The 71,855-nt window shown below is 46.6% G+C and overlaps 2 protein-coding genes across 2 annotated transcripts; both read left to right on the top strand.

Moving 5' to 3' along the window:
• The first annotated feature begins 19,473 nt into the window (after positions 1 to 19,473).
• On the top strand, positions 19,474 to 38,009 carry LOC146356413 (vomeronasal type-2 receptor 26-like). The gene is made up of 4 exons (XM_084830100.1): positions 19,474 to 19,511; positions 22,722 to 23,013; positions 36,720 to 36,846; positions 37,099 to 38,009. The coding sequence occupies exons 1-4, from the start codon at positions 19,474 to 19,476 to the stop codon at positions 38,007 to 38,009; spliced, it is 1,368 nt and encodes a 455-aa protein (XP_084686226.1).
• A 15,799-nt stretch (positions 38,010 to 53,808) lies between these two features.
• Positions 53,809 to 69,288, top strand: LOC146356412 (uncharacterized). Its single transcript, XM_084832619.1, has 3 exons — positions 53,809 to 53,990; positions 54,589 to 54,708; positions 68,881 to 69,288. Exons 2-3 carry the CDS (start codon positions 54,629 to 54,631, stop codon positions 69,257 to 69,259), a joined length of 459 nt encoding a protein of 152 aa, XP_084688745.1. The 5' UTR covers positions 53,809 to 53,990; positions 54,589 to 54,628; the 3' UTR covers positions 69,260 to 69,288.
• Positions 69,289 to 71,855: the final 2,567 nt, after the last annotated feature.

Genomic DNA, 71,855 nt, shown 5'->3' with positions numbered 1-71,855 from the left:
TAAAACAGAAGCAGGAATCCCTGGTAACGTTGTGGGATTTTAGTTTGGTGTAGAAATGCTCTTGCTCATTAGTAACCTCCCATTTCATCTCATTTGATGGGGGACCCCAGCTTAGGTCCCAGCTACATGGAAGGAAAGGATCCTTCCAGTAACCTGGACCCCAAGCCATTTAGGGCTTTGTAGGTTAATACCAGCATTTGGAATTAGATCAAGAAATGGACTGGCAGCCAGTGAAGAACATAAAGAACTGGCATAATATGTGCACATCAGCAAGTCCCCACTAACAGACTTCCCACTCTGGTTTGGATCAGCTGTAGTTTCTTGACTGGTTTCAGAAGCATACGCATGTATAATGCATTGCAATAATTCACACAAGAGCTTACCAGAGCATGGAGAGTTTTAGCTAGGCTATCCCTGTCTTTCAATTTCTAAAAAAGATTAGGGATGTCAGAGAATTCCGCCATGGATCTCGGTGAGGCTGAATGTCAGTGCATTCAGCCCCCCGAAATCCATGGCAGAACGAAGCCCCCGCTCCCCTAACCCACAAAAGGTGGCCAAAATATTTGAGCTTCAAATTCAGTATCTGTCCTTCCAATGAGCAGTCAGGGTTGATTTCCTTTAGGGTTGACTGATTTGACCTCCTTGCAATCCAGGGGACACACAAGAGTCTTCTCCAGCACCACAGTTCTAAGGCATCGATTCTTCGGTGCTCAGCCTTCCTTATAGTCCAGCTCAGCCTCTCACAGCCATACATTGCTACTGGGAAAACCATAGCTTTGATTAGACAGACCTTTGTCAGCAAGGTGATGTCTCTGCTTCTTACTATGCTGTCTAGGTTTGCCATAGCTTTCCTCCCAAGTGGCAAGCGTCTTTTAATTTCATGGCTACAGTCACCGTCTGCAGTGATCTTGGAGCCCAAGAAAATAAAATCTGTCACTGCTTCCATTTCTTCCCCTTCTATATGCCAGGAAGTGATGAGGCCAGATGCCATGATCTTAGTTTTCTTAATGTTGAGTTTCAAACCAGCTTGTGCACTCTCCACTTTCACCCTCAACAAGAGGTTCTTGAGATTAGGGTGGTATCGTCTGCATATCGGAGGTTGTTGATAATTCTCCCAGCAATCTTAATATATAAATTAAAAAAGCAGGGCGACAATATGCAGCCTTGTCGTACTCCTTTCCCAATTTTGAACCACTCGGTTGTTCCATGTCCGGTTCTTACTGTTGCTTCTTGACCCTCATACAGGTTTCTCAGGAGACAGGTAATGTGGTCTGGTACTGCCATCTCTTTAAGAATTTGCCACAGTTTGTTGTGATCCACACAATCAAAGGCTTTAGCGTAGTCAATGAAACAGAAATAGACGTTTTTGTGGAATTCTCTTGCTTTCTCCATGATCCAGCAAACGTTGGCGATTTGATCTCTAGTTCCTCTGCCTCTTTGAAACCCAGCTTGTACTTCCGGTAGTTCTCGGTTCGCATACTGCTGAAGCCTAGCTTGTAGGATTTCGAGCATAACCTTGCTGGCATGTGAAATGAGCACAATTGTACGGTAGTTTGAACACTCTTTGGCGTTGCCCTTCTTTGGAACTGGAATGTAAACTGACCTTTTCCAGTCTTGTGTCCACTGTTGAGTGTTCCAAATATGTTGGCATATTGAGTGCAGCACTTTAACAGCATCATCTTTTAGGATTTTAAATAGCTCAGCTGGAAGACTGTCATCTCCGCTAGCTTTTTTGTTAGTAATGCTTCCTAAGGCCCACTTGACTTCACTCTCTAAGATGTCCAGCTCAAGTTCAGTGACCGCACTAGCATGGTATCAGGGACATTCAGATCTTTCCTTTATAGTTTGTCTGTGTATTCTTTCCACCTCTTCTTAATGCTACGCTATTTCCGTTCCCCTTATTTTTGCTGTCTTAGTCTACGTAAATGTTTACGTAGACTAAGACGTGCCAAAATAAGGAACGCAAATGCCGACGCCCATGGGTGCCGCCATTTGCATACGTGCATGTTTTTTTTTTTTAATCAGCCGTGATAGGCTACGTAAACACTTACGTAGCCTATCACGGCTGACTGCAGGGATGCAAACAGCGGCGGCTACGGCCGCCGCCATTTGCATCCCTGCTAGCCAGCGGCCGGATGTCCATCCGCTGGCAGACATCCGCTATTGGATTGGCACAGGCGACTGAGGAACGGGATCAGGCAAGGGTAGCTTTGATAACCAAGGCAGGGGACCATGAGAAATCGCAGTTGAAATGTGAATGTTTTGAGAGGGAATTAAAGCAAGCAGTGATTCAGAACTGGAGCTTAGTCACAGAGAAAGAGAGATGGAGGGAGCAGGTAGGCCTGTTGGGATCTAGCTGTAATCCACTGGAAGCGCAACTAGAAGCATTCAGTGTGAGTAATGCAGACCTAGAGGGTGCCATTGAGGTTGTGATGCAGCGCTTGAAGGAACAGCAGACTGTGCAGAAGTCTGAGGAGAATCATGCTTCATGCATAGCTCTGGTAGATAAGCTGTTTCTTCATACTACCTGGCTTCACCTTTTCCTCCTCCACATCCCGTCTGGCAGCTCCATGGCCTTGCTGCAGAGCGGAGCTGGTTGGGGAGGATTCTGGAGGGGGGGAGGGACAGTTCGCCTCCCCACCCCCAGCGGACCCCGGCAGCAAACCGGTAAGTGGGAATTCGTACATCCCTACAGTTGAGGAGGAAGTCATTACGCCTCCGATTGTGGTACAAGTCCCTCCAGCCCCCACTAGGAGGAATGTCATTGAGACAGTGACCAGGCATCTTACAGAAACAGAGAAACAGACTTTGGCAAAGGTTCTTGGTCCCTTAGACACTGACAGTGTGTATAAATGGGCTGCTATGGTTTGGTCTCAGACACAACTGGATGTGCAGGATGTTGTAGATATGATTCCGGTTTGTGCCCCAGGTGTAGGAAAAGTGATGCAGGCAGAATTAGAGGATACCAGAGGGGACTGGGTAGATAAAGAACAGTTTGGATTCCAGTACATATTGAACTATGTTGGTAGTCAGTTCATGACTATAGCTCAGATGGGATTAGGGATGGCGGAGAATTTCTCCTCGAAACTTCGGGAGGCCGAGCGCCAACGTGTTCGGCCCCCCGAACAAGGTTCGGGGAGAAATTCTCCGCACCCCCCCGCCCCCCGCACCCCCCCCGGGACGGGACTTACCTTTGCCGAATATCCCTCCCGGCGGCGGGTCCGGACGGCGGTTCGGCGGGTGTTCGTCCAGGCGGGAGCGGCAGCCGCCATTGCAATAAAAGAAAAAAAAACGCCCCCGTGATAGGCTACGTGACGATTAACATAGCCTATCACAGCTAGATCTGCAAAGTCAGCCATGATAGGCTACGTAAATCGTCACGTAGCCTATCACGGGTGACTTAAAAAAAAAAAAAAGCCCGTACGGATAATGGCGGCCCCCATAGGGAGCCGCCATTCCCGTTCCTTATTTGGTCGCTGTAGTCTACGTAAAGGTTTACATAGACTACAGCGACCAAATAAGGAACACGAATGGCGGCTCCCTATGGGGGCCGCCATTTGTGTACGCGCTTTTTTTTTTTTTTAAAGTCACCCGTGATAGGCTACGTGATGATTTATGTAGCCTATCACGGCTGACTTTGCAGATCTAGCCGTGATAGGCTATGTTAATCGTCACGTAGCCTATCACGGGGGCATTTTTTTTTTTAAAAAAAAAACTTTTGAGTTCGCGGCCGGGCGAGGTGAGGTGCCTTCTCCCCGGCCTGAATTTCAGCCGGGCGAGGCGGGAAGCCTCCCCCCTGGCCTGAATTTCAGCCGGGCGAGGCGGGAAGCCTCCCCCCCGGCCTGAACTTCACGGGGGGAGCAGCAAAGCGCCTTCCCCCCACCGCGAACAAGGTTCGGGGACAGGTAAGTGACTTTCATCCACCCCTAGATGGGATGACATTTCCTGACTTGTACTCAACAAGTTAAGGAGAAGGTAGCGGAGTACTATTTAAGATTCCAAGTTGTAGGCATAGTTTCAGAACATATAGATCTAAATGAAGAAGAGAAGCCTGATATGTTACTGGCTAGGAATAAAGATGTATAGCTTGAAGGACTGAAATATGACATAAGGTGTTTGGTGGGAACAAAGGACCCCATGCAAGTTCCATTTGAACCGTTCGTGAACGGAGCCAAGAGAGCAGAATGGTTGTTGGGTATGAACGATAGGGACAAGAAAGATAAGAAAGCTGCTGTAGTAACTTATTCAAATTGGGCAGGTTGTGAAAATAATGTACCAAGTGAGCAAGATGCTAAGGGGAGTCAGGATAGGCCCCACAATGGAGAACCAGAAATAATGGGGGAAGAAAGGAAGGACAAAGCCTGAGTTTGAGAGGTCAAATCTGGCAACATTTCGTGAAGGCAGGTTGGACATGAGACCACTAGATAAGGCCTCATTACAGCAGTTAGTTGATAACCTGGTGAGCTTAACAAGAGACAAGAACAGAATGTCTCAGTCCTCAGAGGCATCTGGAGAGTGCCAGAAACCTTGGCCACCTCCAACGCCTCATTCTAATTCCCCACAAGTTGCAGGGATAAGTAGACAAAAACCAGCTTTTCCCTCCTATCCTATACTGACTTGCGAGTTGAGGTTCAATGCCTGGCTGCCATGCCTAGTGTGGGGGAAGAAGATGAGGAATAGGGAAGTCCGATCCCTTGCAGCCCTCGTGAACATAAATGGGCTTTAATAGCTCTGCTACAGCCTCGTTATATTGGCAGATCCAATGTCTATGCTAGAGAGGGGGGATCAGAGAAAAATAAGCTGCTTCCAAATTTAATGGGTTCAAGAGTTGAATGTTCTTTAGTTGGAAAGCAACCTGCAGATGTCAGGTTAAGTGACCGAACCCCAGTGACTGGACATGCAGGATATGCAGCCAAGATGGCAGACAGAGTTTTGGGTACAGAACAAATAGAATCTAATGCTTTGGGGTGTGTTAATGGTTCTCCAGACAGAGCAATTAAAAAGGTTGTCCAATGTAGAATTGTAGTAACTACTCCACCTCAAATGAAGGAAGAGAGGGAAAAAAAGTTTGTGCAGAAACAGTGTGGAAATGAGGCAATAAAAGAAAATGCAGAAAGCAAGCTTGGCCAGAGACAATGTAAAAAAGATGTAGTCAAGAAACTAGTTCAAAAGAAAAAGGTGGACCTAAGATGGAAAGGACCTTACAGAATTAAAGTGGGCAATTATTTTGTAACAATGCTGGGAACCACTCTAAACTGGATGTTTTCAGACTCTAACATTGTGGGTAATTCCACCTCCACTGGATAGACAGGATTGAATGCGACAGATTGCCTCTGTGAGTTTTGATAGCTATATAGCCATAGATTTCCCTTTGCTATACTATTACTTATTATGTTTTCTTAGCATTTCAGTCAGACCCAAAAACCCATTGAATTAATTTAATATGTGAGTTTCCTGTTTGTTCTGAGACTGTTTTAGACACTAGATTGATTTTAAAAGTTTATTATTGATGAAGAATGTATTGCTGGCATTTGGCTGACGTAGCGTACTGGGGAAAGGAGTGGGACCACTAGAAAGGCCAAGGGAGGAAACCCTTGTGAGTTAAGATGTCAGGTAGGGAGATTTGAGGGCTCCATGTTGTTGTAGGGATGGTGGAGAATTTCTCCATGAATCTCCTGGAGGCCGAATGCCAACGTATTCGGCCCCCCGAAATTGGTGGTGAAATTCTCTGCCACCCCCCCGCCACCCCCCGGGATGGGACTTACCTCCTTCGAATGTCCCTCTCGGCGGCGGGTCCCAGGGGTGTTTCGGCGGTGTTTCGGCGGGGGCGGGGGCAGCGGCTTGTCTTCCGACCGGCTGCCGCTGCCGCCATTACAAAGTAAAGTAAAAAAAAACAATAACACACGTGATAGGCTACATAACGATTTACGTAGGCTATCATGGCTAGATTTTCAAAGTCAGTCATGATAGGCTACGTAAATCTTTACGTAGCCTATCATGGATGACTTTGGAAAAAAAAAAGTGCGTACACAAAAGTAAAGATTTACATGTAAAGATTTACATAGATATATAAATAAATCATATTTTAAGATTTACTATGTAAAGATTTACATAGACTGCAGCAAAAATAAGAGCAACGCTATTTGTGTTGCCCTTATTTTCGCCGTAATCTACGTAAATCTTTGTGTAGACTACCCCTGCCCAAACAAGGAACACAAATGGCAGCGGCCATGGGTGCCGCCATTTGCATACGCAATTTTTTTTTTTTCAAAGTCACCCATGATAGGCTATGTAAAGATTTACGTAGCCTATCATGGCTGACTTTGAAAATCTAGCCGTGATAGGCTACGTAAATCATTACGTAGCATATCACGTGTTTTTTTTTAAAAAATTACATTTTTTATTTCGCGGCCGGGGAGATGGGCCGCTCCCCCCGGGCCTGAATTTCGACGGCGAGGGGTGGGGCGCCTCCCCCCCCACCAAGAACTTTGGGGGGAGAACTGAAGCGCCTCCCCCCCACCGCGAAGCAAGCTGCGGTACCAGGTAAGGGACTTTCGTCCATCCTTAGTTAGGTGCAATGCCTGATTTTGGATTGGAATGGTGGTGAAGAATACCCCATTTCTCTTTTGAGACTGGAGATAGGACCCCTGAAGGAAATAAAGTGCCTATTCTCCTAACTGAAATGAAATGTATGTACAGTATGTGGACATATTTTTATTTGAAAGCTCCAGTGTCTCCTATATTTAAACATGTTCCTCATATAACCTGAATTAACAAAACAGAGTTACAACAAAGAATTTTGGAAGCCCCTAGAATCTCCCAAGACACTGTATTATTGCATTTCCATAATGTGAATGTAACTTAGGGGTGTATGGATTGTACTTGCCCTTGTCCACCCATGGGTCCTGAGGGGTGAGGGGAGGCGATCCAGTCCTCTAGGGATGTATGAAAGTGACTTACCTTTAACGAAATTTGATTCGAGGTGGGGGTGGGGCGCTCCTTCCCTCCCCCCCAAAATTCTGGCAGGGGGGAGGCGCTCCGTCTCTCCCCCAAAAAAATTCCGGCCGGGGGGGGAGGCGCTCTGTCCCTCCCCCCCCGAATCCTGACCGGCCAGGTGAGAAAATGGTGGCGGCCATAGCCGCCGCCGTTTGTGTCCCTGCAGTCAGCTGTGATAGGCTATGTAAATGTTTACGTAGCCTATCACGGCTGATTTTAAAAAACAATTTGCGTACGGGGAGGATTCCAGGCTAGGGATGTCAGAGAATTTCGCTACGAATCTCGGGGAGGCCGAATGCCAGCGCATTCGGTCCCCCCAAATTGGTGGTGAAATGGTCTGCCACACCCCCCCCCCCGGGAAGGGACTTACCTTGGGTGAATCCTCCTGGCAGCGGCGGCTCCTGCGGCGGTTCGGCGGCGGTTCGGTGGCGGTGGCTGCCGGTCTTCCGACCAGCTGCCACCACTGCCATTTCCAGTTAAAAAAAAAAAAACGTGATAGGCTACGTAAAGATTTACGTAGCCTATCACGGCTAGATTTTTAAAAAATACTGTGATAGGCTACGTAAATGTTCACGTAGCCTATCACGGTTGATTAAAGGGGAAAAAAAATGCGCGTATGGGTGCCGCCTTTTTGCATTCCTTATTTTGACACACCTTAGTCTACATAAAGATTTACATAGACTACGGTGAAAATAAGGGGAACGCAAATAGCGTAGCATCTACGCTATTTGCGTTCCCCTTATTTTCGCTGTCTTAGTCTATGTAAATGTTTACGTAGACTAAGATGTGTCAAAATAAGGAACACAAAAAGGCGGCACCCATACGCGCGTTTTTTTTCCCCTTTAATCAACCGTGATAGGCTACGTGAACATTTACGTAGCCTATCACAGTATTTTTTAAAAATCTAGCCGTGATAGGCTACGTAAATCTTTACGTAGCCTATCACGTTTTTTTTTTTTTAACTGGAAATGGCAGTGGTGGCAGCTGGTCGGAAGACCGGCAGCCACCGCCACCGAACCGCCGCCGAACCGCCGCAGGAGCCGCCGCTGCCAGGAGGATTCACCCAAGGTAAGTCCCTTCCCGGGGGGGGGGTGTGGCAGACCATTTCGCCACCAATTTGGGGGGACCGAATGCGCTGGCATTCGGCCTCCCCGAGATTCGTAGCGAAATTCTCTGACATCCCTAGCCTGGAATCCTCCCCGGCCGGCTCCGCTCTGCAGTGAGTCCACAGATCCTCCGGCTGGCTCCGACCACAGCCGGACTTCCAGCCATGGCCAATCTGTGGCCACAAATGGAGTCCAGTGTAGCGGACACCACTTGCATCCAAACCTTTGCCGTGATAGGCTACGTAAGTATTTACGTAGCGTATCACGGCAAACAGCAGCGACGCAAATGGCGTAGCGGATGCTATTTGCATCCCTGCTCTTTGCCGTGATAGGGTACGTAAATCTAAGGATGGACGAAAGTCCCTTACCTGGTCCCGCAGCTTGCTTCCCGGTGGGGGGGAGGTGCTTCAGTTCTCCCCCCGAAGTTCAGGCTGGGGGAGGAGGCGCCCCACCCCGCCCGGCTGAAATTCAGGCCGGGGGGGAGGCGCCCCATCCCTCGCTGCCGAAATTCAGGCCGGGGACGAGCGCCCCGTCTCCCCGGCCGTGAAATAAACAAGTAAATTAAACACACACACACACACGTGATAGGCTACGTAACGATTTACGTAGCCTATCATGGCTGACTTTGGAAATCTAGCCGTGATAGGCTACGTAAATCGTTACGTAGCCTATCATGTGTTTTTTTTTTAATTACTTTGTAATGGTGGTGGCAGCAGTCGGTCAGAAGACCAGCCACTGCCGCCGCCCCCGCCAAAACGCTGCCAAAACGCCGCCAAAACGCCGCCACAACGCCGCCAGGACCCGCCACCGAGAGGGACATTCGAAGGAGGTAAGTCCCATCCCAGGGTGGGTGGGAGGCGGGGGAGAATTTCACCACCAATTTCGGGGGGCCGAATGCGTTGGCATTCGGCCTCCCAGAGATTCGCGGATAAATTCTCCGCCATCCCTACGTAAATCTTTATGTAGCCTAGCACGGCAAGAGGCAGGGACACATATGGTGTCTGCTATGTGGGATGCCATTTGCGGCTGCAGACAGACAGCTATGTGCCCAGAAGTATATTGGGGAACTTCCACTGCAGATTATGGGCCAACTGAAAGTTGTAGATGTAATGTTACTGAAGTTGTTTGATAAAGTTTTCAGGATTTCCGCCCATGAAAGACACCAGATGATATATCATGACTCATGAGGAATTTCCAACATGGAATATTAATGTTGGATTAAACTGGACTGGATTGGAAAATTTGATAAGAATGGAGAAAATGGTTACTGATGCCATGCAAGAACTGGAATCTAGACTTCACTCAGGACGTATTTAGATTTGGCATAACAATGGACAGTTGCAAGCCTGAAGTAAACAAGGACAATCCTTGACAGTTCATCATTGGTGGGATGTTTTTATGGGCTATTCACCTAAAGCCAGAGCTTTCCTTCAGCTCTTCTTGCAAATTGTGTTTGTAGCTGTTGCCATGGGTGCCTTGTACTGGGTTAACAAAAGGGTTAATCAGCTATTCATGGGCACCAAAGCAATTGAAGAAATTGCCAAAGTCCATATAGCTGATTAAGTTCAAACAAAATGATAATACAAATAGAGTAAAATAACTTTTGTTCCTTGTTCTGGTCAATGGTGGTACGTCAGTGACTAATGTGGTTTGCAGTAAAGTGATATTCGTGCTTATCAGATATTGAACTATCTGGATAATCAGAATGTCAAGTGGGGGACTCTTAATCTGGTACTAAAAAGGGTTAACAAAGAGAAAAGATGGCTGATTTAATCTGGGGGAGGCCTACAAGAAGAGCCCCTAGAAGACCCCAGACTCGTAACCAGCTTTATATTCCAGACTCTTGACCCCTGGGTGAGAAGACTGTGAAGTTAGGTTCTATGCTAAATGGTGTTATTTCACTAACTGAGACTCTGAGATTTGGCAGGACTGTCCTTGAAGAAGGCGGGGGGGATGCAGCTGCCTTTACAAGCAGCTTCACAGAGCTTGCTCAAGGCCACGATGTGCTGGCAGAGTGTCTAAGTGAGATGAACAGCAGAGCTGAGCATGCTCAGATGCCTACTGAGAGGAGGAAAAGTACCGTTTTGACATCTTGTGGGGTACACCTGCTGACAAGAGAATGTCCTTACTCGCTGCTAGTTGGGCAGGGAAGCGTAGCCCTGAGCACAAGCAACAACTAGGAGGAGGCGTTTGGGCAGATATAACCAAAAATGACCAGAAATGACCAGGAGTTCAAAGAAGATATACCGAAGAGCAATGCGTCAATCAAGATAGCATGCCCAGATGGTAGACTTTGGGTCATATGTTGAGACATTTCAAAGTAGCCCGTTAGTAGGGATGTACGAAAGTCACTTACCTTTTCGCAGCTTTGCTTCGCGGTGGGGGGGAGGCGCTTCGCTTCTCCCCCCGAAATTCAGGCCGGGGGGGGGAGCCGCCCCGCCTCGCCTGGCCGAAATTCAGGCTGGGGGGAGCCGCCCCGCTTCTCCCAGCTGAAATTCAGGCCGGGGAGAAGTGCCCCATCTCCCCGGCCGCGAACTAGGAAAGTAAAAAAAAAACACCCCGTGATAGGCTACGTAACGATTAACGTAGCCTATCACGGCTAGATTTGCAAAGTCAGCCGTGATAGGCTATGTTAATCGTTACGTATCCTATCACGGCTGATTTTGAAAAAAAAAAAAGCGCGTACGCAAATGGCGGCCCCCATGGGGCACCGCCATTTGCGTTCCTTATTTGGTCCCTGTAGTCTACGTAAAGATTTACATAGACTACGGCGAAAATAAGGGCAATCTTTACGTAGACTACAGGGACCAAATAAGGAACGCAAATGGTGGCGCCCCATGGGGGCCGCCATTTGCGTATGGGCTTTTTTTTTTCCAAAGTTAGCCGTGATAGGTAACGATTAACATAGCCTCTCACGGCTGACTTTGCAAATCTAGCCGTGATAGGCTATGTTAATCGTTACGTAGCCTATCACGGGGTGGTTTTTTTTTTTACTTTACTTGTAATGGCGGCGGCGGCAGCCGGTAGAAAGACCGGCTGCCGCCCCCGCCCCCGCCGAAAGCCCGCCGAACCACCGCCAGCACCCGCCGCCGGGAGGGACATTCGGCTACGTTAAGTCCCATCCCGGGGGGGCGGCGGGGGGGTGGCGGGGGGGCGGAGAATTTCACCACCAATTTTGGGGGGCTGAATGCGTTGGCGCTCAGCCCCCTGAAGATTCGGGGAGAAATTCTCTGACATCCCTACCCATTAGTAATGGTGCTAGACACGTTCCCCAGACACATGAAATTATGGGAGATAGATGGGACACCTTGTTTCTGATTGGTGAGCAAATGCTCTAACCACGTGCACCCCATTTTCTATTGGAGAGTGATTGTCTCATTGCTCCTTTAACACATAGGTTGAATTGTTTTTTCTTTAGCTTTGAACCACAAGTAGTAAACAGGAGTAAGTTGGAAAGAGGAGTCATAACAATGTTAGAAGCTCAAGCCGTTATCTTATTGGCCAAGTTCATAGTACCAACTTTGGCAATTGCAATTCTTTTGATTTATCTTCTGTTTTTGTTGCATTCACTTTCCCTGTAATTGGAGAAGTTTCTAACACTCATATAACCACCATTCCATTTTCTTTGTTTTGTATTTTTCCTGGATTTTCTGCAATAAAGACATGCGTATGGTTTCAATTTACAATCTTGTCTGTAGTGATGTTCTGTGGTGATGTTTACCTGTTGGGATTAGCTTGGTTACCCACTGGGGTGCTTCAGACCCATTTGGTGCAGTTCTGAGGTTAAACAGGACCGCATTTACACTACATAAAATCAACAATGCATTATCAGACATGTCTTGGAGAAACTGTGGCTTAAGGGGATAACTTGAACATATGTGGGTCTTTTGTCCAAAGGTCAGACCATTCTGGCATGAAGTAACAGAGTGGTTGAGTCAAGTAACAAAACAAACGGTACTAATTCCAAATGAAATGTTATTACTGTTCACACTGCTTACTGAGGAGAACGAGGGACTGCTTCATAAATAATAATTGGCAATTCTTGTAGGAGCTGGGAGGATTGAGATTGCCACAATGTGGAAAAATGCTCAGGGTCTCTCATTTTGGAGATACCTTGATCAAATATGGTCAGTAGCCCTGGCAAAGAAATTAACCAGCCATTTTCATGTAGCTAGAGGAGAAAGAAAAGCAGATAATTTTGGACACCTCTACAAATGGGATGGCGTTAACTGTGGTATCCAAGTCATGATGGATGCAAGCCACTTTATCTTCCAAGTGTCATGAAAACTTATCATGGCATGCTACTGAGCAAGAGCGCAAGATCACCTATCCGCTACTTAGCCAAGCATACCTACGTCCCCACTTGTCAATGTCTTTGTCAACGTCATCTTCCATTTCAGCCCTTCCCTTGCTAGCAAATGCCTGTGTTTGAAAGGTTGCTTCATATCCTACTGACGTAGGAACATCTGGCCCTAAAGCTCCTTCTGTCCTGCAGCGATCAGCCATTTTTGGCTTCACCTCCACCCACCCCTTCGTGCTTCTTGCTTCCCTCCACTGGTCTCCATTGCTACCTGTCATATCTACATAAGAGTTAGAGAGCAATGAATGGGATCGCTAAGCATACACAAATGTCATGGCAAGGCAGGAAAATGGAGGGGAAAACTGCGCTACTGTCATGGCAGAGCAGGAAAATTGAGGGGGAAATTATGCATATTTCCAGGCAGCAGACATTCAGTCCTGTGCACTTGCTCAGGACCAGGCAGGGGGATGGTGGAAGTGTTTGGGACACTCTCTGGTTTCCTTCTTGATTTTTAGGATTTTCAGGAGCAGAGGGCACTGAGAAGGCATGAGGCAGGATGGCGGCAGCACTGGTGAGAACCTGAGGAACAGCGGGGGGGTGCCATTTTTTCTGGGTGGCTCTGGAGCCATTCCCAACAACCTACAATGAAGTCACCCTGCTGAGTTCAGATGTCACAAGAAGTCACCATGGGTATGAACAACCCAACAACAAGCCATGGTTTCTCAGCGAGGCTTGTTTGTGAACAATAAGCCACTCTGCAGAAACCACACTGCGTTCAGACAATATGGCAACCAACCATGGCTAATCCTGCGATTTAAGTCACTGAACAACTTCTCTTTCTTTCTTTCTTTCTTTCTTTCTTTCTTTCATTTTCTTCCTTCCTTCCTTCCCTCCCTCCCTCCCTCCCTCCCTCCTTCCTTCCTTCCTTTTTTTCTTTTTTTTAATTTGATATTGTATCATTTTTAATCAGAGCTATTTTGTGATTTCTCTCCTGAGCCCTATTGATGACTTCTTTTTTGCAGAAAGACAGGTGAAAAATATAGGACACAAACAATTAAATAAAGTAATCCTTGCTTCACATCTTTAACACAACAGCTTCATCATAGAGGGACTTTTTTGAAACCTGCAAAATCATGTTAACTTCCAATCACAGACCCACTGAGACATCTAAGAGAAGAACCCTCACATGGATTTGATACAAAAGGAGAAATAGAGCTGGGTGTCATCTGCATATCGGCGACACCTTAGTCCATATCTCTGGACAACCTCCCCCAGTAGCTTCGTGCAGATGTTGAATGGTATGTGGGATGAAAGGGAGCCCTGAGGCAACATAATCACCAACAAGTGATTATGGTGACTTAATATGGTGACTTAATATAAACGTATATATGTTGCGGTGAGCCAACAAGAGGTGCAAGAGAATCAATAGGGTTGCACTCCCTCTGTGCCTCTCTTGGCAGAGGTTATCCCACAGGGTGACCAAGGCAGATTCCATTCTAAAACCAGGCCTGTAGCCTGAATGGAATGGATCTCGATAATCAGTTGCATAATCAGTTTCATTCACAAGTGTCTGGAGTTGGCCAGCAACCACCCACTGAAGCACCCTGCCCAGGAAGGGGATTTCAGCAACCAGCTTCTAGTTGTTAACATCATCCAGGTCCAGGTTAGGCTTTTTCAGGACTACCCTAATTATTGCCTCCTTTAAAGAGACTGGTACCACCATCTTGCCAAGGGAGGACAGGGATGGTGCAGCATTCAGTCACTGGAATTTGTTGTAGAGTTGCTGAGGTTGAATCCAGAAAAGACAGAGATGTTGCTGGTCAGTGGAGAGCCTGAGTCAGGGATTGGGATTCAACCTGTTCTGAAAGGGGCTGTGTTCTTCCGAAAGGATCAGGTCTGTACCTGATGAGCGTCCTCGATCTTTGAACCTTCAGGTGCCGCAGTGGCAAGGAGTGTGTTCACCCTGTTGAAATACCTGGCGGGACTTACAGCAGAGTTGCCCTTTATAGGGAAAGTTGTTCCTATTACCAACATAACCAATCAAATTTCTTGATAGAGCCTCCTGCAACCCTTCCTGGCTTTGCTGTGGTTACCCATCCCTTGTTCATGCCACAGTTAAGCTACTGATATGTGCCGTATATGGCACCTCCCTTGAAGACTTCCCAGACACTTCAATTGGTGCAATATAACACCTCAAAGGCCAAGGAAGCCAGGGACCACAGACAAGGTCCTTGAAGGTCCTTCAAACACCCCAAAGGCCAAGGAAGCCAGGGACCACAGACAAAGTCCTTGGAGGTCCTTCCAACACCCCAAAGGCCAAGGAAGCCAGGGATCACAGGCAAGGTCCTTCAAGGTCCTTCAAACATTTATTTATTTATTTATTTATTTATTTATTTATTTATTTATTGCATTTATACCCCGCCTTTCTCCCTCTCGCAAGGAACTCAAGGCGGTTTGCATTATCCTCCTCCTCACCGTTGTATCCTCACAACAACAACCCTGTGAGGTAGGTTGGGCTGAGAGTCTGTGACTGGCCCAAAGTCACCCAGTGAGCTTCCATGGCCAAGTGGGGACTAGAACCCGGATCTCCCGGCTCCCAGTCCGTCACTCTCAACACCCCAAAGGGCAAGGAACCCAGGGGCCACAGAAAACATCCTTGAAGGCAATTATTTGTTTATTCAAGAAGAATTTATCATAAAAATATTGTGTGTGTGTGTGTGTGTGAGAGAGAGAGGGGGGGGAGAGAGAGAATGAGAGAGGCTGTTGGGGAAGGAACAAAATATTAGAGCAAACAGAGAGAATGAGAAAATTGCATCAATGAAAAATGGCAGGGGGGGAGCAAAAGGACCACCAGACCAGAAGGGTGCTTGCATGACAGCCCTGGCACAAGGTCTCTGGCCACCTGAGGTGGGAAAGAACATGCACAACTGCCACTGCTTTATTGTGGCTCTTCTGGCCACTGCCATGTTACGCCCCTTCCTGACCTGCACTGCACCCCCCACACTGTCCCCCACGCTTTTAACTTTTTTCTTTTTTTTTGAACTGCCAAGAGAACTTCAGCTATTGGGCAGTATAGAAATGAAATAAATAAACGAACAAACAAACAACCTTTGCAGCCACTGCACGACCTCTAATTTCATCATCATGCTCCACCACCTGGTGTGGGACCCCCGCCCTGCATCATCGGAGGGCTGGACCTGCTGCATGAGGTCCTACTGGCTGGGCTGCTCCTCTGTCCTTTCAGAGACTGGGATAGAGCCTCTCTGTCCAAATGTAGGCTACCTTTCCCCAAACAGCAGAATTTAGGGTTCATTTGTAACACCACCCTTCCTCTGCAGCCTTCAGTCCTTCAGCAGATTTTTAAGAAAGAAATAACTGTTTTCAACATTTCTGTATCTTTGATGGGATGAGCAAATGCAACATCAGCAGTGGGAATCTCTCTCTCTCACGGTACCTTCCGCTCTCTGGGCAAAATCGGTAAACTGTACTCATCTTTATTTTATGTTATTATTTTTAAAATGTGTATCCCTCCATTCAACTTTTTCCTTGCTGAAGATCCACCTGGCTTTGCTGTCCTTCCTCCTGTTTCCCCCACAGGAGAGTGTCTGGCTCATTGGTAAGTTCTTACAAATGTGTTTTTCTCCTGCTGCACACTTGCACATGAAGCCTCACAGAGAGTTTGGGATGTTGTGGAGTCTTTCTTCCCTTTATAATTATCAGAATCATGGTGATCTAGCCTTCTTCTTCTTGCCAACACACCAGGGATTGCCCAGAAAGATTGCCTTTGAGACCAATAGCATAAACATCAGGAAAAGGTAAAACTGGAGGCAATTTCTTGCACTGGACATGAAATTCCTGGTGCATAAATACTTTGCACACCACTGAGAGCTTGGGAGGTGGCTTAGGGCAGGCAGGAATGCTGCTGGAGTGAGGTTGAATATCATCCCCTTTGGATCAGGAGCCCTGGCTGAACTCCACCTGTATTAGCAAACTCACGGACTGCAGCCTTGCTCCTGCGAGGGGGTTTCAGCTTCTTCCACAGCAGCAGCCACAAGGGAGAGAGCTGCGGCAGGCATGCTCATCAAGGTACTTGTACTGCTGCTATTTTTGCTCCTGCCCTGTGCAGCCTTGAGGAAGCTGAAGTCAAAATGTCCATTGAATTTAAGGGGAGATCAATATCATCCTTGGAATTTTTATAGCCCAGGAGACCACACCATTAGTGCAGTCTTCGCTAGGCTACATGCGATAGTACAACCAAACTCCTTCTCCTACCCTCCTTCTATCATTGTTCGAATGTAAGTAATTATGCAATGATGTACTTCATGGTCCTCCAATGAGATCTGATTTCTTAGGCTGATTGAAAAGAGACAATAACTATGTCCTTGTCAAACACCAAACCATCTAGAATACACATCCTGCTATTTTCACCCACCGCAGCTGGTGAGCTTCACTTTGAACACTGACCTAAGATATCAGACTAAAGAGGAGAGAGGGTTTTTTTCTAGCATACTTCTAATGCAAAGGAGCATACCCTTGCCTTTTAAAGAATGTGAATAGATATGGGCTAGGTATGTTCCTTCTCAGATAAAGAGCCTTGGCTATTGGGTGTTATAGAAATGTAATAAATAAATAAATAATAAACACATGATCTCCTGTGATGGATTTCTCCTTCCTAGGTTACAAGGTAATCACATCCGTTTAATTTCCCAAGAGCACAGTGCCACCAAGGAGATGCAATTTCACTGAGTTCTGGTATTGACAACATGATTGTTTTTTTACACAGGACTCTGAGCTTAGGTGTGTCTTTTCACTTGAAAATCTCACACAGTTTTAGATGATTACAAAATCTGATGTAAGAGCATACACCATCTGCAAAATCACAAAGTTGATGTTGCAATCAATCAGATTTCAAACATCTTTCTAAGGACCATGCCTTGTTTCAGGACTATGCCTTCCTTTAAAAAAGAAAAAAAGTAAAATGCTTTACTCTTAGGACATTTCTGAGCTATACCCAAAGGAATAGAGAAGTCAAAATGGGGACAGGACTTTTAGCAGCTCTGCCTTCTCTATTTATATGATTTCTTATGCTCTGGTTATGGAGTGCTTGAGAAAGAAACGAACTCAAAAGCAACACTCTTTAACAATTAAATGTTTTTTTTTTCTCAAATACCCAGCTATGTTCAGACATTTACTATAATCAATCTGGTCCAAATATATCCAGTGCATCCATGTATCTAATATTTTCTATGCTCTTTAATGAAATTTGTCGCTTATAAGAGAAGTAGAGACCTACAAATATTTATTTAGGATCAAGATCTGCAAGGTCGTCTATTATGTAAGTTGGTAAAAGAGTCTTGCAAGATGCATAATCAAAACAGCTAAGACTTGTGTGCCAAATATTCAGCATACCCTCTACTTGGAATTCAACATCTTGTTAGCTTTTATCCAGAAACCATAACTAGGGTTTGTATTTTATTTATTTTTATTGCATGTCTATACCATTCAAGAGCAAAACACTCAGAGTGGTTCACAACAAATAAATGATTTAAAGAATTTTGGCACTTGAAACCAATCCAAACAAGTCATTCCTTGTTGCAAAGCAGTATAACTGTGCAGCTTCCAATTGTGTCATAAACCTAGAGATGTACAAATCCCTTACCTGGCTCTATGCAGGGGCATCCACGGTCGGGGGGAGGCACTCCGTCCCTCTCCCCGGAATCCTCCCTGGCTGGGAGCATTTTACGTAGCCTATCACGGCAGTCTGGCAGGATGCAAATGGTGGCCACTACAACGGCCGCCATTTGTGGCCGCAGCAGCCGGCCAAGAGACCAGCTGCCGCTGCCGCCGCCACCCAAGCTGCCGCCACCACTGCTGCTGCCACCTCCGCATCTGCCCCAGGTAAGGTTTGTCCCGGGGGGATTCCGCGGGGTGGAGGGGGGTGGGAGGCCATTCCGCCATGGGGTTCAGGGGGCCGAATGCACTGTACGGCCTCACTGAAATCCGTGGCGGAATTCTTTGCCATCCCTACATAAACCTTAAGCAATTCTAAACCATACATAAATTATTCAATTTTCTAATAAAAGCCTTTGGAAGATTTGGAACATTATATCCTCAAATGTCCATTCTATGCTGGCATTAGAGACCATTATTGAGATCCCTTTTTAAAGTAAATGAAATGTTGCAATGTAAAGAGAAAATGGGGGGTTTGCTACACGGAGCAGTAAAGGCTGCTAAATGGAGGAAAATGTGTGTAGATTCTGTTGCTGTGAATTGCCTGGGAGATTTGAAAATGTTGTTGTTCAGTCATTCAGTCGTGTCCGACTCTTCGTGACCCCATGGACCATAGCATGCCAGGCCGTCCTGTCCTCCGCTCTCTCCCAGAGTGTGCTCAAATTCATATTCATTGCATCGGTGATGCTATCTAGCCACCTCATCTTCTGCCATCCCCTTCTCCTTTTGCTTTTAATCTTTCCCGACATCAGGGTCTTTTCCAGGGAGTTTTCTCTTCGCATTAGGTGGCCAAAATATTTGAGCTTCAGCTTCAGTATCTGTCCTTACAATGTATACAGATCTAGATTGGCATGCATTTTATATGTATAGCTTGTTATTTTAAGAATATGTTTTAATTTAACTGTTTTCATAATTTTAACTTCTAATTTTAATTAGTAACTACTGTGTTTTTATGTAAGCTTTTGTACTTTTAGTCACTTCGTTTTCTGCTGCTATGATCCAGGAACTAATGCAATCAATGTGATTCATTCATTCATAATAAAAGACTCAGCATCTAACCCAATCATAATTAGGATATTTTCTATTACATAGAATCAAATTTAAGGTTAAACTACTGATGTGTGATTCTCCCTTGTAGAGGATGTGTGCCTTTCATTGGTTTGTCGAAATTCTAAGTAGTGGTTCAAAAGTTATTAAGGTTATTCTGCACCATGAAAGCCTATTTGCAGGACTTGTTGGCAGTGGAAAATCGGGAATGCTCAGTTTCACTCTGAAGCTAGAATCCTGCCAGTACGCCCAAGGTTTTCAGATGAATTTTATTACCGTGCACTTCTATGTTCGATGACTGTCCCTTTCATTATAGAATGTGACTTTGCAAGGTGAGACTATATGTTACTACACAGACTGGGAACCTAGCATGGCAGGGGAGGGAGAACAGCAAATGGCACCTCGCCAACCCCCCGAAGTTAAAATGAATAGCATCCAAAGTCAGCAGAGTTATTTCTATACATCAGGCAGAAAATCCCATAATCACCTCTCCCCATCCCTGGCAGTAGAAATACCATAAAATCAAAGTAAAGTACGAAGAATTTCCTGCCCTTTTGTGATGCTCAAAATCTGCCACCTGAGACCACTGCTTCACTCTGCCTCGTAGTAGAGTTGGCCCTGGCCTCCCAACCCCTCACCTCATGTTCCCACTCTGGACCAGCCCCCCTGTGCATCCAATTTACATTGCCAAACTGCATCCATCTGCAAGGTGAATTGAAGGCAATGGGTGAAAGTCTGCTATCCACCCCTCTAGTGTCCTGATCCATATGAAGTCCCATAAGCTTATTTTTTGAGTTAAAAATACAACTCAGCTACATCTTTAAATTAATATGTAGTTTGACCCACAGCGAATTTGGGAGGGTTGGGGATGGAATGCACAGGCAGAGGAGCGGAAGGGTCGGGGGGCCTCACAGTACATCCCTGAAAGCAGAAACACAGCACAAGGTCCCCAATCCTTGCTCTTTATTTTCTGTGTGGTGGGAAAAAGACAGGCAAGGATTGTGTCTCACACTAGGGTTATATTCACATGTTACAATGAGTGTGTGTAACAGAAACCTTGGTGTCTTAATGCTGGTGTTAACATTCAAAGCCCTTAACGGCTTGGGGCCAGGTTACCTGAAGGATCGCCTCCTCCCATATGTGCCTGCCCGGACCTTAAGATCATCAGCAGCAGCCCTTCTCCATGAGCCCCTGCCAAAGGAAGTGAGGTGGGTGGCTACTAGGAGGAGGGCTTTTTCTGCTGTGGCACCCCGGCTCTGGAATGAGCTCCCTAGTGAGGTTCGCCTGGAGCCTACATTGTACTCCTTTCGGAGCCAGGTGAAGACCTTTTTATTTTCCCAGGCATTTTAGCTTTCTAAATTTTTATCTTTGCTGTTTTAAATCTGTATTTTAAACTCCTGTACTGCTGCTAGGTTTTATTGTGGTTGTACTGTTATATTGTGGTTTAATGTTCTATATATTTTAAATTGTTTTATTGTGTGTTGTTTGGTTTTAGTTTTTGTGAACCGCCCAGAGAGCTTCGGCTATTGGGCGGTATAGAAATGAAATAAATAAATAAATAAATAAATGGGCCACATTCTCTTTGGTCCAGGTAATAACAACGTTCCAGATAACAGATAAGAACTCAATAGTTTCCTTATTTCTGGTCCATCAATAAAGATGTCAAAATCTGTGTTAGAACTGTACACTTCTTCACTTCACATCTTAATGGCCATCCAGTAATATTTACTTGTACAGGTGCATAACCATAGTAACTACTTTTCTTAACAATCCTTTGTTCTTCAAGGAGCTTATGGGCATCTCTATACCAACTGAAAATCCTGCATTTAATATGGGGCTTCCTGTTTCCATAGTGACTGCAGAATCACAATGACTCCCTTTTTCATGTGCTGCCTTTCCCCCCAACCTTCCCCCTCCTTCTCCTCGTATCTGAGTCTTCCATTATCTTTCATTGATCTCACTCCTCTTATTTCCATTTCAACTCTTTTCATGGAGGAAACTGGAGCGGAACACAATGGGGCAATTTGATAGCTCAGTATCTGCAATCTATTTAAAAATGGAACAAAGGGCATTTAGTGCAGGAGATGCCTGGGATGATCACAGCATCATATAAAGAGCCCCCAAACGTCTGTGAAGGAGCAATCTTAATTGCAGGATAAAAGCTCAATGTGAAGGAAGCCTATAAGGTCATCTCCATGTAATTTATGTGTAAACAGTGTAAATTATTGACTTCTGTTGCAGTCTGAATAAAATTAGGGTGATAACACCTTTTTCTCTTCTTTAAAAAAAAACAAATGAGAACATCTCTAGTCTTGCCCTAGAATTGGCAATTGGTAAGGAGAAATGATCTATTCAGTTTCCTTGAATGGGGCTCTTAAGGAATATTGTTCTTCTTGTCTGCAAAAAATCTTTTTTATTTCCTTTTTTCTCTGGAGGTGGAGTTTGATTTCATGCCAAATGTGTCTATTTGCCTCTCAGATTCATCAGTAGTTGTGGTGGTGTGGGGGATTTCTTCCCCTAGTTTATTGTCAAAAAGTTCCTATCATCTTCAATCCAAGTTCCCAAGGAGTGGTTTCTTTGCTTACCACAAATGTGATTGTCACTATAATCGTTGGACACACCACAGGGAAACAGCTTGTATGAAATCAAGTTGGGGAAATCTCAACTGCATATTCTCAGGTCCTCCAAACATTGTCAAATCCTTTATTTCAACCCTCCATTTTTCTGTAGTTCCCTTGGAACTATTTCGTGCCTTGTTACTTCAAGAAAGAATGTGTGGGTGGGTTGGAGGAGACCTCTCCACACAGTTATGGTTTTCCTTTTACACATACTGCATTGGCTACGGATGCCCTGTTGTGGAGTAACATAAAAATCTGGGTTCTGCACAAGCACAGGACAGGTAGAGAGCCCAGTTCAGTTCTGGATTGTTCGATCTAGGCATGGACCATAATAAACAGATTTTTATTTGAGTTCAAGATTGTTGCAGAAACACCACACATTCTCCTGGGCGCCCTCCCTGCTCAGAATACAGCCAACAATAGTGTCTTGTGGCAACTATTTCTTAAGCTGTTTTTAACGTGTTTAAACATTGTATGTTAAAGATTTATATTATGTGTTCATTGTCTTGGATTTGAGGGGTTGCAACTTGTGTGAGCCTCCCAGAAAGCTTTTCAAATGGGCAGTACAGAAAAGAAAGAAAGGAAACAAAGAAAGAACAGAGTTTCCAGGGCTAGAGCAGCACAAGGAAGAGTTGCTCCCCCCCCTTTCTGGTCTGTATGTCCTATCATCCCTGCAAACAGTGATGTGGGGATTAACTATTGTGCTCCTGGAACTAGATCAGACATAGACAGTTATAGAGCTTTGTTTATTTCATTTCTATACTACCCAATGGTCAAAACTTTAACAAAACTTGAAAACACAAAATACGACAACCTAGTAAAGCATAAGACACCATAATAAAGCAATATTATATGGCCTGGATATGCCGATCAAGTGTTTTAGTAAACACAGGATGACAATGTGACCTATATATTTTGCTTCAGAATAACAGATGTAATATATTTCCATGACTTGGCCTTCTATTTTGCCATCCATGAGATCAACCAGAATCCCAGCCTCCTCCCCAACACCACCCTGGGCTACAACATCTACGAGAACTACTACAATACAAGGATCACGTATGACGCCATGCTAGATCTGCTGTCCCCTGGGCATAAGAATATTCCAAACTACAGCTGGGGAAGACAGAATGACCTGTTGGCTGTTGTAGAAGGGGCTGACTCTGAAATCTCCATCCATATTTCAGCCATGTTGGGCATCTACAAAATCCCACAGGTAGGAATGCAGGGCAGGGTGTGAGGGGAAGGTGCCATCTAATTGGACTTTGCTTTAAAAGGCCTTCAGCTGTCTCGGGTGGGGGGAGCTACTGTTTGTCTCTACCTTTTGAGCACCTTTGCAGCAATCATCATCATCACCTAAGCATCAGCTTTTAGTCTGTTCATACATTACATGATAAACTTCCCTTCCCAAGTTACCATAGAATCATAGAATCATAGAATAGTAGGGTTGGAAGGGGCCTACAAGGCCATCGAGTCCAACCCCCTGCTCAATGCAGGAATCCAAGTCAGAGCATCTGTGTCATCTGGGTGGAAACCAGAGGAGAAAGAGCATGACCACCACAGTGTATATTGAGAAAACAGAGGACAATAACCCTGCAGGTGAATGAATGAGACATATGAATGGCATTAAACTGGTTATGCTCAAAGTCCATCTCTGCAATATGGAAGGTGTAACCCAATCTATCTAACTGTGGCTTAACTCCTATGCATATTCATTTGGGAGAAAGCCAAACGCACTGGGAATTTAAAATGTTGTGTATTTGGGGGCTAAGGGGTGGGGGCAGAAACCCCTGCTATCTTTTCATTTGGAAATTTTGGTTCTATCCATTGAATTCATTCATTTATTGATTTGATTTATACGCCACCTTGCTACCAAAAATGGCACTCAACATGGGAAAGAGGAAAGATGAGAATGTCTGGGACTCTTTTAGTTAGGAAAAGGGCAAGTAAGAGAACGCATGATAGAGGTGTATAAAATTTGCCCGTTGTGAAGGAAGTGGATATAGAGGGGTTGATCTCCATCTCATAATATTAGAACCCAAAGGGATCATCCAAAAAAACAGAATAGTGGGAGTCAGGACAGATGAAAGGAAGATCACCATGCGTCATTAAGTGGTGGATTTTGCAACCAACAGCACACATGAATTTCAAAAGGGGATTAGACAAATATGTGGAGGATAAGTTTATAAGTGCCTATCAATCATGACTATAACCTTGCTTCAGGACCAGAGGCACCATGCCTCTGGAGGGCAGTTGCTGGGGAAGAGTAGCGGGAGGGTGCCATGACTAAGATATTTGAGGTGCTGTGGAGGTGATTGCAGAAGAGACTGCATGTGTCTTCTACCTCTGTAATCAATGGGCTTCACCTTAGAAAAAAAAACACATCATTGATCTCTTTCTTCCCTCACTAGGTCAGTTATGGTTTTGTCTCCCGTGTCCTTAAGGACAAAACCCAGTTCCCTTTTTTCTACCGGGTTGTCCCGAAAGATGAAGACCTGTACCTGGGAATGGTCAAACTGCTCCTGCATTTCAGATGGAATTGGATCGGTCTCTTTGCTCCAGACAATGACAATGGAGAAAGGTTCATGCGGACGCTGACACCTCTACTCACTGGGCACGGTGTCTGTGTTGCCATCTCAGAAAGACTCCCACAACTGACAAGGTTTAAACTCACAGTTCAGCCCAAATTTCTTCTCAGATGGAGACAAGTCAAGGTATTTATTTACTATGCAGACACACGATCTTTCTACGATGGAGTATTTTATCTAAAACAGATACTTAAATTGTGGGTAGAACCCACTGAAGGGAAAGTCTGGATCACAACAGCTTTGTGGGACATCACCCCAATGTTGTCTATGACTGGGTTACGTTTTCAGCACAGCCATTGGTTCTTTTCCTTCTCAATCCAGACAAACAGGCCAAAACATACCAATTTTGAACTGAGTCACATTGATCCTTACATGAAAAAAGCATTTCATTGTTTCAATTCAAGATATGCATTGTCAGTGAAGAGGAGGAGTAGATGTGAACAGAAAGAGAAATTGCCTCTGGATGTGCTCAAACAAAGTCTGTCCCAAGACAACTACAATGTTTACAACAGTGTCCAGATGGTGGCACGAGCCTTACATGCGGCCTACTCTTCCAGACCCAAGCATAGGATGATGGTGGGTGGAGCAAGGTTGGAATTACCAAGTTTACAGCCATGGCAGGTACTGTATTTTTTTTTTTTCCGCCATCACAGACCTCTTTACACAAAAGCACAGAATTGCTCAATTACCTGAGAAGATTTCAGGCTTAGTGGTCTGGGGAAATGTTGCAGATGCTTGATGCAATTCCAGTTCCTGAGGCTCCTTGTGTAGAAGACAGCCAATTAGGTTCCAGTTTCTGCTGTCCAGGACTCCTGTCCATCTTTCCTTCCCTTCCTCAGTGCCTCATTCTGCACTTGGTAAGGCGTCATGTGGGGCAGCCGATCAACTCTTGAAAGTACAAATAGGGAATCAATCTACCCCAATAAGTCAACTAAGCTGTTTTATTAAATTAAAGGGGGGGGGTGATGGAAGGGAAAAGAAACCAATGACATGCTGCTGTGAGTAGAATATCCAGTGAGGGGACAGGAATGGCAAAGGAAAGGTCTGTACATCGCTCCATTGCCCTCATTGGCTATCCCCCACAAAGGCAGCATCTAATTGATTAAGATTACTGCTACTGAAAAGTTAGAATGCATATAAAAGTGTCTGTTGGGGGCCCTGAATTTTCACCTCGTGGTCTGGCCATGGCAGCAGCACTGCCACTGACTTCTAGAATTCTCCTCAAGGTGATTTATCTATTGATTGATTTACCTATTTGAGAACCTCTGGCTCAAATATGGGAGGTGAAACAGGATTGAAAGCCCCCTCAGTTTTGTGCGTTTCAAAGCCAGGGTGGGGGGAAATCACTGGTGCCATCCAGACCTTCTCCCAGAAGTCTCTGCCTAGCTTCTTCTCCAAAGCCCTTGGGAGCAACACTACATGATGGAGCTCCTAGTTTGCCCCCCAGATAGCAGGTGCTAGGAGGTGCTCCAGGCAACAGACACACATTTTGCTGCCCATCCTGTCAATGTAGACACCCCCTACCAAACCAGCCCTAATTCCCGGAAATCACTACCTGTGAAGATGAAGTGAATTGGGGGAGCAGGTCAATTTCTTCCCTAATGATCTAATGGCTTGAATGTTGTTCAGTCATTAAATAGTGTCTGACTCTTTGTGACCCCATGGACCATAGCACGCCAGGCCTTCCTGTCCTCTGCTCTCTCCCGGAGTGTGCTCAAAACAAATTCATATTCATTGCATCGGTGATGCTATCTAGCCATCTCATCCTCTGCCGTTCCCTTCTCCTTTTGCCTTCAGTCTTTCCCAGCATCAGGGTCTTTTCCAGTGACTTTTCTCTTCGCATTAGGTGGCCAAAATATTTGAGCTTCAGCTTCAGTTTCTGTCCTTCCAATGAGCACTCAGGGTTGATTTCCTTTAGGACTGACTGATTTGACCTCCTTGCAGTCCAGGGGACTTGTTCAATGTTCCCTTGATATCTCCGATTTTCTTGAAGAGATCTCTAGTCTTTCCCATTCTATTGTTTTCCTCAATTTTGTTGCATTGTTCATTTAAGAAGGCCTTCTTGTCTCTCCTTGCTATTCTCTGGAAATCTGCATTCAGTTGGATATATCTTCCCCTTTCTCCCTTGCTTTTTGCTTCCCTTCTTTCCTCAGCAACTTGTAAAGCCTCATCAGACAGCCACTTGGCTTTCTTGCATTTCTTTTTCTTTGGGATGGATTGAGTTGCTGTGTCCTGAACAATGTTACGGACCTCCGTCCATAGTTCCTCAGGCACTCTGTCTATCAGGTCTAATCCCTGAAATCTATTCCTCACCTCCACTATATGTTCATAAGGGATATGATTTAGGTCATACCTGAATGGTTTAGTGGTTTTCCCTACATTCTTCAATTTAAGCTGAAATTTTGCAAGAAGCAGCTCATGATCTGAGCCACAGTCAGCTCCAGGTCTTGTTTTAACTGACCGTATGGAGCTTCTCCATCTTTGGCTGCAAAGGACATAATCAATCTGATTTCAGTATTGACCATCTGGTGATGTTCATGTGTAGAGTCGCCTCTTGTGCTGTTGGAAAAGAGTGTTTGCTATGATCAGCGTGTTCTCTTGGCAAAACTCTATTAGCTTTTGTCCTGCTTCATTTTGTACACCAAGGCCATGCTTGCCTGTTATCTAGGGATGTATGAAACTCACCTTTTCACAGAATCTTTCGCGGTGGGGGGGGAGGCACTCTGTCCCTCCCCCCAGAATCTTCGAAGGGGGGGGAGGCAATCCGGTCCTCCCCCCCAGAATCCTCAACAGCCAGCTCCGCTCTACGGCCAGGCTGCAGAGCAGCTGGCCAGGGCCGTCCATAGCCAGATTTCCAGCCACGGACGGGCTGGTGCGGACGCAAATGGCAGCCGCCATAGCAGCCGCCATTTTCATCCAGCCAGGCAGCCGTTATAGGCTACATAAGAATTTATGTAGCCTATCACGGCTACCCCCCCCAAAAAAAACCCAGCATACGCAAATGGTGGCGGCTCTGGCAGCCACCATTTGCATCCCCTATTTTTCGCCGATTGATCTTACGTAAATATTTACGTAAGATAAAACGGCGAAAAAAAGGGGAACACAAATAACGTAGTGGGAGCTATTTGTGTTCCTTTATTTTTCACTGTTCTAGCCTACGTAAATGTTTACATAGCTTCTTTGGCCTCAGTGGTTGGGGCATAGACATGAATTACTGTGATGTTGAATGGTTGTCTTGGATTCATACTGAGATCATTCTATCGTTTTTGAGATTGTACCCCAGTACTACTTTTCCCACCCTTTTGTTGACTATGAGAGCTATTCCATTCCTTTGAAGGGATTCTTGCCCACAGTAGTAGATATAATGGTCACCTGAATTAAATTCGCCCATGCTTGTCCATTTTAGTTTGCTGATTCCCAAGATGTCGATGTCCAATCTTGCCATCTCATATTTGACCACCTCCAGCTTGCCTTACCCCTTCATGGATCACTGCCTTGTTGTGGCGAAGGGGCTTGCGTAACTCAGTGAAGCCATAAGCTATGCCGTGCAGGGCCACCCAAGATGGACAGGTCATGGCAGAGAGTTCTGACAAAATGTGGTCCACTGGAGAAGGAAATGGCAACCCCTAGGGGTGGACGAAAGTCCCTTACCTTTCGCCGAAGCTTTTATGCGGTGGGGGGGAGCGCTTGGCTGCTCCCCCCGCGAAGTTCAGGCCGGGGGGGGAGGCTTCCCGCCTCGCCCGGCCGAAATTCAGGCCGGGGAGGAGGCTTCCCGCCTCGCCCGGCCGCGAACTCGAAAGTAAAAAAAAAAAAAAAAAACACGTCCCCTGATAGGCTACGTGACGATTCACGTAGCCTATCATGGCTAGATCTGGAAAGTCAGCCGTGATAGGCTACGTGAATCGTCACGTAGCCTATCATGGGTGACTTTAAAAAAAAAAAAAAGCGCGTACGCGAATGGCGGCCCCCATAGGGAGCCGCCATTCGCGTTCCTTATTTAGTTGCTGTAGTCTACATCAATGTTTACGTAGACTACGGCGAAAATAAGGGCAATGCAAATAGCGTTGCCCTTATTTTCGCCGTAGTCTATATAAACATTGACGTAGACTACAGCGACCAAATAAGGAACGCGAATGGCGGCTCCCTATGGGGGCCGCCATTATCCGTCCACACTTTTTTTTTTTTTTTTAAATCACCCGTGATAGGCTACGTGACGATTCACGTAGCCTATCACGGCTGACTTTGCAAATCTTGCCGTGATAGGCTACGTGAATCGTCACGTAGCCTATCAGGGGACGTGTTTTTTGTTTTTTCTTTTATTGCAATGGCAGGGGAGGCAGCCGGTCGAAAGACCGGCTGCCGCTCCCGCCCCGCTCGAACACCGGACGAACCGCCGTCCGGACCCGCCGCCGGGAAGGACATTCAGGGAAGGTAAGTCCCGTCCCGGGGGGGGGGGGGGCGGGGGGCGGGGGGGCGGAGGATTTCTCCCCGAAACTTGTTCGGGGGGCCGAACACGTTGGTGCTCGGCCCCCCGAAGTTTCGGGGAGAAATTCTCCGCCATCCCTACAACCCACTCCAGTATTCTTGCCAAGAAAACCCCATGGAACGTATCACAAGGCTAAAAGATATGACGCCGGAAGATGAGCCCCTCAGGTCGGAAGGTGTCCAATATGCTACTGGGGAAGAGCAGAGGGTATTTCCAAGTAGCGCCAGAAAGAGTGAAGCGGCTGGGCCAAAGCCGAAAGGACACTCAGCTGTGGATGTGTCTGGTGGTGAAAAGAAAATCCGATGCTGTAAAGAACAATATTGTTTAGGAACCTGGAATGTCAGATCAATGAATCAAGGTAAGCTGGAGGTGGTCAAACATGAGATGGCAAGATTGAACATCGACATCTTGGGAATCAGCAAACTAAAATGGACAGGCATGGGCGAATTTAATTCAGGTGACCATCATATCTACTATTGTGGGCAAGAATCCCTTAGAAGAAATGGAGTAGCACTCATAGTCAACAAAAGGGTGGGAAAAGCAGTACTGGGGTACAATCTTAAAAATGATAGAATGATCTCAGAACGAATCCAAGGTAAACCATTCAACATCACAGTAATTCAAGTCTATGCCCCAACCACTGAGGCCGAAGAAGCTGAGGTTGATCGGTTCTATGAAGACCTACAACACCTTCTAGAACTAACACCAAAAAAAGATGTCCTCTTCATCATAGGGGATTGGAATGCTAAAGTAGGAAGTCAAGAAATCACCGGGATAACAGGCAGGCATGGCCTTGGTGTACAAAATGAAGCAGGACAAAAGCTAATAGAGTTTTGCCAAGAGAACACGCTGATCATAGCAAACACTCTCTTCCAACAGCACAAGAGGCGACTCTACACATGGACGTCACCAGATGGTCAATATCGAAATCAGATTGATTATGTCCTTTGCAGCCAAAGATGGAGAAGCTCCATACAGTCAGTAAAAACAAGACCTGGAGCTGACTGTGGCTCAGATCATGAGCTGCTTCTTGCAAAATTTCCGCTTAAATTGAAGAACGTCGGGAAAACCACTAAACCGTTCAGGTATGACCTAAATCATATCCCTGATGAATATACAGTGGAGGTGAGGAATAGATTTCAGGGATTAGACCTGATAGACAGAGTGCCTGAGGAACTATGGACGGAGGTCCGTAACATTGTTCAGGACACAGCAACTCAATCCATCCCAAAGAAAAAGAAATGCAAGAAAGCCAAGTGGCTGTCTGATGAGGCTTTACAAGTAGCTCACGAAAGAAGGGAAGCGAAAAGCAAGGGAGAAAGGGGAAGATATACCCAACTGAATGCAGAGTTCCAGAGAATAGCAAGGAGAGACAAGAAGGCCTTCTTAAATGAACAATGCAAAGAAATCGAGGAAAACAACAGAATGGGAAAGACTAGAGATCTCTTCAATAAAATTGGAGATCTCAAGGGAATGTTTTGTGCAAAGACGGGCATGATAAAGGACAAAGAAGGCAGGGACCTAACAGAAGCAGATGAGATTAAGAAGAGGTGGCAAGAATACACAGAAGAACTATACAGGAAAGATCTGAATGTCCCTGATAGCCCTGATAGCCATGATAGTGCGGTCACTGAACTTGAGCCGGACATCCTAGAGAGTGAAGTCAAGTGGGCCTTAGGAAGCATTAGTAACAACAAAGCTAGCGGAGATGACAGTCTTCCAGCCGAGCTATTTAAAATCCTAAAAGATGATGCTGTTAAAGTGCTGCATTCAATATGCCAACAAATCTGGAACACTCAACAGTGGCCACAAGACTGGAAAAGGTCAGTTTACATTCCAATTCCAAAGAAGGGCAACGCCAAAGAGTGTTCAAACTACCGCACAATTGCACTCATTTCACATGCCAGCAAGGTGATGCTCAAAATCCTACAAGCTAGGCTTCAGCAGTATGCGAACCGAGAACTACCGGAAGTACAAGCTGGGTTTCGAAGAGGCAGAGGAACTAGAGATCAAATCGCCAACATTCGCTGCATCATGGAGAAAGGAAGAGAATTCCAGAAAAACGTCTATTTATGCTTCATTGACTACGCTAAAGCCTTTGATTGTGTGGATCACAACAAAGTGTGGCAAATTCTGAAAGTGATGGGAGTACCAGACCACCTTACCTGTCTCCTGAGAAACCTGTACGAAGGTCAAGAAGCAACAGTAAGAACCAGACATGGAACAACCGAGTGGTTCAAAATTGGGAAAAGAGTACGACAAGGCTGCATATTGTCACCCTGCTTATTTAACTTATATGCAGAGTACATCATGAGAAATGCCGGGTTGGATGAATCAGAGGTCGGAATTAAGATTGCTGGGAGAATTATCAACAACCTCCGATATGCAGATGATACCACCCTAATGGCAGAAAGCGAAGAGGATCTCAAGAGCCTCTTGTTGAGGGTGAAAGAGGAGAGTGCAAAAGCTGGTTTGAAACTCAACGTTAAAAAACGAAGATCATGGCATCTGGCCCCATCACTTCCTGGCATATAGAAGGGGAAGAAATGGAAGCAGTGACAGATTTTACTTTCTTGGGCTCCAAGATCACCGCAGACGGTGACTGTAGCCATGAAATTAAAAGACGCTTGCTCCTTGGGAGGAAAGCTATGGCCAACCTAGACAGCATAGTAAGAAGCAGAGACATCACCTTGCCGACAAAGGTCCGTCTAATCAAAGCTATGGTTTTCCCAGTAGTAATGTATGGCTGTGAGAGCTGGACTATAAGGAAGGCTGAGCGCCGAAGAATTGATGCTTTCGAACTGTGGTGCTGGAGAAGACTCTTACGAGTGCCCTGGACTGCAAGGAGGTCAAATCAGTCCATCCTAAAGGAAATCAACCCTGAGTGCTCATTGGAAGGACAGATACTGAAGCTGAAGCTCCAATATTTTGGCCACCTAATGCGAAGAGAAAACTCCCTGGAAAAGACCCTGATGCTGGGAAAGACTGAAGGCAAAAGGAGAAGGGGACGGCAGAGGATGAGATGGCTAGATAGCATCACGGATGCAATGAATATGAACTTGAGCACGCTCCGGGAGAGAGTGCAGGACAGGAAGGCCTGGCGTGCTATGGTCCATGGGGTCACGAAGAGTCGGACACGACTGAACGACTGAACAACTGAACAACAACAACAGCTTGCCTTGATTGATTGTTCTTACATTCCAGGTTCGTACAGCATCGGACTTTCTTTTCACCACCAGACACATTCACAGCTGAGTGTCCTTTCAGCTTTGGCCCAGCCATTTCGCTGTATCCGGCGCTACTTGGAAATTTCCTCTGCTCTTCCCCAGTAGTATATTGGACACCTTCCAACCTGAGGGGTTCATCTTCTGGCATCATATCCTTTAGCCTTGTGATACGTTCCATGGGGTTTTCTTGGCAAGAATATTGGAGTGGGTTTCCATTTTCTTCTCCAGTGGACCACATTTTGTCAGAACTCTCCGCCATGACCTGTCCATCTTGGGTAGTCTTGCATGGCATAGCTTATGGCTTCACTGAGTTATGCAAGCCGCTTCACCACAACAAGACAGTGATCCATGAAGGGGAAGAAGATTGAGCAGGGCCAGGAATCAACTCTTTCCATCTCGTCCTGCCCACCAAATGATTGGTGGGTTCAGAAACAGGAAGGAATGTTAGCTTTTCCCAAAATGCCAAAGAAGGGACTCAGGAATGGAACTTATTTTTTTAATGTATTTGAATCAATATTTCAGAGTCATTTTTGCTTTAGAAGGTAGTCTGGGATCAAGAATCAATCACAGAGTATGTAGCTTATTGTAGGGTTGGAAGGGTCTAGTTCTCAAAATAGCCAGTGCTGAGATCATCAACATAGTTCCGGCTCTTCTCTGTCTTTCCAGCTTCATCGTTTCCTGAGAAATGTTGGGCTTGCCAATACTTCCATGGATGGAATGTATCAAGATGGGGACGGGGAACTGACAGCCAACTTTGATATTTTGTTGAACTGGGTGGCGCCGCCCAATGCCTCCATTGTTATAGTGAAAATTGGGAGTCTAGAGAGACAGGCATCCCCAGTCCATGAGTTCCACCTTCATGATGATCCCACTGTGTGGAAGAACCATGTGAGGAAACCCATGTCTTCCATTTTATACCTCCATTTTAGACAGGGGTCTCCAACTGGGAACTTCAGTGTTGTCCATGAAGGCATCCACTCCCTGCCCCCATCGAGCATTCATTGTTAATATTTAGAAAATTGAAGAATGCTTGGGTGGCATGTTCTCCTTCCTGTTTCTGAACCCACCAGTCATTTGGTGGGCAGGACGAGATGGAAAGAGTTGATTCCTGGCCCTGCTCAACCTTCTTCCGCCCACACAGACATTTCCCCTTTGCTCTTATTCATTCATTCATTCATTCATTCATTCATTACACTTATATACCACTTTTCTTCCATCATAGAACTCAAGGTGGCTACATGTGGTTCCCAGGTGGTCTCCCCTCCAAGCACTGACCAGACCCAGACCTGCTTAGCTTCAGCAAGATGGCTGCCTCATGTCCCTTCAGACTATGCCCTCTCAGTGTCCACTCCAGGCTCTAGCCTTGCTAGTTCTCTCCCAACCCCTTTCATCACTCTTTTTTCCCTCTCTACTCCTTTGCCTTGCTCGTTCTCCTTCCCTCCCAGCCTCTAGCCTCACTTTTTCTCTCCCCACCATTTAACCTCATTGTTTCTCTCCCTCCTGGGCTCCAGCTTTTCTATTTTCTCCCCTCTAATCCTTGGCTTTGCACTTTTTCCAACCCTCCCAGCCTCCAGCCTTAGTATCCCCCCTTGCTGTCCCCTCCTCCTAAAATCTATCCTTGCATTTTCTCTCCCTCTACTCCTTAACCTCACTGTTTTTTCCCCACCCCTTGCCTCTAGTCTCTTTTTTCTCTACCCTCTCTACTTCTTTGCTTTGATATTTCGCCCACATCCCCAGCCTCTAGCCTTGCCGTTTCTGTCCCCCACCTCTTTGCCACAGTGTTTCTCCCTCTCTAAGCCTCTAGACTCTCGTTATCTCCCTTCCATCCCTTTCCTGCTATTTCTTCATCCCAGCCTCTGGCCTCTCTCATTTTCCCAGACCTTTTCCTTTTGCTCTCACTCTCCAGTCCCAGCCTCTAGCCATGCCATTTCTCCATCCAGCCCCTTACTTCACTCGTTTTCTCTCTTATACTCCTTTCCCTTGCTCTTTCTCCTTCCCTCCCATCCTCTAGAGTCACTATTTCTCTCCCCCCCACCTCTTTCTGTTTCTTCCCCTCCTAACCTCCACCCTCGTTCTTTCCCTCCCCTCTCCTCCTTTTCCTCACTATTACTCCCCTCTATACCTTTGTCTGAGTGTTTCTCCCTCCCTTCCTGCCTTCCCCCCCACACACACCTCGCTACCTTGCTGTTTCTCTCCCTCCAAGCCTCTATTCTCCCTGCACTTTCCTTTTGCCTTGCTATTTCTTCATCACAGCCTATGACCTCACTCTGTTTCTCCCCTCTACTTCTTTGACTTCCTGTTTCCCCTTCCCTCCCAGCCTCTACACTCACTATTTCTCTCCCCACACCTCCTTGCATGGCTGTTTCTCCCCTCTCTAAACATCTAGCCTTGCTTTTTCACTTTCTATTTCCCCCTCAGTCCATGTGCCTAGCCTCTTTCTTTCTAGTCCTCTCACCACCATCTCAGTATTTCTTCCTGCTCCCAGCCCCTAGCCTTGCTCTTTTCCTCTTCCTTCCCATCCCCTTCTCTCATTGTTCACACACACACAGAAACACACAGCACATTCCATGGTGAGGATGCTGATGGCACTAGAGGAGGGAGGAATGCCAAGTGGGGAATGGAGTGCAGAAGCCTTGCACTGGGATAAAGACCATGTTTCCTTTCCTTTGGTGCTGGAGAAAGGTGTGTATAAGATGGAGTACAGCAATCCTCTGAATTCCTATGTAGAAGTAATTCCCACTGAATTCCATGTAATGTGACTAGCTACATCTTCTGTGGAAGCCATTTTGTGGAGGTTCCCACAGCACTTTCTCTAATTACCAAATGTGCCCAGAGATCCAAAAGTTTTAAGAAGCCCTGCTTTAAAGAATGTTTGATGACAAATGGGCATGCTGGATGGGGATGATGGGAGTTGCATTGTGACAACTCAGCAGGGCATTTGATGGGTAAAACTGGCTTCTGCAGAATTCAACAAGTAGGCATTCTAGGCCAGTACTGTCTAACCCAGGAGTGTTGAAAGTAAGGCCCAAGAGGAAAAGCTGGCCCACTTGGGCTCCCAATCCATTCCAATATGGTTCCCCAGCTAGCAATGTGCCCTTCCCTGGTCACAACCCCTCTCTCTTCACAGCAAATAATTTGCTGGTTTCCCAGCTTTTGCATATTTTCCTCCATTCCCCCTTGAACATTTTACTCAGTCTTTTCTGCATCTTTTCTGCCTCAATTTTTAGGTGTGGTGACCAGAACTGTATGCAGTATTAGGGATGTACGAAAGTCACTTACCTTTTCGCAGATCTGCTTCGTGGTGGGGGGGGAGGTGTTCTGTCCCTCTCCCGGAATCCTCGATGGGGGGGAGGCACTCTGTCCCTCCCCCCAGAGTCCTGCCTGGCTGGCTCCGCTCTGTGGGGATTCCGCAGAGCCGCCGGCCGGCTTTGCCAACAGCCGGACTTCTGGCCGCTGGCTAGCAGGGATGCAAATGGCGGCTGCCATTTGTGACCCTGTATTCAACCGTGATAGGTTACATAAAGACTTACGTAGCCTAACACATCTGGGTTAAAAAAAAAAAAGCATACACAAATGGCGGCGGCTACAGCTGCCACCATTTGTGTTCCTTATTTTTCACCGTCTCAGTCTATGTAAATATTTATGTAGGCTAAAACAGCGAATCAAAAAGGAACACAAATAGCTCCCACTACACTATTTGCATTCCCCTTTATTTTCGTCATAATAGTCTACATAAATATTTACGTAGACTAAGATGGCGAAAAATAAGGAATGCAAATGGTGATAGCCGTAGCTGCCGCCATTTGCATACACTTTTTCTTTTCTTTTTTTAACCCAGACGCGATAGGCTATGTAAGTCTTTATGTAGCCTATCATGTCTATGTAAAAAACAAACAAACACACAAATGACCAGACTGCAAATGGCGGCGGTGGCAGCCAGTCGGAAGACCAGCCGCCACCACCGCTGAAGCTGCCACCAGAGCCACCACCGTCCGGAACATCTGCCCCAGGTAAGTCTCATCCCAGGGGGTATCAGCAGGGGGGGCGGGGGGGCAGGCCATTCCGCCATGGATTTCGGTGAGCCGAATGCACTGGCAAATCCACCTCACCGAGATCCATGGTGGAATTCTCTGACATCCCTATGCAGTATTTCAAACTGAGTCGCACAATAGATTTCTAGGAGAGCCATAGGATAGTGGCAGTTCTTTCTAAGTTCCTTTCCTAAAGTGGAATTGGCCTATTTCACAGCAGCCACAACCTGGGCTGACAATTTCATCATGGTCTCTACCACTACAAAAGTTCTAGTTGCTAGTCAGTAACTGCTAGCTCAGACCCCGTCAGTGTCTTGTGGGTTGCCAGTCGACATCAGCTTGGCCACTATGTGAACAGAATCCTGAACTAGAACTTCTGAACTTCTTATCTTCTTATCTATGCATGAAGCTGGGATTTTTGGCAGCAATATGCATTACTTTAAACATACATAAAACATATTTTAATGTCCATTCCCACTGTGTGGATCCTCTGGGGGTTCTTCTCATTTCCTTTCAGTTTTAACCACCGCTATAGTTTTGAAATACATCACCAACACTTTTTCTTCAATGTTCCTTGTCTTTCTGGGTAGAATCTGCCTAGCTCAAGGTGTACTAGGAGCTGCTTCCCTGGATACGTCAAGGAGATTCAGGAAGGAAAGCCCATTTGCTGCTATGCTTGTGTGCTGTGTGCAGAAGGGACTATCTCCACTCAGGAAGGTAAGGGGTTCCAGAGGAGAAGGAGGCCCTTGGGGAACATGGCAAAGATTCACTGCCACATTTTCACTCAAGGTATTTTTTGTAAATAAAATTTCAATGCAAATCATTTCTTAGTTGAGGATAAAAAAATACAGAAATCTAGAACACAGACAAATACAGATAGACATTCGTAATACCAGATAACTCCTCCTCCTCCTCCACTGCTGCTGTTACTCTTTTTCCTCTCTACATTCTTCTCCTCCTCTTTCTCAGATGCAGATCATTGCACCAGATGTCCAGAAAATCAGCATCCAAACAATGAACACAATCAATGTGTCCCCAAGGCTATAACCTTCCTTTCCTATGAAGAACATCTGGGGATCATCTTGGCTTCTGTTGCCCTATTCTTGTCCTTAACCACTGGCTTAGTGTTAAGTATATTTATTAACAACCTAGAAACTCCAATAGTCAAAGCCAACAACCGGGACCTCTCCTACATTCTCCTCATCTCCCTCCTGCTTTCCTTCTTGTCCACCTTTCTCTTCATTGGCCAGCCAATGAAAGCAACCTGTTTCCTCCGACAAACAGCCTTCAGCATCATCTTCTCAGTTGCCGTCTCTTCTGTGTTGGCCAAAACAATCACTGTGGTGCTGGCCTTCCTGGCCACAAAGCCAGGGAACAGAGTGAGAAGATGGCTGGGGAAGAGTTTGTCCAACTCCATTGTCATTTCCTGTTCCAGTGTCCAGGTTGTCATCTGCACCATCTGGCTGGGAATCTCTCCTCCATTCCCAGACTCTGACATGCACTCCCAGCCTGGACAGATCATCCTACAATGCAATGAAGGGTCTGTTGCCATGTTCTATAGTGCCCTTGGTTACATGGGCTTCCTGGCTGCCATCTGCTTCATGGTGGCTTTCCTTGCCAGAAGGCTGCCTGGGGCCTTCAATGAAGCCAAGCTGATCACGTTCAGCATGCTGGTCTTCTGCAGTGTTTGGGTGTCCTTTGTGCCTACCTACCTGAGTACCAAGGGGAAATACATGGTAGCCGTGCAGATCTTCTCTATCCTGGCCTCCAGTGCTGGGCTAATGGGCTGCATCTTCATTCCCAAGTGCTACACTATTTTGCTGAGGCCTGATCTGAATACAAGGGAGAATCTAGCAACCAAAACTAAAGAGAGCATCTGATTCTTAAAATACTCCTTGAAATGTTGAGAATTCATATCCATAACAGCAGTAATAGCAAAGAAATCAGGCACAATTCTGCCACAATAAATGGTGGCATGATCAGAGCCAGTTCTTAATTTCTTACGGGTGCAACCTTACGTATGTTTACATGGAAAAAATCCTCCTACTTCCAGCAGTCCCCAGCTGGCCATACTGGCACCCTTAGATCCCACTTTGCTAAGTCCCTGGCTCCCTGACACCCTCAGTCCCATTTGTTGTTGTTGTTCAGTCATTCAGTCGTGTCCGACTCTTCATGACCCCATGGACCATAGCACGCCAGGCCCTCCTGTCCTGCGCTCTCTCCCGGTCAAGCCCTTACCAAAAGGAATGCTTCACTTCTGTCCATGAGCTAGACTTCCATGCACAGAAGCCCTTGCTGGAGACTCCAAGGGGAACTTGGAACTAATTTTCCCCAAAATTCAAACTCTGTGCCTGGCTAGGGGTGAACGAAAGTCACTTACCTTTTCTCGCAGCTTTTTCGCGGTGGGGGGGAGCGCTTCGCTGCTCCCCCTGCGAAGTTCAGGCCAGGGGGGGAGGCTTCCCGCCTTGCCCGGCCGAAATTCAGGCCGGGGGGGGAGGCTTCCCGCCTCGCCCGGCCGAAATTCAGGCCGGGGAGGAGGCTTCCCGCCTCGCCCGGCCGCGAACACGAAAGTAAAAAAAAAAAAAAAAAAACCTCCCCTGATAGGCTACGTGACGATTCATGTAGCCTATCACGGCTAGATCTGCAAAGTCAGCCGTGATAGGCTACGTGAATCGTCACGTAGCCTATCATGGGTGACTTAAAAAAAAAAAAAAAAAAGCGCGTACGCGAATGGCGGCCCCCAAAGGGAGCCGCCATTCGCGTTCCTTATTTAGATGCTGTAGTCTACGTCAATGTTTACGTAGACTACGGTGAAAATAAGGGCAACGCAAATAGCGTTGCCCTTATTTTCGCCGTAGTCTACGTAAAGATTGACGTAGACTACAGCGACCAAATAAGGAATGGGAATGGCGGCTCCCTATGGGGGCCGCCATTCGCGTAAGCGTTTTTTTTTTTTTTTTTAAGTCACCCGTGATAGGCTACGTGACGATTCACGTAGCCTATCACGGCTGACTTTGCAAATCTAGCCGTGATAGGCTACGTGAATCGTCACGTAGCCTATCAGGGGACAGTTTTTTTTTCTTCTTTGATTGCAATGGCGGGGGCGGCCGCCGGTCGAAAGACTGGCTGCCGCTCCCACCCCGCTCGAACACCGGACGAACCGCCAGCCAGACCCGCCTCCGGGAGGGACATTCAGGGAAGGTAAGTCCCATCCCGGGGGGGGGCGGGGGGCGGGGGGGCGGAGGATTTCTCCCCGAAACTTGTTCGGGGGGCCGAACACATTGGCGCTCGGCCCCCCGAAGTTTCGGGGAGAAATTCTCCGCCATCCCTATGCCTGGCCTTTAACAGCATCCAGGTTTACCCTTTGTTTTGTGCAAAGCACAAAAGTTCCGATCTGTGTCTAGATAGCATATTTGGTACCAAGTTGCAACGTAGAATGGGGCTGCAAAAGGTGCAGTTGTCAGACTTTTTTCTATTGAAACAAATAGAGGCTTGATCCTTCAGTTTCGAAAACACAGATGGGGAACTTACCTCCCGATGTTCTTATACTACAGCTCCCATCAGTCCCAGACAGGATGGGATTATGGGAGTTACAATCCAAGAATAGCTGGTTGGCTACAAGTTCCCCACCTGTGTTCTAGGGATGTCAGAGAATTCCACCAGGGACTCCAGTGAGGCAGGATTCTAAATCCGTGGCTGAACGGCCTCTCCCCCCCATGGAATCCCCCCGGGATGGAGCCTACCTGGCAGTGGATGCAGCAGTGGTGGCAGCGACAGCTCCGGCTGGTCTCCCGGCCACTGCTGGGCTGCTGAGGCCACAAATTGTGGCCGTAATAGGCCACATAAGTATTAGGCCTCTTTGCCGTAATAGGCCTCTGTGCTGTAATAGGTCACATAAGTATTTACGTAGCCTATCACAGCAAAAGGCAGCCACGTAAATGGCATAGCGGCCGCCATTTGCATCCCTGCCTTTTGCTGTGATAGGCTACATAAATACTTACGTAGCCTATCATGGTTTACTGCAAGGACACAAATGGCGGCTGCTACGACAGCCACCATTTGTGGCCACAGCAGCCCGGCAGCGGCAAGAACTCCCGCTGTGTCCGGCCCTGGCCAGTGTCTCTGCAGAGCCACCACAGAGCGGAGCCGGCCGGGGTGGATTCTGGGGGGAGGGACGGAGTGCCTCCTCCCCACAGGAGATGCACTGGAGCAAGGCCAGGTAGGGGTTTCGTACATCTCTACTGTGTTCTCAATGTCTATTAAATTTCTACATCAAGGGTGCACAACCATTTGTCCCTGAGGGCCACATCAGGTGCATGCCAGTGTGTGCATGTGTGGACTCCCAGGCATGGATGAAGAGACACAAACATACACGTACTTATTCATATTCCCCCCACATACACGCGCGCACACATACATACACTTCTCACCCTCCCCTTTCCTGTGTCCCTTCCAAACTGAGCTTTTCCTTGCAAGTATTAGCAAGGGAAAGAGTTCCTTTACCTCTGATCTCTACTTTTTGGGCAGCAGATGCAGGGGGGGTTGGGCAGGCTCTGAGAAACAGCTGGTTGAGCCAGACCTTTTGCTGCTCTATTCTACGTTGCTACCAACTGTGCTCTCTTGACACAGGTCGAAACTTCTGTGCATTGCACAAAACAGAGGGCAAACTGTTGTTAACATCCAGGCACAGTGTGTGAAATTTGGGGGAAATGGGTTCAATGGGCTTCCTGGCTGCCACCTGCTTCATGGTTGCTTTCATAGCCAGGATGGCTGGGGCCTTCAATGAAGCCAAGCTGATCACCTTCAGCATGAGGGTCTTCTGCAGTGTTTGGGTGTCCTTTGTGCCCACCTACCTCAGCACCAAGGGGAAATACATGGTAGCCATGTAGGTCTTCTCGATCTTGGCCTCCAGTGCTGGCTTACTGGGCTGCATCTTTACACCCAAATACTACCTCATTTTACTGAGGCCTGATCTGAATACAAAGGAGCATGTAACAATGAAAACTAAGGATGGCACCTGATTCATAAAACTGTCCCTTAAATGCTGACAATGCGTATCCCTAACTGCATTATAATAAGAAAATAAGTCAGAGGTCAGGCAAGAGATGTGAAGATCTAAAAACAAACAAACAAACAAACAAACAAAAAGAAAGAAACAAACAAGTTCTTTTAAAAACCCCTCCCCTCCTTCCCAGGACCATTTGTTTTTCCTTAAAAGTGGGGAAAATTTGAAAATATGATTTTTAAGATATGGTGTTCATGTATTGCTACCTCCATTTACTCACTCTAAATAAGTTCCAACATTTGTAACTTTTAAAGCTATTTTAAATTATTTTAGATTGCTTTTATACTTAATTTTTTTGTATTATTTTTTTCTGCTATTTTTGTGAACAAACACCCAGGGATAGTGGGTGGTATAGAATTCAATGAAAAGAAAAGTAATCAATGAAGTAAATAAATAAGTATATTATAAGTCTGCTGAAACTCTGGAGCCATGGGAGTTTGTTACTCTCTGTTACATTCCCAGCTTTATTACTTCTTTCATTCCTTACTAAAATTATGGATTCTGTGTCTCTTTTACTGAGAGACATTTAGAGATGTTCCAAGTCATCCTCAATTTTCCAACAAGTGACTACGGTCAAGAAAATATACATTCTTGACCCTTTGGATTCTGTTCCATACAGTCCTGTGTTTCTGGACTTGTTCTGGTACTTGATTGATTGATTGATTGATTGAATGATGACATTTCCATAACATCCATTAGCTGAAGCTGTATGGGAAGTTCACAAAATACATATAAAACCATAACCTAATTGAAACCATTCCTGTTCTGTAGTTTCTGTGAAGCACCCAGGGAGTTTTGGATGTTAGGCAGTATAGACATTGGACAGTATGGAAATAATATTGGGCCGTATAGGTATAGTATAAAAAAACCCTATGAGTTCAAAGCAGAACAAAACCAAAGTAGGAAACAGGGTCAAAGGCAGTCAGCATGCAAGTATCTAAAAATGAGGTTTTAGAAACTGAAGAGCCAAAAACTCTGAAACAATTAAAAACAAAACACCTCACACTGAAGAAATCACAATGTTGAAGCCAGGCAAGCTTCTGTGGGTGGGAATTCCAAAACTGAAATTCCATGACTGAGAAGACATTGTCTTTAGTAGCCAGCCACCTCATTTGGTGAGGGCTCCAGCAGAAGGGCATCTGAGGATGGTCTTAGGGCTCGGGCAGGTATACATTGATGGAGATGATCCTTCAGGTAACCTGAACCCAAGTCCACTTTCAGTAGAGCCTGGAAATGGACTGGCAGCTAGTGCCGATCATGAAGCACTTGCATAATATGTGCACATCAGTGAGTAATGGTACATGAAATTGTATAGAACCATAGCAATGAATACATAAGGAATGCATACAACTTTCTAGCAACTATTAGGGATGGTGGAGAATTCCGCCATGGATCTCAGTGAGGCCGAATGCCAGTGCCCCCTGAAATCCATGGCGGAATGAAGCCCCCCCCATGCCACCACCCCGTGAAAGAAGCATGAAACGGAGCGAAACGGTGCCGTTTGTGCTGTTTGCGAATGGCGACCGCATCTGCAGCCGCCATTCGCTTCACGATTTTTCCCGTGATAGGCTACGTAAATACTTACGTAGCCTACCATGGGAAAAAAAAGGGAACGCAAATGGCGGTGGCTATGGTGGCCACCATTTGCATCCTGCTCAGCCCATTAGCAGCCGGATGTCACTGTGGGTGGCCCCAGCCGGCAGCTCCGCAGAGTTGCTGTGGAGCGGAGCTGGCTGGCGAGCATTTTGGGGGGAGGGACGGAGCACCTCCCCCTCACCATGGATGTCACAAAATGAAACAGGTAAGTTGTTTCATATATCCCTAGCAACTATACATAGGATTCAATAAAAGTGGACCAAATATCCAAATAGGTATCCATATGAATGTGGCATCTATAGGCCACCTCTTCAAATATTGAGAGTGCTGTAAGGTCTTCAATCCATTTCTAAGGCCTCAGGCTTGTAACCAAGTCAACTGAAGCTTTAGAGAGGCATAGAGAGCCATAATGCTTTGCTTTGGTTCATTACTGAGTGCAATCTCCTTGCCAGTGGGCCTCTGAGCTTGTGAGATGAGTCAGAGGTCGATATAGCCGCCTCAGCACATTCCATGCTAACGAGCTATTGTTGATCTTACCAGGCCTAGGATGAGCCTGAGCAGTGAGGCTCTGTTTATGCTACAGGTGTCTGTGCTGGGAAAGTTCTGATTGTTTTCCTTCTGAACAAGCACTGTTAGTCTATGCTGGGAAAGTTGCAGATGAATGCTAATTAATGCTTCCTTTTGTCATGCTGCCTCACTGCTAACATGTATGGTATAAGACCCATTGTACCCCATGGCTCTGGGTTCAGGGAAGCTGCTCGATCCAACTGGGTATGCCTATGTGCTGTAAGTACTCAATAAAGTCTCCTTGGAAGCAAACCTGGATCTGGCTTATCACTATCTCAGCACCTCCAAACCTTAGCAGCCCACGGCCGGGGCAATACACCATTGCATTTAAGGAGGAAAGCATTTATGCTTCCATTGTTGTAATCTTAGTCTTTTAGCAGTCAAAAGGGCATGGAGAATCCATTTACACTGACCAACTGTTAATTTCCATGAAGCAGGTAAATCATTTAAGGAGTGTGTGCACCAGTGAGTATAAAGATTGTTCCAGTACAAAATTTATCTGTTTCATAACTTCTTCCCCAAAAGAAGAAACTACCAGACATTTCCAAAACATATTTTAAAAGCAGCATTAGCTTTATTGCACTACCAGGAATTAGCCAAATTAGACAGTCCTTTATTAAAGAGACGTTGCGGTATCCAATAGACATGAAACAAATGTTTCTGCCAAAGATGATGGAGCCTAAGATCCATGGACATGACAGGTAGATTCCAATGCAGTGATCCACAGATCAGGCATTTTGTGGTGGTTCCCTCACCAGGGGACCTCTGAGCTAGACTATCTATGTCCAGATAGGACCATAGTTGGGATTTCAACCTAAGCTGAGGTGCTCTGTGCCAACAAGGTACCCGTGCCTCCAGTGACAGTGACGGCTCCAAGACCACCCTCAAACTATGAAACTGATTGCTTAGAGGGAGTGCAACTGCCTCCAAAATAAGTTGAATATTACATAACCACTTACTAAGAATATTACTATCATATCTGGATTGAGTCTCAGTTTATTGGTGCCATCTAGTCCATGACCACACCCAGGTACTGACTCAGAAAACTCACTAGCTCACCTGGATTTGAAGAAAAGAAGGGAGAGAGCAGAGTGTCATCCACATATTGGTGACATCTCACCTCTGGATAACCTCTCCCAGGGGTTTCATGTAGACATTGAACAGCATGTGGGATAAAATAGAGCCATGTGGCACCTAGAGATTTATTGGTGACATCTAGGTACATGTTAATAGTGATGAATAAAATAACAAGTTAGAAGTTGCTATGGGAGAGAAGAATGAACTCCATCCAGGCTTTTCAAAGGATACCATCCATCAATTATTTGAATGGGTTCTGGCCAAGGGAATTAGCAACAAAGGATATATGATAAGTGTTAATCAGAAGCATTGTTGTTGTTTTGGATGGTACTTGGAAAGAAAATAATTTAAACAAATGGATACAGTGAAATGGATCCAGGTTATCAGCTAGGGATGTTAGAGAATTCTGTCACAGACTCCAATGAGGTTGGATTCCTTAGAATCCGGCCCCCCAGAGTCCATGGTGGAATGGAGCACTCCCCCGCCATTCCACGAAATTTTCCCAGGATGGACCCTACCTGGCGTTGGCTGGTCCGGTCCTTCCGCTGCCCCGGTCTGCGGCCATGAATGGCTGCCCCGGTCTGCGGCCACTAGGGATGGCAGAGAATTCCGCCATGGATTTCAGTGAGGCCGAATGCACTGGCATTTGGCCCCCCGAAACCCATGGCAGAACAGCCTCCCATCCCCCGCCCCCCCGGGGAATCCCCCCCAGCACGAAAGCTTACCTGGGGCGGATGTTCCAGCGGTGGCGGCTCCGGCAGTGGCTCTGGCAGTGGCAGCTGGTCTCTCGGCCAGCTGCTGCAGACACAAATGGTGGCCACCATGCCATTTGCGTAGCTGCCTTTGCCGTGATAGACTATGTAAATATCACAGCAAGCAAAGCAAAACAAAAACTGCATACGCAAATGGTGGCGGCTACGGCATAGTGGGTGCTATTTGCGTTCCTTTTTTTCCCGCCATAATAGCTTACGTAAATAACTACGTAGGCTAAAACAGTGAAAAAAGGGAACGCAAATGGCGGCCGCTGTAGCCACCACCATTTGCATATGCGTTGTTGTTTTTTTTCCGGAAGGATGCCCAGCAGCCACACGTCCGGCTGCGGGTGGCCCTGGCTGGTGGCTCCGCAGAATCTTCACGGAGTGGAGCCAGGCAGATCAGGATTTCAGAGGGAGGCACGGAGCGCCTCCCCCCCCCCCACGAATCACCCCGTCAAAAAGGCAAGTGACTTTCGTACATCCCTAGCGGCCACCATTTGCCTCCCTACTTTAGCCATGATACGCTGTGTAAGTATTTACGTATCCTATCACGGAAAAGAGCAGAGACACAAATGGTGCCTGCTATGCCATTTGTGTCCCTGCGTTAGCCGTGATAGGCTATGTAAATATATACATAGCCTATCGTGGCTAATGCAGGGACACAAATGGCGCCTGCTATGCCAGACACCATTTGCAGCCACAGCCCGGCAGCAGATGGAAGTCTGGCTGTGGGCAGGCCTGGCCGGCGGCTCTGCAGACTTGCTGTGGAGTGAAGCCAGCCAGGAAGGATTCCAGGGGGAGTGACAGATCATCTCCCCCCAACTGTGGTTGCCCCAGACCAGAACGGGGTAAGTAATCTGCCCATCCCTATTATCAGCTTCATTGAAGAGGGCTTGGAGTTGGTCAGCATCCACCCACTCAAGCATGTCGCCCTGAAAAGGGATATTAGCAACTGCTGTATAGTTGTTCATATCTTCAGATTCCATGTTATGCTTTTTTAGGAGTTCCCTTATTTCCACCCCCTTTAAAGCCGAAGGCACCACTCCCTTTTTCAGGGTGGATAAGATGATCTCCTGGACCCAGCGCAATATGCCTTCCCTACTAGTTATGCTAAGCAATGGCGGGCAAGGATCAAGCACATAGGTTGTTGACTGGACTGGGGGGTCAACTACACATGTGATTTAGCATGGAAGGATAGCACTTCACAGGTGCTCACAAGAAATTACGATATCACCACCCCACAGCAATCCCGCAGCTTCCCCCTCAAAAATACGTATTTTCTGAAAGTCGCCTTGGTGCGTAGTTTTCCTTACATGCTGCTCCTGCACACTTCAGCTGAAGTGGGTGCAAGTCACCCAGATTCAGTGGGCCCCAGTCACCTGGATTCAATCCTGCATGCTGGGTGTGTCTAGCGGTGTGTCTGTGCCTGGCCGTGATCTTTGGCCCATGGGTGGAGCCCTCCACCATTTCCCAATCTTCTTCCATTGGCCGTAGCATGCTTTTGGGACATGGGTTTTCCCCATTTGTATCTTGAAAAGGTGGACACGAGGCTTCGGCTCCTCTGAAGTGACTTGCTGCCTTCAATTGCACTTTGCCGAGAACAGGAGTAGGGAGGGTTCTGGAAAATTTATATTTCCAGATCAGCAGAGATGCGCAGAAGTCTCCCGCCGCTGCCGCCGCCTCTCCTCAGCTACCCATTCCTCTGCTATGGCAGTGGCAGCAGGTGCTTTGGGGGAACACAGCCATGACTCCTCTAAGAGCATTTAGACCCCCTACCTGTCTTTCTTTCCATCATTAGACCACTGACCAGAGGGTGGGGAGAGGAAGACTTGTCACTCCCCAAGGCCCAGCCTTGTCCCCAACAGGCGGCTAATAGTTTCCCGGGGTCGGCTGGGGGTGGTGGGGGGATGCCACACACTCTCTACTTTCCCCCTCCTCTCACCTCCCTGCCTCTTGACATTGTTGACAGAACCACAAAAGATAAGGGATGGGGCAAGCCTGTTGCTTCAAAGCTCCGCTCTCATGAAACTATGAAGGACAGTAATGCCTCTCAGCAGTCTGAGTCATTCAGAGTAGCCTCTTTTTCCCAATCACAGTTTGTAGCACTGTTTCAATCATTTAGAATAGCAAATAACTTATTTACATTCACAGTAGTGCTTTTGGGCACAGGCTTCTTCCCACTTAGCACTACATCCCATTCACAAGCATTCACAAGCTGCTTTACTCATTGAGAACATATAGTGAATACCCTGGTTTCACTGTTCTGCTTAGTCAGAATACTGCTGTAGCATCCTCAGTCATTCATAGAATGGATCCTGTTTTCCCCATTCTTAAAAGCGCAGTTTCACTGTTCCAATCCATCAGAATACTGCAGTAGCAGTTTTACCAATTCTCAGAATGCAGCCTGTTTTTCACATTCCCATAAGCCCAGTTTCAATCTTTAATCTTTAATGATATCCCAAAGGTGGATGAGGGGGAGAGGTGTGGGATAAACTTCAGGGGCCTAAGTCAGCATTTGCAGTAAACTCCCCCTAAGCAGGGAGGCATGGACAGGGGCAGGCAACAAGCCTCTCTCATTTGTGGAGCAACACCTCCTGGGTTGAAGATGTTCGGTTCCGCTCCTTTTATTGCCTCCTTTAAAGAGGCTGGCACTACCATCTTGCAAGGGGAAGATGGGGATGGTGCAGCATTCAGTCTCTGGAATCTGCTTTAGAGTTGCTGAGGTTGAATCCAGACAAGACGGAGATGTTGCTGGTCAGTGGAGAGGCTGAGTCAGGGATTGGGATTCAATCTGTTCTGAAAGGGGCTGTGTTCTTCCAAATGGGTTAGAGCTGGGCTTCCATTTATTTATTTATTTATTTATTTATTTATTGCATTTATACCCCGCCTTTCTCCCTCTCGCAAGGAACTCAAGGCGGCTTACATTCTCCTCCTCCTCACCGTTGTATCCTCACAACAACCCTGTGAGGTAGGTTGGGCTGAGAGTCTGTGACTGGCCCAAAGTCACCCAGTGAGCTTCAGGAGAACATAATGGAGGACTACCGGATTTTTAAAAAGGAATTGGCTTTGCTGTGAGCAGGGCTCCACAAGCAGATTTTCTAGACCAGTAAAAATCGCTTTACAGAACATACTTCCTTGGTGGGGTGGGGTGGGGTAAACATCACCTGACTGGCAAGGGCTGCTCAACCTGTAAGAGAGGCTTCCCCCTCTCCCCTCTTTTCCCCTGAAAGTCCAGATGCACCTCCATTTCAGAAGCAAGCACCATGAGCACAATGGGAATTACTTCCGAGTAGACACACATATGCTTGTGCTGGGAAAGAGTGGGGGGAGAACACAAAGAGGGAAACCAGCCCCCAGTTTAACCAGCAGGACCTCATTGATCACAATGGGAGTTACTTCTGAGGAGACAGTAATGGGTTTGTTGTGGAAAAGAGAGCGGTAAACACAAAGACAGAAACTAGCCCCCATTCTAACCTGCATATGGTCAAGGAACACATAATTATTTTGAATTAGTTCAAATCTCCAGGGCCAGATGACCTGCATCCTAGAGTAATAAAGAAACTGGAAGAAGAACTCTCAGAACCACTGTCTATTCTCTTTGAGAAATCATGGAGGATGGGTGAAGTGCCAGATGATTGGAGGAGGGCTAATGTTGTCCATGTCTATAAAAAGGGCATAAAGGAGGAACCTGGGAACTACAGACCAGTCAGTCTGACATCAATCCCTGGGAAAATTCTGGAGCAGATTATCAAGCAACTCATCTGTAAGCACCTTGAAAACAATGCAGGGATTACTCAAAGCCAACATGGATTTTTCAAGAACAAATCCTGCCAGATGAATCTGATCTCATTTTTGGATCAGGTCACCTCCCTTGTGGACTGTGGGAATGCTGTGGACATCATACACCTCGACTTCAGCAAAGCTTTCAACAAAGTGCCCCATGATATCCTGATTAGCAAACTAGCTAAAGGTGGGCTAGATGAAACAACGATCTGGTGGATCCACAGTTGGCTATAGAATCCGACTCAAAGAGTGCTTATCAATGGGATCTTCTCCAACTGGGGAGAGGTAATGAGCAGGGTACTGCAGGGCTGAGTCCTGGGCCCACTGCTCTTCAACATTTGTATTAATGACTTGGAGGAGGAGGTGCAGGGAATGCTGATCAAATTTGCAGATGACACAAAACAAAATTGGGCGGGATAGCTAATACCTTGGAAGACAGAAACAGAATTCAAAGTGATCTTGATAGGCTGGAGCGCTGGGCAGACATTTGGGCAGAATGACATTTAATAGGGATCAATGCCAAGTTCTGCACCTAGGAAAAAGAAACCAAATGCACAGTTATAAGATGGGAGATACTTGGCTCAACAACACTACAAGCGAGAAGGATCTTGAAATTGTTGTCGATCACAAGCTGAATATGAGCCAACAATGTGACGTGGCTGCAAAAACAGGCAAATGTTCTTTTGGGCTGCATTAATAGAAGCATAGCTTCCAAATCCCAGTAAGTACTAGTTCCCCTCTACTCAGCACTGGTTAGGCCTCATCTGGAGTAGTGTCCAGTTCTGGGCACCTCACTTTAAGAAGGATGCAGACAAGCTGGAGAGGTTCAGGGGAAGGCAACGATGATGATCAGGGGACTGGAAACAAAGCCCTATGAAGAGAGACTGAAAGAACTGGGCATGTTTAGCCTTGAGAAGAGAAGACTGAGGGGAGATAGGATAGCACTCTTCAAGCACTTGAAAAGTTTTCACAGAGACGAAGGCCAGGATGTCTTCTCAATAGGGATGGGCAGATTAGCACAGATTGGGTTTGCCCAGGGAAGCCCCTTCAACTGTCCAGTTACCATTCCAGCTCCTTCAAATGGATTGGTGGGTGATGGCTCTGGAGCTCTGTCAATCAGAAAAGGCCCCTGTGCTGACCAAACTATTGTTGTGGGAAAGAGACCCAGGAAACTGCCCAAGCAAGGGACAGAGGGAGTTTCAACTCCATCTCAAACACAGCTGGGGGCTGAAGGGAAGAGGGAAGCACCTTTGCCTCCTGCTGCCATGGACATTTCACCTCCCTCAAGGACAGATATGAGACCCACATAGTGGAAATGTCCAAGAGGAGACTCTGCAGGCAGCAGCGCAAGAGGCCCAGTTAAGCCCACTTCTGCCCCTGCAAAGGTTGCAGCACCTCTCCTGGTCCTTCATGTGATATTGGAATGGTGGGACACTCTGCTCAATGGGCCCCACCTGAGACTTTTAGGTCTCAATGTGTGCTGGATATCAGGGGCAGCATTACCCTCCCCCAGAGGATTCTGGGTAGAATTTGCTCTGCTTCCATGTGTGTGCATGTGCATCTATGAAGTTTAGGGCACATATTTCTTAGTGCATCCTTAGAAGCACCTCAGGATCCTTTCAGCAGAGGAGACCCAAAGCTTTGCATACCCTTGAGAGGATGGTGGAATCTGGATCTCACCCAAAGGGTTGCCAGGCAGGAGGGATAGTCCCAGCTAGAGTCTGCATAATGGGGGATACAGTCAGATTGACCTAGCCAAAGGCTGCAACCTGAAATACTGGAAGGACAGAGGAGAGGACCCCTGGTGGCATGTGAGGCTGCAAACCCCCAGTGGCCAGGAATGGCTGAGATTTGAAAACAGGGGGAGCCTCTGTCTGTCCCTCCCTGCACTCCAACCCCTGCTAGCCCCAAAGCCAGGTCACCAGAGCTGCTGAACACCTTACAGGTGCTATTCCATGAGGGATAACAGACTACAGTGTGTAACCACCACAATCCCAACATAAATCAGTGATGTGGAGGCTTCCTCTCAGGAATGTGTTAGGATTAGCCCCATCTGAGATGCATCCCACCTAAGCTGTCAGAAGGAGGAACTGGGCGGGATGGAGAGAGTGAACTCATTTCTCTCCCATTCCCCATAAAGACATAATCTGGGAAAAGGAGATGCAAGGTCCATAGCCCTGTGTCAAGCCTGACCAGCTCAGGTCCAGGAGATACCTACACCACTCAAGGAATCCCATCCTCTGTTTCCAAGGATACTTGTGTGAGCCATGTTCTGGAGCCATCCTTTGTTCACTGATGATGGACAGGACAATATGGGGGGCCGAGGTGAGATGCACCCAATTTAACCTAGTCTTGGCCCCTAAGGGGGTTGTAGGGGGCAGACAGTATGGGGCAGGCTCTGCCAGTGGAACACGCTCCCCCTCAGTGCTGACTGTGTTGTTGCCAGGTGCAACAGCTCCAGGTTGCATCCCAAGAATGAGATAGAAAGCATTCCAACTAGGGATGGATGAACTCATTGTAGTCCAAGCTCGGTGGGCTGTCCAGGAGCGTGCCACTGCTGCCTGCTCCTCTAAGTGAGCCAACATCATTTACGCAAGATGGGGCTCTATTTTTTCATAGATTTATTGTTGTGCCCAACCATGCCTGGGAAGGCCATTTCCACAGCATTAAAAGGCCTCTAATGTTATAGTACTGGCCCTTTCCGGCCACGTTGTGCACAGCAATAAATCTACAAAAAATATAGAGCCCCAGTTTGCATAAAAGGAGCTTGACATTTGTATTGGGGTGGGATGGGGTATGTAGCATTCCAGGCTCCCCCTCCCATCACAGGCCAGATACGCAGGGGCAGTGTCTTGTCAGGAGGAAAGCCAGAGGGGCTTTCCTCTCGTCTCCCTCCTCCTGCCAAGCTGCTGCCTTTGCGTAGCTGGGAGGATTCTGTGTCCATAGAGTTACACGCAAAAATCACTGTGAATCAGCCATTAATTGCGCTTTTTGTGTATAAATCTATGGTCACAGACTGTTGATCACCATGTTTTTTAAAAACATGGCAATCGCAACAGAGGCGGATGGTTCCGGATAAGTTGCGGACTGATCAACTGACTGCGGACACAAATGGTGTCCGGGATGCCATTTGCAGCTGTAAAGTCCTTAGTTTAAGGCTATTTGCATTCCCCTTTTTTCGCCGTAATAGCCTACGTAAATATTTACATAGACTAAAACGGAGAAAAATAGGGAACGCAAATGGCGGCCGCCATAGCTGCCACCATTTGCTTACACCGTTGTTGTTGTTTTTTGCCCAGCCGTGATAGGCTACGTAAATACTTTCATAGCCTATAATGGCTGCCTGGCTGGACACAAATGGCGGCCACTATGGCAGCTGCCATTTGCGTCCGCAGCAGCACGTCTGTGCCTGGAACTCCGGCTGCGGACGGGCCTGGCCGGCTGCGGAGTGGAGCGGAGCTGGCCGGGAAGGATTCTGGGGTGGAGGACCAGATCGCCTCCCCCCCCATCGAGGATTCCGGGGGGAGGGATGGAGCGCCTCCCCCCCCCGAACACAATCTACAAAAAGGTAAGTGACTTTCGTACATTCCTACCTTAACCTAAGGCCTTTAACTAAGGCTGCTGCATCACTATCACTTGGCATTTTGAACAGTGTCACTGAAATGTACCCATTGATTTCAGGCTAAGTTATTTGAGAGAAAATTCAAATTTGTGTTATTTGAGAGATAATTCAAATTCATGTGGTTTCTTGCTTGAGCAACAGGAAATCTTAAGATTCCATTGAATTGCATTGAAATATTGGTCACCATTTCTGTTTAGAGGAGGAGCTGTCCCTGACTTACTTTTTGGGCAGAAGGTCCCAGACTGAATCTCCAGCAGCATCTCCAGGTAGTGCTGGTGAAGTCCTCTTTCCACCTAATACTCTACTTTGTGAGCAGGGGTAGCAGTGGGATGTGGACCTGAGACACATAATTGGGGCTCCACCTCATAGGCTCAACAGACCCACCATATCTACTTTTCATGAGTGAAAGAGCTCCAGGTTGCAGTCTGTGGAGGAGATAGAATGAGCTCCAACTTCCAGCTCAGGTTCCCCAGGGGAATTGGTAGCCCTTCCTCTAACACTGGACAAAGTAGGGCAGGGGAGAACCTACATTTCTAACTCTTAGTGTCTACCTGACCCACTCCTCACACTCACTTGAACACTCTGGGTACAGACTAGGGATGGTGGAGAATTTCTCCCCGAAACTTCGGGGGGCCGAGCGCCAACGTGTTCGGCCCCCCGAACAAGTTTCAGGGAGAAATTCTCTGCACCCCCTGCACCCCGCACCCCCCCCCCGGGACGGGACTTACCTTTGGCGAATGTCCCTCCCGGCGGTGGGTCTGGCCGGCGGTTCAGCGGGTGTTTGTCCGGGGCGGGAGTGGCAGCCGGTCTTTCGACCGGCTGCCACCACCGCCATTCCAATAAAAGAAAAAAAAAAAACAAAGCCCCCGTGATAGGCTACGTGACGATTAACGTAGCCTATCATGGCTAGATTTGCAAAGTCAGCCGTGATAGGCTACGTAAATCGTCACCTATTTTTGCGTTGCCCTTATTTTCGCTGTAGTCTACGTAAAGATTTAAGTAGACTATAGCGACCAAATAAGGAACGTGAATGGCGGCTCCCTATGGGGGCCGCCATTTGCGTATGCGCTTTTTTTTTTTTTAAGTCACCCGTGATAGGCTACGTGACGATTAACGTAGCCTATCACAGCTGACTTTGCAGATCTAGCCATGAAAGGCTACGTTAATCGTCACGTAGCCTATCACGGGGGCATTTAAAAAAAAAAAAACTTTTTAGTTCGCGGCCGGGCGAGGCGAGGTACCTCCTCCCCGGCCTGAATTTTGGCCAGGCGAGGCAGGAAGCCTCCCCCCCGGCCTGAATTTCGGCCGGGCGAGGCGGGAAGCCTCCCCCCCGGCCTGAACTTCGCGGGGGGAGCAGCGAAGCACCTCCCCCCACCGCAAAAAGCTTCGAGGACAGGTAAGTGACTTTCGTCCACCCCTAGTACAGACTGCCTCACCTCTGACTTCTGCACACTCTGGTTTTTGCACACTGTGGCTCATAAAGAAATGTTTGAACCTGGGAGAAGAGTTTAAACAGGAATTTAAATGGGGAGGTAAAAATTAGCAGGTTGCTCATTTACCTGCTGGCACTTACAGGGCTGTCCTCTGGACCTAGACAGTGGTGATGACCACATGTGACATAAACACTTCTGCCTTGAAGTCCAGCCCTGGTTTCTTTGATCTATTTTTTTAATTAATACCAACATTTTAATAACACTTTTCAGCCATGAAAAGGGACCCAAAGATGTTTCACAGTGGTAGAATCTCAAAACATTAAAAAAACAGACAGAGGGCATTAAAAGTCACAGTGCAACAGTTGGATGAAAACACACACACATAGCTAACAGAATTGAAATGGCAAAATGCTTTTCTCCTGTTTTTTTCTGAAAGTGGAATGAAGCCGCTGTTGCCAAGCACACACTATGCTGTGAAAGAGAGCAGAATATTGCATTTTTTGATAACAAGACTCAGAATTGTTCTTTTGTTTAAATCATGAGATGCTCCTTGGTATTCAGTTCCAGTTTCAAAACACTGATGTAGCACTTTGGGAGAAAGATGCAGCCCAGCAACCCAGCACGGGAGGCCAAGATAGAGAAGACCTGCACAGGCACCATGTATTTCCTCTTCGTACTCAGGTAGGTGGGCACAAAGGACACCCAAACACTGCAAACGACCAGCATACTGAAGGTGACCAGCTTGGCTTCATTGAAAGCCCCAGGAAGCTTCCTTGCTAGGAAAGCCACTGAGAAGCTGATGGCAGCCAAGAAGCCCATGTAGACAAGGGCAGTGTAAAACATGGTCACGGATCCTTCGTTGCATTTCAGGATGATCTCTCCAGGCTGGGAATGCATGTCAGAGTCAGGGAAGGGTGGAGAGATGCCCAGCCAGACAATGAAGATGACAACTTGGACACTGGAACAAGAAAGGACAATGGCACTGGCCAAACTCTTTCCCAGCCATTTTCTCACCCCATTCCCTGGCTTAGTGGCCAGGAAGGCCAGCACCACAGTGACAATTTGGCCAAAACAGAAGACTAGGGATGGCAGTGAATTTCTCCACGAATCTCAGGGAGGCTGAATGCCAACGCACTCGGCCCCCCGAAATTGTTGGTGAAATTCTCTGCCCACCCACCCACCCTTGGGATGGGACTTACCTCCCTTGAATGTCCCTCTCGGCGGCGGGTCCCGGCGGCGTTTCGGCGAGGGCGGGGGCACTGGCCAGTCTTCCGACTGGCTGCCGCCGCCATTACAAACTGAATGTAAAAAACAACAACACCCGTGATAGGCTACGCAAATCGTTACGTAGCCTATCACGGGTGACTTTGAAAAAAAAAAAAGTGCATATGCAAATGGCGGCGCCAATGGGCGCCGCCATTTGCATTCCTTATTTGGGCCCGGGTAGTCTACGTAAAGATTTACGTAGACTACGGTGAAAATAAGGGCAACGCAAATAGCTATTTGCGTTGCTATTTGCATATGGACTTTTTTTTTTCAAAGTCACCCCTGATAGGCTACGTAACGATTTACGTAGCCTATCATGGCTGACTTTGGAAATCTAGCCGTGATAGGCTACGTTAATCGTTACGTAGCCTATCACGGGGTTTTTTTTTTTACATTCAGTTTTTTATTTCGCGGCCGGGGAGACGGGGCGTTTCTCCCTGGCCTGAATTTCAGCCGGGCAAGGCGGGGCGCCTCCCCCCCGGCCTGAACTTCGGGGGGAGAACCGAAGCGCCTCCCCCTCCACCGCGAAGCAAGCTGCAGGACCAGGTAAGTGACTTTCGTACATCACTACAGAAGACACAGCAACCAAGAAGATGATGCTAAAGGTTGTTTGTTGGAGAAGTCAGGTGGCTTTCCTTGGCTGGCCAATGAATAGGAAGGAGGATGAAAAGGAAATAAAGAGGGAGACAAGGAGAATTTAGGAGAGGTCCCAGTTGTTGGCTTTGACCATGGGAGTTTCTAGGAACTTAATGAAGATTCCTAACACAAAGGCTGTGGTTAAACACAAGAGTAGGGCAAAGGAAGCAAGGGTGATCCCCAAAGGATCTGCATAGGCCAGGAGGGTATTCAGCTTGGGGATACATTGATCTCGGTGTCTGTTTGGATGCTGATCATCTGGACACTGTGTACAATGGTCTGAATCTGGGAAAAATAAGAGAAATATCCCTCTTACATGCTTATCAAGTCCTGCTCTTTTACATGCCATCAAAGACATATTTTATGGTGTGACTGTCAGCACACAATAATTTCATTCAGGGGTTGGTCAGGCCTGCTGGTCTTCCTTATGCTCCCTAGGGTTGGCGGAGAATTTCTCCCCGAAACTTCGGGGGGGCGAGCGCCAACGTGTTCAGCCCCCCGAACAAGTTTTGGGGAGAAATCCTCCGAACCCCCCCTGCCCCCTGCACCGCCCCCGGGACAGGACTTACCTTCGCCGAATGTCCCTCCCGGCGGCGGGTCCGGCTGGCAGTTCGGCGGGTGTTCGAGCGGGGCAGGAGCGGCAGCCGGTCTTTCGACTGGCTGCCGCCGCCGCCATTGCAATAAAAGAAAAAAAAAAGTCCCCTGATAGGCTACGTGACGTTTCACGTGCCCTATCACGGCTAGATTTGCAAAGTCAGCCGTGATAGGCTACGTCAATCGTCACGTAGCCTATCACGGGTGACTTTAAAAAAAAAAAAAAAAAAGTGTGTACGGATAATGGCGGCCCGCATAGGCAGCCGCCATTCCCGTTCCTTACTTGGTCGCTGTATTCTACGTAAAGATTTACGTAGACTACAGCGACTAAATAAGGAACGCGAATGGCAGCTCCCTATGGGGGCCGCCATTAGCATACGTGCTTTTTTTTTTTTTTTTGCATTGCTATTTGCATTGCCCTTATTTTCGCCGTAGTCTACGTAAACATTTACGTAGACTACAGCAACTAAATAAGGAACGCAAATGGCGGCTCCCTATGGGGGCCGCCATTAGCGTACGCGCTTTTTTTTTTTTTTTTAAAGTCACCCGTGATAGGCTACGTGACGATTCACGTAGCCTATCACGGCTGACTTTGCAGATCTAGCCATGATAGGCTACGTGAATCGTCACGTAGCCTATCTGGGGGCGTTTTTTTTTTTACTTTCGCGTTCGCAGCCGGGCGAGGCGGCAAGCCTCCTCCCCGGCCTGAATTTCGGCCGGGCGAGGCGGGAAGCCTCCCCCCCGGCCTGAATTTCAGTCGGGCGAGGCGGGAAGCCTCCCCCCCTGGCCTGAACTTCGCGGGGGGAGCAGCAAAGTGCTCCCCCCCACCACGAACAAGCTGCGAGAAAAGGTAAGTGACTTTCGTCCACCCCTAATTTTGGCATGTCTTAGTCTACGTAAACATTTACATAGACTAAGACGGCGAAAATAAGGGGAACGCAAATAGCGGAGCATCTATGCTATTTGCATTCCCCTTATTTTCACCGTCTTAGTCTACGTAAATGTTTACATAGACTAAGACATGCCAAAATAAGGAACGCAAATGGCGGCTGCCATGGCCGCCGCCATTTGCGTACGCACATTTTTGGGTTTTTTTAAGTCAGCTGTGATAGGCTTTGTAAACGTTTATGTAGCCTATCATTTTTTTTTTTAAAGCTAGCCATGATAGGCTACCTAAATCTTGTTATAGCCTATCACGTTTTTGTTTTAACTGGAATGGTGGCGGGGGCAGCTGGTCGGAAGACCGGCCGCCGCAGCCTCCACCGCCGAACCGCTGCTGTCCCGGTAAGATCTGCCCAAGGTAAGTCTCGTCCCGGGGGGGCGGGGGGCAGGCCGTTCCGCCACCGATTTTGGGGGGCCGAATGCACTGGCATTCAGCCTCCCCGAGATTTGTGACAGAACTTTCGTACATCCCTAATTTTAAAGGTTTTAATCTTTTGTAGAATGCCCAAAGAGCTTTGGTCATTGGGTGGAAGAGAAATGTAATAAATAATAAGGCTGTGCACCACTTTGGTCTGAATCCCCAATTCTGAAGTAAATCTGGGTGATTCAGGTCACTTCATTCTCAATCCAAAGCAAGTCCAGAGCTGTCTGAAGGAGGTCTGAGAGATCCGAAGCACTTTGGATCACTTCGGACAATTCTGAAGCCCAGACAGGCTGTCTGAGCAAATGTAAAAACTTGCCAGAGAAGGGAGGGGAAGAGGAGAAGTTGGGAGGGGGGAACCGAGGCTTGGAAAATAACATCTCTAGGTGTTAATGCGGCTGAACTTGTAACCCAGCAGTTTATTTCCTTGCTTTGTACTGCTTGTTCTTTGGCTCCCGCCCTTCTCAATCACTATTCCTTCCCTTCCCATTTTTCTACTCTCTATAATTCTTATAAGAAACAAATACCAACGCAGACACAGACACACCTTTTCTATTGTGTTAGGCTGTGGTGTGACTTCCCTTCCCCTCAGCCCTTAGCTTGTAGGTAGTTTTTTTCTTTCTTTCTCTATCTGTTTTTCTTTTGGTCTTGTGTGTTTGTGTGTGTGTGCTGTGTGAGCGCCCCATACACATCATGGAGCATGAGCAAACAGTGTGTGGCCAAAGCAGTGCACTAACACGCCATCCAATATGTACTGTGGGGCAAAGCACGACACCGTACACTTAATGTGAGACATCATCGCTTTTGCTGATTTCCCAGGACACTTTGCCCTGTGCTAGGGATGGAGCGAGTGCCCGTTTCGTTCCCAAATTTGTTGGACTTCCGGTGCCTGTGCTTGGGGAGCAGCATGCAACTTACCTGGGCCCAGCAACTTACCCGGTGCCGTGATCACCATATTTTTAAAAAAACATGGTGATTGGCAGTCTGTGTTCTGAGTGCAGTGAATCTTGGGTATATGGGCCATTCACAGTGCTTTCTGCATATATGTCTATGTGCATGAGTGGGAAGCCCCTCTCCCTTTCCTCCTCCTGACAAGCCACTGCCCCTGCGCGTACCAGGCCCAGGATGGGAGGGGGAGACTGGAACGTGCCTCTCTCCTCCCCTCGTCTCAGCTACGCTTGCCCTGGCCATGCCAAGGCCTCTCTTTCCAGCGCCCAGCCCTTGACAGCAGGTGCGAGGAAGAAGGGCCTTGGCAGTACCCCAGCGCTTTCACCCTGGCCTCCTCTAATGTAGGCCAGGGTGAGAGTGCTGGGGGTTGGCCATGCTGAGGACTCTGCAGTCAAGCCCTTGTGTGCATAAAGCACAAGGATTTGACTGGAGTGTTTGGTGCCTCTGCGAGCCACTTGGGAAAGCTCAGATGGGCACCCTGGCAGTCAGCCAACCCCTGCTCACGAGGAGGAGATGGCTAGCAGCTGGGCTGTGCATTGTGCTTCCTCCTCCTCTTCCTGCCTGGGTGATTCACAGCACTTTTCACATATAAGTCTATGTGCAAAGATGGGCTTGTATGCAAAAAGCGCCATGAATCTTGAGCATATGGGCGCACGTAACCCTATACGCGAAAAGTGCTGTGAATCGCCCATATACTCAAGCTACACCGATCATGGAGGAGGAGGGCACTTGGCAGATGGGCCTGGGTGAGTTGAGGTCTGCTTGCTGGCAGGGGAGGGGGTCAAGTGCAGTTCGGTGCCTGGCAAGCAGGGGCAGGGGCCGGGCGTGCTTCCATAAACCTGGACGGGGATGGGTTCTCACATCCCTGCCTTGTGACAATGAGAAGAATATGTCTGTGCTATAGCTTTTTGCTTTTAAAAAATGTTTGCTTCATCTTACCCTTCCTGGGGAAAGGGCTGCCACAATGACCAGGGGGCTGGAACAACTCCTCTATGAAGGCTTCAGTGTTGGAGCTATTTAATTTAGAACACAGGCAAATACTGGGGCAGGTTTATAAAATTATATCAACTAGAGAAAGTGCAGCACTACAATTAATAAATAAGCCCCACTGAGTTCAGTCAGTGTGACTTTTCCAGGCAATGTGTATTGCCATTAGCAGACATAGACATGCTTAATTTTCTTTCTTCCCTTAATGAGAGCCTCAAGTCAGTGGCAGATTCAGGATTAAAAAAGAAAGGAAAGGAAGCACTTTTGCACATAAAAACAACAACAACAACAACAACAACAACAACCCTACAACAGAGATTTGGGATAGTGACCTCCTAATTGCCACTTTAAACATTTTCTGATTAGGATCTCCAATCCTCTGTGGCTGACCTTTAGTTTTATCTTTCGGTTTAGTTTCTGAGAAAGGGAAGTTTTATGCATGGCTAGTACAAGAACTACTCCACTGAACTGCCTGAAATATGGCTGGTTCAGTGACAACTATAGGGGCTGCCAGGTGCCCAAATGTCATGTACTTCTGTCGAAGCACTGAAGCAATATAGCTGTGTCCTTTGAGAGATTCCCTTAGAAAAGCAAATTTTACCTGTGCTTAGCACAAGAACTACTAGGCCAAACTATCTGAAGTTTGTTAGATTCAGTCACCTCCATTCAGACTGCCAGCTGCCCAGATTTCATGCACTTCTGTTGAAGCATTGAAGAATTTACTTTATTTTATGAGGTTTCCCTGAAAAAAGCAAAATTTAGCTGTGCCTAGCACAAAAAACTATTTGGTGAAACTGTCTGAAATGTTAGTTCAGTTACCCCCATTGGGGCTGCCAGGTCCCCATATTCCATGTATTTATCATAAAAACTGAAAAAAGTTATACATTTCTGTTTTCCAATGCAAGTCAATGGGAAAACCTAAAATACGAATCATTGGGATATCCAAATCTCGATATGGATCCAGATCTGAAGTGAATCGGATCAGGTCAGAATAGGTCCGAAGTGAATCAGGGCTGAGTCAGAAGATCTGAAATGGACTCCAAAGCAAATTGGGGGTGGGGGGAGGTGTGCACGGACGTAATAAATAATCATAAATCATAAATAATTAGACATGATCCTGTTCAGCAATCTGGGCCTGATCGTCCTGTTGAACAGAGGTGTCTGTGATGGAAGTGGGAATACCTGCCATGCCTGTACCCTCTGAACATCCAACCTCTCTCCAACGTCCCACACCCTCCTCTTGGACTTGGATGAATGAGCAGCATCCAAGGCATGGGCCACAGCCTGGTCGGTGTTGTAAATGATGTAGCTGTCTGCAGACAAGATTCCCTCCATGTCCTCTTGGGGCAGGGCCTCCAGTTCCTTCCTCAGTCTCTGTGCATCTCATCCAGCCTTTCACAGACAATGCATGCTTTGAATAAGAACAACTAAAGGCCTTCTCCATGAACTGCTTGATAGAATCATAAAAGTGTGAAAAATCAGTATAGCCTGACCTTCTGGGGGTTTTTTTAGATAAAAAAAGAAAATATACTATCAATATGTTGGACATGCAGATTAGTAGACTTTAACTCCAAGGTGATGTCCCACAAAGCTGTGACAATCCAGACTTGTCCCACAATTGGTTTTAGGAAGTGTGCAATCATTCTTTGCAAAATGTTTAGTGATTTTAAAAAGGAAGAAGTCTCTGCACAATAAACCATGACATTGACTTGTCTCCACTTGTGCAATGGAATATCACCAAACATTCTTTGGTCTGCATTCAGTCCTGAGATGCGCTGTGGGAAAGCGACACAGACACCATTCCTGATGAGCTCATCTGTCAAAGTCCTCATGAATCTCTCTCCGTTGTCATTGCCTGGAGCAACGAGACCAACCCACGTCCATCTGAAATGCAGGAGCAGTTTGACAATCTCTGGGTACTGGGTTCCTTCTTTAGGGACTGTTTGGTAGAAAAAGGGGAACTGAGTTTTATCACTCAGAACGTGAGAAACAAAAGCATAAGTGACCTGGAAAGGAAAAGAAGAGACTGGTGCTTAGTTTTGTTTCAGAACTAAATTTCAATTCTTCATTGGAAATTTCAGAAACCTGACCAGATAACACCTATTAAATGGACAGTATCTGTGCCAGACTTCAAGTCAACTGAACAAATAATTGTAATTTTATGGCAAATAAAATGTTCAGACTTCATAATAATGGACCACCAAAAAAAAAGATTCCCTAATTTTAGGACCATCTCCTGAATTGTCATAAAGGAAGCAATTCTCAACAGTTCAACCCACTTTTCCAGCGGTATTTAATGTGGTCCTGTGGGCCTATCTTCATGGGTGTTTTGCTGTGGATTGGGTCCATTTGGTGGTCCTTTGTGGCAGATGATGTTGTGGCCAGTCTATAGCCACCCCATGGTTTACCTGAGGGTAAGCCACATTTTCGCAGAATACTCTTACTCCGTTGTTTGTTTGTTTTATTTCAGCTCCCTTGTGGTTCAGCTGCTGTGTTCCATTCCCCTGCCTCAAATTTGGTATGATTGGGGCATTCCACCTGACCTCAGTAACCTAGGAAACTAGAGTAACTCCCCCTCCTTTCCAACACATCAGAGCCCTACATAAATAAGTATGTGACAATCTACTGGAATGGGGCAAAATTGCGGTGATGGAGTACACCCTTAGAGAGCCTTCAGATGCTGCACTGGAGACTAGGGGATTTTGTCTTCCTCGTGTAAAAGTGTACACATTGGGGGAAAGGGTGTGTGTGTGCTAACTCTCTGACAGTTTGCTGGAATGAAATTGTGAATTAGTTACTCTCCATTCATAATAATGTAGTAGCAGGGAGAAGCCCGGATTGTTTAGTCCTACTTCCCCCATGCCATCCAGAAGTATGTTCCTTTCAAGCACTGTGTGACCCATGAAAACTGGACTTTAAAGTTACAGTACACTTGGCTTTTCTTGCTTTGTGTGTCGCTGACGTACAACAGCTGATTCGATTAAAATGCAGATACTACTCTGTGCTTCTCATTCTGTTGTCATGAAGATCCCCCCCTACCCCAAGAAACGGAATCCCAAATAGAAGCACACTTGGTTCTTAGAGCTGCCAAGTAGTTTCCCTCCCTGCTCACTGGTGGCTCTAAGTCCCACTTGCTTTCTTAGCTATAAGCATATGAATGCAGAGCAAAGCATACATGATTTTAATCATATGATTTGCCCTTGAGTGTCAGATTTTTCTACCAGAAATACCCAGTATGCTTCCTTCAGTACAGGTTGGGATACTTGGGGGGGGGGAGTTGTAGGGGATCTTTAACATGTGCAGCCCAATGTGGATCTAGATCAACAGTATTCATGGGGGGAGGGAGTGTAGATCCCATTCAAGTTCTCCAGAGAAGGTTTTCCTTTGTTTGGAAAGGACCCCAAATAGAGTGCTGCTCAGCCTGCAAACACCTCCCTCACCCATGCTCACACACACACCTGTAAGATTTTATAGATGCCCAACATGGTTGAAATCTGGATGGAGATGTCAGAGTTGGTCCCTTCCAGAACAGTCAGCAAGTGATTCTGTCTTCCACATTTGTAGTTGGGGACATTTGCCTGCTCAGGAGAAAGGAGGTCTAGCAAGGCATCTTAAGTCAGTCCAGCATTGATATAGTTGTCATGGATAGTGTAGCCCAGGGAGATATTGTGTAGGAGTCTGGGATTCTGGTTGATCTCCTGAATGGCAAAGAAGAAGGACAGGATCCTCCAGTATTCTGTGTCTCCTTTACTGGAAAAAGAAGAAAAAAAGAAGTGATATTTTCATCCTGTCATCAATGAAGCTGAAGTATTAAGTTGTTGCTTCTTTGACAGCATGAGCCTTTCAATATATATATATATATATATATATATATATATATATATATAGTCTGTGACACTTTTCTTGAACTTCCCTCATGAGAACAGTGGTCCTGATCCTAAGCCAGAAGCATAACAGCCAATCCCCAGTTAATGCTTTGCTTGCAATAGTCGTGATCCATTCTAAAAGAAATCCTGTTCACTTGTACATCCCAGTGCTGAAATTTGGTATGTGCAACCCTTCACTTTGACAGAGAAATGGTGACCAGACAATGTGTAAGGATTATGGTTCATTAAATAAGAACTTAAGAAGAGCCCTGCTGGATCAGACCAAAGGTCCATCTAGTCCAGCATTCTGTTTACACAGTGGCCAACCAGCTGCCCACGGGAAACCCACCAGCAGGACATGAGCGCATGTCCCAACCATTGTCCCCAGCAACTGGTGTACGTAGACTTACTGCCTCTGATACTAGAGGTAGCATATAGTCATCAGGACTAGTAACCAGTGATAACCTTCTCCTTCAGGAATTTGTCTAATCCCCTTTTAAAGCCATCCAAATTGGTGGCCATCATCACATCTTGCAGCAGTGAACTGCATAGTTTGACTATGTACCGTGTCTTCAAAAAATTAAATGCATTTAAACAAGGAGAAATTATAATAGGGTGAGATCTGAATTGGACTCATACAGACCCTTTGGACAAAATAAATACCATACTATACTATAGTATAGGAATAAAATATATGAATGTTAAATTGAAAGTGCAACAAGAACTACAGTGCCATTTGGGCATTCCAACATGTCATAAATCCTTTAAATACCTTGGAGTAACCATACCGGAAAATCTAAATAAACTTCAGCAAATAAATTTACACCCAGTGATTAGGCAAATAAAAAGGGATATTAAGAGATGGTCCCTGGTACATTTAACAATTATGGGTAGGATTAATGCTATAGAAATGGTAGCAATGTCAAAAATATTTTTTTTTCAAATGTTTCCCATTATAATGGATTCAAAAGATTTCGGCACAATGGCAAAACAGTATTTGTAAACTTAATTCATCAAGGGAAAAGACCAAGACATGCAAAAAACCTGAGGCAAAGGCAATTAGATCAAGGGGGATGTGAGAGCCAAGTATTCACACATATTATGAAGCAGATCAATTAAGAACAGCAGGATCATAACTAGAAGGAGCATCAGAGAAGCTTTAGGTTGGTATAGAAGCAACGGGGAGAGATTTATCACTGATAGAACAAATTCTGTTTGGAGGGGAAAATATAAAAGATTTGAAATGGGTAGATGGAAAAATGATGTATTTCCGGAAATATCCTCATTGCTTCCATTCTAATTGCATCCAAATTTTACTTCTATAGATAAACAAGAGCAATATGCAAAATGGAAACAAAAGCCAGGGGTTTTAGAGAATGGGAGATTTCTATGAAAATAAAATCCCCCTTACTGTAGTAAAACTAGAAGAAAAGCTTCAGGGAATGAAAACAAAAAACACCTGGATGCTCCTTCATCAAATTCATCATTGTATTTCAAATCCTTGTTTAATACAAACTATGACTAGAAGCATGAACAACTTTGAAGGTATATTGGAACATACGGTTAATACAAAAAGGATTGGTTTCAGAAATTTATTCAGAATTCATTGAAATAGATACTAAGATGTCAGATGGTCTGAAAATAATATGGGAAGATGATACTGGGATACCAATAGAGCAAAAGGTATGGGATAAAGTATAGGTAACACAACCAAGTCAAACTGATTCAATAATTGTTAGGACAAATATGTTGAAATTGTTACACAGTTTGTCTATCACACCAGTACATCTGGCAAGAATAGCCAACACAAATAACACAAAATGATGGACAAACTGCAATCAGCAAGGTTTTTGTATTCAACTGTGGCGGACATGTCCTATTGTGTCACAGTCTTGAAACATAATATTTTTGGAAATGGTAAATATTACTCATCAAAGCATACATGTGACAACAATACGGGAGGAACAAAATGCAAAAGTGACATGGAAGCTGATAGCAGCCCAAAGAGTCATAGCTCAAAGGTGTAAAACTGCAGAACTTCTAACACTGAAACCACGGCATACGAGATTATGCCCAATAGCCATGGCAGAAAAAATTGGCATATCAATTGAAATTAGCTAAAGGCAAAGGCTTTTATCAGACTTTTATGAAATACAGCAGGATTTTATTCTGTATACTCATCAGGGTCATACACAGCTGTATTTGTCAAAGCCTTTCCTGAGATTATGGAAAAGATACTTAATATAAACTTGATATATTGAACAATTAAAATGAAAACTTGTATGCAGGCTATGGATTGCACTTCAATCTTGATCTGTAATGTGAAGCAGGAAAATATGACTAGATGTTAAATGTACTATTCCCTATTAATAATTAGATTTAAAATTAATGTATTTCTTTCTATCTATTAACTTTTTCTTCTTTTTGTTTGTTTTGTTTTTTTGGTTTGGTTTAGTTTGATTTGGTAAGTTTTGTTTCGGAAAACTTATAATGTCTTGAAAACAACCACAACGGTGCCCTGTGTGAAGAAGTCCTTTTACGTGTCTTGAATCTCCCACCAGCCTGCTTCAACTTCAAGGGATGAGCACTTTGGGTTCTAGTATTATGAGAGAGGGAGAAAAGCCTTGTGCCCATCTCTTGGTTTCGGACTACAACTCCTCCAAACATGTGGAGGTGGATACCACCAGGTAGACATAGCCAATATTCCTGATCATTGGCTGAGGCTGATGGGAGTTGAAGTCCAAAACATCTGAAGGGCACCAGGTTGGGGAAGGCTGCGCTATGGGGAGTGGCAGCTTTGGTCATCTTTACTACTTCAATGAAGGTGGGGTGCCTGGATGCCTTTGTGGTAGAAAGAACAACCAGGTTCTAAATTAGAAAATAAATACCTACACAAATCCATTCTGTGTGTCTGTTTGTCTCCCTCTCTGCATGGGGTGTGTGCGTGTGGGGGGGGTGTCATAGCCTCTCCTGAGTTGCAGTACCTTGTAGCTGTTCCTCTCTTACTTCGCTCCACATCTTTTTTGAAATTTCTGCTGTGAGATTTCAGTTTTCGGCTACATTCTATGGGGTTATAAGTCACTGTCTCAGTTTTAATCTCCCCCCACTCCAAAAAATCACACACCAGAGAATATCTGTTAGAACAACAGCAACAATAACAACCACAACAATATGAATGCAGCTGGACAAGCCCCCTTGAATGGGGCGCGTGTGTGTGTGTGGGGTTAATTTCACTACAGCGCTGCAATTCTTTACATTTATATTGTGCTTAACAGAATTGAAAGCATGTCACATCCATGCTTTCAGTTCTGTTAAAAAAAATTACAAGGCAATTTTGTATTCTTACCCTCGTAGTATCTCTGTTTCTGTTTTCACCCTCATAGTTCCAAGACTTACTGGGTGTACAACGCAGCATAGTATGGAGAGCTGAGTCAGTGTCACTCAACAACACCCCTGGAAAGTAGTCTACTGTTCTTATCTCAAACTGCAAATCAAGCCACGTCATAGCAGCTCTCCCTCCACCCCTCTCAGATACATACATTAGCAGAAACCTATCACCTGCAGAAGCTAAAATCACCTTTCCTCCCATTTTTAGTAGTTGGAAAGCATTACATATGCATATTCTAAGCTACTTATGTACATGTCCTTAAGATAGGCCTTTGAACCAGAGGACCTGACAGATGCCAATGTAATGCCAATTTTTAAAAAGGGATCCAGGGAGAATCCAGGAAATGACAGGCCATCTTAGTGTATTGTCAGTTCAAGGGAAATTGGTGGTTACTGTTGTTAGATCTAAAAATATAAAGCATAAAGGATCTGAATTGGAACGTGTGCTTTTCTTCTTGTTCACAAAATGTCTGGAATTAGGAGTGAGCAGCGAGATGGCCAAGTTTGTAGACAGCACCAAATTATTTTAAAGTAATTAAATCAAAGAAAGAATTGTGAAGATGTCCAAAAACATCTCTCTAACCTAGGAGAGTGGGCATTAAAATGGCAAATAGAGTATAAAGTCATACACGTTGTGGAAAAAAAACCCTCAGTGAAGGAAAACAACAACAACAACCCTCCATGAAAATAATGGTCTAGGCTGTCACTGCTGTCAAAAACTAAAATTCCAAGTTGGGGATTTCTAAGAAAGCATCATAGCATTTTATGCTTGGATGGGATCTTGGAGGCTCTCCACTTCCTGAAGCAGCCAGTTCCAGCTTGTTCCATGAGGAAGTTTCTCTCTCCTAACCCAGACTTCCCAGCCTGGTGCCATCCAGATGTTTTGGATTTCAACTCCCACCAGATGTTTTGGACTTCAACTCCCAGACAGCACAAAAAATGGTCAGGAATGCTGGGAGTTGTAGACCAAAGTATCTTGACAGTGCCTGGTTGCAGACGTTCCTCTTAGTGTTTAGCCCAAGTATCCTCCCTGCCATTTCCACCTGTTGGGTATATTCCTACCCACAGGAGTAACAGAGACCAAGTCTGCTCCATCTTCTGCTTTGCCTCCCTACAGAGATCTGAAAACTGCTTTCCTGTCTCCATCTTCGATTCTACAGGCTCTTTCAACTGTTCCTCAGAGGACTTGGTTTCCAGACTAGAATTTGCACTCTTAATAGGCAGTTATGGAGGAAGGGGGGAATAGAGAGGGGGGAGCAGTGCTCTGCCCTCTTACCCACAACCTGTGTCTGTTCACATGTTTAAAAGTTATAACGGATGTTTCTTCTGCCCATTAACAACAAGGGAGAAAGGCTACCTTCTCCTACAACATCCTCTACAGTTCAAATGGAGCCTGGCCAACTGCAGTTTCAGCTTCTGGAATGGTGGCTGTGTTCTGGCCAAGTGGTCCTAATTGACCAAGATTGAATTGTCCTGTAAGACCTTACTACACTTATGAAAACAAAACAGCAGGCTGAGCTCTGAATTCCCCCTTCATGTTGATGGATCCCAAGCGGCAAAATAGGGCAGCAATTTGGGGACAGTAACTGGTAATTAGGGATGACTGGAGCTCATGAAGTTAGTAGTGAGTGGAGCAGCAGTAGCTCCATCACACACCAACCGAATGACTTACTCAAACAGTCTAGTACGAGGAGGCTTCTTGAAAGCATCTGGCATAAAACTAGCGTATGTAGCAGAGATGACCCCACTAATGAGGAGGTCTCCTGGCTTGTAATGATTCAATGGCCCTTCTGTATCCCTTTCCAGCATCAAGGGGCATTTGGCCTGGAGCATCCCACAGGTTGCCTGGGGGAACAGCAGCAGCAACAGCAGAATCATTCTAGATATGCCTGGCACAGCCTCCATCTTGCTCCTCTCAACCAACAGGAAGAATGAGAAGAAGCAAGACCAAGTCTTCAGCGGCTTTCCCAAGACAGATGGAGCCCAACCAGCCAAGGCTTCACACCTGAAGAGAATGATTGCAGGCAAATCTCTCAGGGACACAGTCCTCCCCACTTGCCCCAAACCTCCTCCCAGCTCTTCTTTTGCACCTGGATGCAAGACATCACCCTGTATTGCTCTTGAATCTTATGCTGATGTCAATGGACTCAAAGGTGAGCTCTGGAACAATACCTTTGGGTTTTGAAGAGGAGGAATAAATCACTATGATTTCGATAATTGCATGTGGAAGAAGTTGCACCGCCTCTGCAACTGCCTGAGCTCTCCATTCAGCTGGAGAAAAACATGTTTGCGAGAACTCACCAATGCAGCTCCACACTCTTGCCATGGACTGAGGGGTGGTGGTGGTGGTGGTGGTGGTGGTGGACAGGTGTGCTTAGCTTGACCTTAAACCATGAAACACCTTCATATGAAGCATGTGATCAAGACAGTCCTTTGGGATACAGGCTTTGCCCATGTGCCCCCCTCCTCTTCTCACAGGGACCCTTCCAGGCAGGTGCCCATCTGCCATGCCCACACTGAGCACCCAGCAGGAGCAGCAGCACCAGGCACAGGAAGGGTGTGTGCCCAGGGAAGTCCCTTTGACTGTCCAGTTACCATTCCAGCTCCTCGAAAGGGGTTGGTGGATGGTAGCTCTGGATCAGGGAGCTCAGCCAATGGGGAAAGGCCCCTGTGCTGACCAGGCTGTTGCTGTGGGAAAGGGACCCAAGGAACTGCCCAAGGAGTGGACAGAGGCAGTTTCAACCCCAAGTCAGACCCAGCTGGGGTCCAAGAGGAGTAGGGAAGCCCCTTTGGCTTCCTGCTGCTGCAGACTTTTCCACTCCCTCAAGGACAGACATGGGACCTGCACAGTGGGGATGTTCGGAAAGAGCTTCTGGAGGCAGACGCACAAGAGGCCCAGTTAAGCCCAATTCTGCCCCCAAAGGGTTACCACCTCCCCCAGTGCTGCACGTGAGACTGAAAAGGTGGCACACTCTGCTCAGTGGGCCCTACCCTAGACATCAGGGGCAGCGGCACAGTCTCCAGGGGATTCTGGGTAGCATTTGCACTGCTTCCATGTGTGTGCATGTGAATTCTGGTGCTTAGAGCACATTCTTCTTTGGTCATCCTTAGAAGCGCCTTAGGCTCCTTTCAGCAGAGGAGACCCTAAGCTTTGCATACTCTTGTTGTGAGGATGATGAAGTCTGGATCTCACCCAAAGGAGCAGAATGGATACCTCCAGCTGGAGGTGGATGTAGAGGTAGATACCACCAGGTGGATGTAGCCAGAGGCTGCAACCTGCAATACTGGAAGGAGAGAGGAAGGGACTCGGGGTGATGCGTGAGGCTGAAAACCCCCAGTTGCCAAGGAAGTCTGAGACTTGACAATGAGGGGAGTGTCAGTCTGTCCTCTCCCCCAATCCCTCCCTGCCCGCTACCCCCAATGCCAGGTCAGCAGACCTGCTGAGAACCTGAAAGCTCTCATTCCATGAGGGATAACAAAGTGTCTAACCACCACCACCCCAACATAAATCAGTGAATTGGAGGCTTCCTCTCTGGAAAATATGAACATCAGTGCCAGCTGAGCTGCAGCCCACCTATGCTTTCAGAAGGAGGGACTGGGTGGGACAGAGAGAGTTAATTCATTTCTCTCCCATTTCCCATAAAGAAATTATCCTGGAAAGGAAGTGCAGTGTCTATAGCCCTGTGTCAAACCTCAGCAGCTTGGGTCCAGGAGATACCTACACCTCTGAAGGAATCCTGTCATCCGTTCCCAAGGTTGTTCTTATGTAAGCCACGTTCTGGAGGCATCCCTTGTTCACTGGGGATGGACAGGACAATATGGGGTGTGTGCATGAGATGCACCCAGTTTAACCCAGTCTTGGCCCCTAAAGGTGTTGTGGGGTGGGGGTGGGGAGATAGCATGGGGTAGGCTGGATGAAAGAACTCCAGGTTGCATCCCAAGAAGGAGATAGAAAGAGTTCCAACTCCCAACTCAAGTTCCCCGGGAGGAAGTGCCTGCACTCCCTCTCCCAGGGCCAAAGCAAAGAAGGGTTAACCCCTGATGACTACTGAATCCCCCCTTACCATCTCTTGTGCACTCTGGGCAGGGATTGCCTCACCTCTGGCTTCTGCACACTCTGGTTTTTGCACACTGGGAAACGTAATCAAATATATGAACCTGGAGAGCAGCACAGCTCCCCCGTGAAAAGGCTCCTCCGCCCACACACCAACAAAGATTCACAACCAAGGGTGAGCTAGGGCATCCCAGGGGCTTTCCATTGCTAACTCATGTAAAGTCATAGCCAGAATCTCTAGCCCCTTTTGGTGTAGTGGCATCTGGATCCATCCCAAAGCGGTCCTCTCCCAGGGAGAAAGCCAGAGGTACGGCCTCAGAGTGGGAGTATGGAAGAGACATCTCTGGGGGGACCATGGCCTGTTGTTGGGCTAGCTTAAGAGTTTCTGAGTTGACAGGTCATGCTCTCTGGGGCATTCCTGGGTTGATGATTTAAAGCAGGAAAAATGAGTGCGCGGTTTGCATCACTGCAAATCTTGGTTTAAACAACCCAGGATTTGCCGCTACAATATGTGAACCGGGTCACAGGCTGCTTAGAGTCAAAAGAGTCCAAACTATTGGGCTGTCAGGATGTTGCAGATGGGCCACAGACTTGGGTCTCACTCTTAATAATGCAAACAGTGGCCAAAAGTCCTGTCTCTGCTGGCTCATCGAAACCAAGATTGGCTGTTTAATGGCTTAGGAGGTGTTACTTCGGGAGTAAACAGGATTGAGAAGTCTTCTTCCTC

This window comes from Heloderma suspectum, chromosome 2, assembly GCF_057233095.1.
Source record: "Heloderma suspectum isolate Gila_16-S chromosome 2, 16-S_ref, whole genome shotgun sequence".
Classification (NCBI taxonomy): domain Eukaryota; kingdom Metazoa; phylum Chordata; class Lepidosauria; order Squamata; family Helodermatidae; genus Heloderma; species Heloderma suspectum.
The sequence above is the reverse complement of the archived record's forward strand: the minus strand, read 5'-3'. Positions and strand labels throughout refer to the sequence as shown.

Coding starts and splice junctions, on each gene's coding strand:
- LOC146356413 (XM_084830100.1), top strand. CDS start 19,474: ATGACTGTCCCTTTCATTATAGAATGTGACTTTGCAAG. Junction 19,512..22,721: donor ATAGAATGTGACTTTGCAAG/GTGAGACTATAT, acceptor ATTTTGCTTCAG/AATAACAGATGTAATATATT. Junction 36,847..37,098: donor GACTATCTCCACTCAGGAAG/GTAAGGGGTTCC, acceptor CCTCTTTCTCAG/ATGCAGATCATTGCACCAGA.
- LOC146356412 (XM_084832619.1), top strand. CDS start 54,629: ATGCAGCCCAGCAACCCAGCACGGGAGGCCAAGATAGAGAAGACCTGC. Junction 54,709..68,880: donor TATTTCCTCTTCGTACTCAG/GTAGGTGGGCAC, acceptor ATCCCTTTCCAG/CATCAAGGGGCATTTGGCCT.